The 72,089-nt window shown below is 38.5% G+C and overlaps 2 long non-coding RNA genes across 3 annotated transcripts; both read right to left on the reverse strand.

The window, feature by feature from the left end:
• Positions 1–12,897: 12,897 nt before the first annotated feature.
• On the reverse strand, positions 12,898–28,439 carry LOC116791303. Of its 2 annotated transcripts, XR_004358683.1 has the most exons (4): positions 28,289–28,439; positions 28,104–28,193; positions 17,763–17,959; positions 12,898–14,089 (listed from the first exon to the last, which is right to left on the reverse strand). It is a non-coding gene; the product is annotated as an uncharacterized LOC116791303 (long non-coding RNA). The 2 variants fall into 2 exon arrangements; XR_004358682.1 differs by lacking the exons at positions 28,104–28,193; positions 28,289–28,439 and adding an exon at positions 18,310–18,553.
• Positions 28,440–30,635: 2,196 nt separating this feature from the next.
• Positions 30,636–43,836, reverse strand: LOC116791304. Its single transcript, XR_004358684.1, has 4 exons — positions 43,511–43,836; positions 42,198–42,513; positions 40,747–40,794; positions 30,636–30,796 (listed from the first exon to the last, which is right to left on the reverse strand). It is a non-coding gene; the product is annotated as an uncharacterized LOC116791304 (long non-coding RNA).
• Positions 43,837–72,089: the final 28,253 nt, after the last annotated feature.

The raw sequence follows: 72,089 nt of genomic DNA on the forward strand, positions 1-72,089 counted from the left end.
CTGTTCTGGGAGATGGACGGAGCCAATCCCGTTCCTGAAACCTGCTTGATTCAGTTGGTGTCTCGTGTCATAAGCACAAATTGTTAATTTCATATTGCTCATAACAGGCACACTGTGAATGTTTGCAGAGTTTATAGGGTATCAGTTACAAATGTGATTATACCAGCCATTCCTCAGGACTGACACCAGTTTCAAATTAGAAGCTGACAGGCCTCACCTGCTCCTGAGTTCACTGACAGGTCACCTTCCTGTCATTTTGGCTGTCCCCCCATCAAAATGACATCTGTGTTCATAAAGGGACAGCGAGGGACTTGAAGTGGTTAGAATTGTTGAAGAATAAGAATAAGGTGTCATCTACTCCTATAATGTAGTGCTCAACTTTGGCCTTTCAGATGGCTTGATGCTTGCAGCCCCTGACAATGTTTCCAGCTACAAGAATAGCTGGATTGGAGGGTCAGCAGTTGTTCCCTCTTCTACGCATGGATGCTAGGCATTCAGCTCAGCCCTAGCCACAGGGTATAGACAATTCCAGAGATTTGAGCATGTAAAGTGCCTTTACTTTTCTACATATGGGATATATGTAGTTAAGCAAACATTCTTTTCAGAGGCTGTTGTTACACACCCACATTTTTAAGCAAAACATGTATGCAAAAGACAAAAGGTAAATATTGGTCAGCAAACAACTGGATAAAAAAAATTTAAACTTTTTTTAATTGGTGAAACCTATTTCTTTATAAGAGAAGTGTTTTTTTCACATTCACTCAATTTAATAGAATTGAGCTAGGTCAGTCCAATTTTTGTATCCTTAAATTTCTCCCAGCTAGGAAAATAGGCTGGATCTTCAAATACAGACTATGGGATTAGCTCTTCTTTTTGTTACTAAACAAATGGAAATATCAGATACAAACAATTTCAGACTTTGCAGGTTAAAGATCAAGGCTTTCTTAGATTTCAAATTTAACTAAACAATTATCTAATACACATGTGCCACCTATGGAACAGTTGTACAGCTGCTTTCTTAAGGCTTGGGTTTTACAGAAAATGAAGTAAATGTAGGTATATAATCCCACTGCAGTTGCCTGGCATATTATTGCCGTGTGCAGAGAGGAAGGTCTCTGATTTTCAGGATGTTACAAGCTCACGTACATGAAACTCGTGGGAAAAGAGCACAAACATATTCATGAGAGGGTGGGCAAGGATAAACAAGATGTTGAATTACTCTTGCCAAATGAAGGGCTCAGAGCAGCCAAGGAAAATCTTTTTGTTTTCCCCTCCCTAAATTAGACCTTTAGTTTTGTCTTAGGCACCGTGCCTAGCAGAGCTGTAAGGACAATTCAGTTATCTTAGTTACCATTATTCTCTGAAACCTGTCCTTGATGTTATTTTCTGGTCCTGGAAATATTATAGATATTATAGTATTGTTATTTTATCCATCTTAAATAAACCTGAAGCCAGATTCCTCATGGTGTAAACAAGCATGACTTCAGGAAAGTAGTGCTGATTCATGCCATCTGAGTGTCTGATTCTTAATATAAAAGGGACCATGTTACAAGAAAATAAATAGAAGCAAACATTTTTTAAAGAAACTCATGTCATCAACATAGACTTCCTTCACCCCGCCGGCATTGAGTAGGGAAAAAAAAAGGTAAGGTAGATTTACAGAAGCAACCACTTTTCTTTTAATGATTTGGATATTGATCATTTTTAATCTTCTTCTGAGAACAACCAGGAGATCTATTACAGCTTGAGCCAGCCATGAAAAGCAGGTCCGTTCTTTAACCTGCCCCAATTCACTTGGACATATTTTATACCTCCAGGGATTCAGCCACGAAGTCCATTAGAGCATCAGATGCAGTGAGGTCAAATCAATTGTCCATACTGCAGACAAGGTAACCATCATTTACTGTAATTCTCCCCCGTCATGGTAGAGGAGAGGAAAGGTTAAAAGCTGTATTACCATGAGGCTGTCTCATCTATCTTTCAGTATATTGGTAATACCTAAACATTGCTTAAAGAGTTGAATGTACAATCTTAAATCTGTGTTAAACTGGGTTTAATGGTTAGACTGCCAAATCAACAAATTTGCTAATGATTTTTTTTCTTCATGAAGGAACAGAAAGAAAGAGCACTTTTAAAACAAAAAGCAAAAAAACTTTAAATATATTGTCTCATCTGACACAACACATCCAATGCTATACCGAGTGTTCATCTCAGGATGCCCTGAACGACTGATATTTATCCTTCCCTATACGTAGATATATTTACCTACGAAGTAATTTGCTGTCATCTCTTTAAGCTGAAGATGCTACGGCAGCCCAAAAACAAAAGAGGAAGTAAATTCAGGATGTATATTTTGCACTGTAAATCAAGTCCTTATGTGTTTGCACTCTAGGATGGGCAATAATAATTGACTGAAGCAATCACTGCTGTGGGAAAACAAACGTCCTGGCGGTGTCGCCTCTGAAGGTCAAGCCTGATGACATAGTAAGCACCTGAACTCTCACTGACTCCTGGGGAGGCGGCGGGCGCTGAGCCCCTCCCGGCGCTCGCCTGACTGGGACAGATTTACGGAGCCGCTGGGGCTGGGGATGAGGAGGCTTTTTCGCTCCCACCTCCCGCTGTTGGGTCTGCGGAGTCATTTATTTCGATTACGGTGCCACGGCATCTCTCTGACTCCTGTGCTCCCTGCGTTAACCGCATGAAACCAGGGAGAAATTGCAGTTCTGTGCCAGGGACTGCGTGTTCCTCCTCCTCTGAACAACTGCGCTGTGGTCCTGACTAATGTCACAGGAGCTGATGTGCATATGGGGTACCTGTGCTCACCCCTGCCCTGCCTGTGAGAACTACAGCACCGTGGCCTGACCCTTGTAGGACTCTGTTGAAGTGGGAAGTGACAATGAAGCTCAGATTTATTCACTTGACTTGCCTGTTCGCCTTTTTTAGGTTAATCTTTTCTCTTTCCCTGGATTTCTTTAATCCTGGGCTGTTTTTGTTAAGAAAGTGATTGAATGAAAATTTTCCATATTCCAGACATCTTTTCACAGCTGTAGAAATTAGTAAATTTATTTTTGTGTTTCAGAAGCTGAGTTGCTGAGCAAACATATGGATGTATATCAAATAGAGCCAAAGTAGTAAGAAACAGAAAATAGTGAAACACTGTTATTCTAGTGTAAGTACATCAAATATATTTCTGTGGCTGACATACATATTCTTCTCGGGAGAAAATGTGATGAATGTAGTAGGAGTGTAAGAGTTGATGTAGATTACAAATTATTAAATATTTTTATTATGAAGCCTATATTTTATGGTCTTAGTAAGGTTTTAAAGCCCAGAACAGTAAATTCTTACTTCAGATAATGTGGGTATTCAGTAACCCTAAAAAGAAACTAGTAAAAGTTTTGTGTGTGCTGAAGGAGAGATAAATGTGCTTTAGATTAGGTGTTACATACCATTCACTTAACTGCTTTTCCTCTTCTGCTCCTTCTTTTTATGATTTACCTTAACACAGAGTCTATGTGGGTCCTTTTCCTCAGTTTATGTTACACTATCATCTCTGAATTCATCCCTATGAATGGCTATTCACACATCCTCTGTTAATTCTCACAGCAGCACAGATTGGTTTTGTGTTGTTCAATAGAAGTAATGTCACTCTTTACAAAATGAAGCACTAAAACAGGTAGGTTTTTTTTTTCTTTTCACTTTAATAAAGAAATTAATTAATAAATTAGGGGAATGTAAATCTAAGAAAGAAATAAAATGATCCAAGTCTGAAAAGAAATGAAATATCAGAAAGATGCTTTCCTTCATAATAACTCAAAATTAGGGCTGTGTGCAGCTTGCACGGTCTGTTGGGTTCCTTGTTCTGGAGCAGCTCTCAGAGAGCTCTCAGCTTAGCAGTCCCCTCTCTGCTGGCATGTATTCTGCAATGCTAATTCAGAGAATGGTCCTCTGGGTTATTTAAGTGAAACCGGAGTCTCAAAAAGATCAGACAAGCTTTGCTGTTCTTTGGCTTCAATGGATATCACAGCCCTGACTGAAAGAGCACTGAACTTAATAGACAGGCTTTGAATCTGGAAAAATGCTTACTGAAATCAATGAGAGAAAGAGCTTTAACTCCACCAGTTAACACTTCATCCTGGCCCTTTCCTCAGTAGATACAAACACTGGCTCTGTAATGCCTAGTCATTTTTAAGATCAATACGACAAACCTAACGGGTGTCTGTTTACTATCTGCTGTCTTAGCATTACAAGTCAGATGAGACTTTTGAAAAACAACTATTTGATTTTACAATAATTCCACCCTGTGCAGCAAACAAGTGCATTTTTAAGGAATTCTGTTTAACCAGGAAAATCACTAAGGAATTCCTCAAGAGTTATATATAGCTTTTAGTTGACAGACTTCCTTAAAGAACTCCTTTTTCTGTGTCTACAGTAATTAAAATAAAAGTTGTCCTTTGAGAATTTGACATTGGCAAGTTGCATTTAGTTTAATTTTCTCCAAATGCTAAAGAGGTTGCTAGAGTTATGGGGAAGTAATTAGGTCTTGTGAACATGAGAGAGGGTCAGAGTCTCTGAATTTGCCATAGGGTAATATATTCAAGCAGACATTTCTGATTCTCCTGGTCACTCTGGAGGAGTGTAGTAATTGCCTGCTTGTTGCATCAGTAGTCGGTGTCCTGGAAGTGGAGTTAGTGGCATGACAGCTGTGGCAGTACAGGGAACACCACTGTGGGGCTTTGGGGATGAAATTCTCCTCTAAGTACTGTAAAAAGGCAGTTCTGATTACAACAAATGGTGACATTAGGCAGAACTTCACTGAAAAAAAGCAGGAAGCAGCAGAAGAGGAGTGTTTGTGTGCAAGTCTTAACCTGGGTGCAGCTTGGGTTGTGTCACAGCATGACTGTTTCATGTTAAAGATGAAACATAGAAGTTCCAGCAGGAGGTTACCAATACAGTTTTCCTTTTGAAAGCAACTTGTTCTGTTAAAATTGAAATATTCATGAATAACATCTTACATCTGTATAAAAATGTTTCCTACAGTGCTGTAGGCCACTAGAGAAGACTGCATGGCCCTTTCTTCTTTCCTTCTATATTTTTAAAACAGCAATAAATAGAGTGAAAATTAGTAACTGTAGATTGCCTGGAGTTTCTTGGCATTTACAGGTAATTTCAAACTGACATGGAAGGCTTTGGACGTTCTCTTTACATAAGTGTGCAGCTTCACAAAATGCATTTTTAGTGATTCATTTTTACCACATGCTGAAGCCCCTCCTACTTTTACTAGTCTACAAGGTATTATCCTCCCATATGCCACTATGAAGTCTCATTTGTAACAGTTTATCCAGTAGTATTTTCTACTTGAATTTCTTGATTTGGTGCTCTCTGATGTCCAAACTGAGTGAATCACAGAAGAAAGTTGGGGCCCTCGTGCTTTCATAAGGCTATTTAAACCTTTTGAGACTGAAATAATGCATGAAAAAGAGGAAAAAATCAAATTGGATGTACAGTTTTAATTTCTGCAGATTTCCTGGCATTCAAAACATGAAAAAGGCACTGGTGTTTGTGACCAGATGAAAAACAACCATCTTAAAGAAGAACACACATACAAACCAAACCAAAGTAATTAAACCTTTTTGATGTTTGCTTTGGGATCAGATTTTGGGCTGAAATTTGTTCTTACAGTTCTTCAAAGGCTGAGGGAAAGGCACAGCAAACAGTGAGGGCAAGTTCTCGCTTTACACAGATCCATCTGCCTTGCCTACAGATATGTTATTAACTGCCTTAGATGATGATTGAAAGATCAATGCATATTTGTCCAAAGCAGTAAAACAATGAGAAAATTTATCAAAATGAAACATTACCCTGAAAGAGCTTCCATTTTTCTACAAGTTCAGTTTGAACCAATTTGCCAGATCAATTCAAGGACAAAACATACCAAGATTTTGAAAAACAAAAAAGCAGTAGAAATATTTCCATCAGTTAGAAGAAAAAAACTTATATGATATTATCTTCAATGCCCTCATTTCCAGCTCTGAGTTCAGTGTTAATATAGTCTGCTGGCTGAGGGGAAATCTGAATGAGAAGTTGGCTTTAACAAAAGGGAATTTAACTAATTTATTTTCATTACTGAAGCTGCAGAACATGCAAGCTATGTGACAGGAAAAAGTTATATTATTGGAACAGGAAACATTTAGGTAAAAAAAAAAGTAAAACATAGGAAAACCCAGGGAAATTAGATGGTTTTTAAATATATTTTTTACTCATGCAAGATATTCCTTTCAGCACAGCATGGGATATAGCATTAATCTTATTTGTCTGTGATCTAAAAAACTATTTCCTCACAATCAGGACTTTGCTACATTACCTCATTTTTACCCACAGAAGCCAAACCCCTAAATTTTTGGAGACTGTTAGCAATAAATTTTTTTCTATGTCACTTAGTTCATTACTAATCTTGTCTCCAATGAACTAATGAAGAACTTTAATATTGAAAAGCACCTTATAAATCCTTTACAATAAACCAGAAGAAATATTAAACATCTGTAAATACGAATTCTTGTCTTTTAGCTTTTTTTCCTGAACCTTTGCTACAATTATCTTTAAATCTCCATGAAAGAAGCCAAAGAAATGGGAACTCAGGTTTGTAGTAATATTAGTCATCTTACTAATGGATATTCTATAGCTTGTTCTTTTTTTCCACTTCCTTTTACCTGCTCCTTTCATAACTCAGTCAGACAGACTCTTAAATACTCCTTGATTGGAGCCAATGGGTTTTACAAATGTAATTTATACAGTAGGTTGATGATTTAAATGGAAAAACCCCAAAGTCTTGTGCTTTTACAAAATGTAAATCTGTCTGGATCTCACTAATGAAAGTTCTTGACTACAGGAGAAAGCTGTCCCCTCTTTTTTTTTTTTTTTTTTTTTTTTTTTTTTTTGGAAAGCCATAAATTTATTTGTGGGATTCAGCTTTTCTTTTCAAAAAAATACTTTGGAATTATGGGTTTATCTGTTTTTTTTTTTTTGTCCTCAGCCAAAACCTTGCCAGTGGTGACATGTAGGATGCTGTCAGTGGGGAGATGCCATGATGACCTCTCTGTCAAGACAGTGCAACACGGCAAACAGTGCATAACGCAGGAATTCCAGGGAATAGTGGATGTATCTTAACCTGGAGACTGGGAAACTTTCAAGCATCTTTAAAAAAACCCCACCAGTGGTTACAAAGGGCAGCTGCATATTAGGGACATATATTTTGCCTGTGAATAACTCTTTACTACTTTTCTGTTCCTTTATTATTCCATTCTGACTGTATGGAAATCAAAACATGACAACTTTGCCTTAGCCATAATATCTAAGAAATCCTATGAGAATGAAGGGTGAAACCAGCTTGCCTCCATTTGTGAACAGCTGAGGTTGGCTGATGGCAAACAGCTTGTGTGTTAATTTGTGGATAAAGCTATCCTGATGCAGGCTGACAAGTTGTTTATTAGTGGGGTCATAACTTGAGGAGATATAAGGTTTCACTGATCTACTCCCAGCATAAATTTCAGCAGTTATTACTCACTGAAGGTCCTAAACGAGAACTTAGCCACTCATACTGGTGGCTAAGTTTTTGTTTTTCCAAAAGAAGGTGACAGTGCCTGTGTGAAAGATTCCATATGAGGGACAAATTTATTTTATTTATTATAATTCTGTGAAGTCCACCAGTGTCTACTCTTCTTCTTTCAAATTTGAGATAAGGATATCTGATAATCTGGGGAAAAGCAACTTTGCTTTCTTTTTGCCTCATCTTGCTCTCTTTTGCAAAGATTATGCCGGACTGCTTGAGGAGCTCCTATTGATATTTCAGATCACACAAGACATCACTGACTGTACCAGACAGTGTTGACATACCTGGCATCTCTTCTGGAATGAGACAGATTTTCTTTTAAGGAATTTTAATATTTTAACAGAGAGAAGTACTGGGAAACTGCTTCTTCAACCTGAAGTGTCTAACAAAATTCAAGCCAGATTCCACTTGCTTGCCTTGCAAGCCGTTGCTATGTTCAGTGCATTGTAACTACATGAAAAGTGTTCAGAAAGAAGGCATAGTTCACTATAATAACTTAAAACTTAGCTCAGTTCTGATTCACCTACCTGCTAGTTTGGAAATAAAAAATGAGCAATGTCTTATTTTTAAGCTAAGTATTTGACTTAGGTGTGGTTTCTGCCCTGTTTCTTCTTCTAGTCTTCTTGGGCTTGTGGAGAAGAGGATAAGAATAAGACAAACACATCTACTAAGAGAAGTGTCACATTTCCTTGTGACCAAAACAGAGATTATTTACTCTTTCTAGGTGTGCATTTTTCAGTGATTTAGTTGATGCCATCACCAATTATGTTCCAAATTTTTCAGCCATCGAAGACCAGGGAGATGTTTTTAGAGATACTCTATTCTCCACTGGTAGAGAGAAAAGCTTCAGTAAAAGTGGAGTTGCAAGGTTTGCCCTTGTATTTATTCTTTCTGACCCATGTTTGAGATAAGCTGTGCCATTTTTGGGTCGCTATGTTGTCACAACCAGGCCACAATACTGTCCAAAGAAAACAAATTGGTCATTGCAACAGGGACCAGCAGAAGTCCAGGTACAGGATCTTTTAAAAATTTCTTAAAGAACTTTGGTGTAATAGATAGAAGCCCAGACTTACTTAAATGTTATTGAGGCTTTTTTTTATACATGAAGGAAAGGGACTTCATCTTGCAAGTGAAGAATAATGTTCGGATTCCTGCTGACGTACAGAGTCTGATGCTCTGCAGTACTGTAATAGTTACCAAGCAATTTCCCATCTCCAGGGAATGGCAACAAAGAAGCTGTTAGACTTGTCCCGGAAGGCTGAATGTCCTGTCAGATGAATCATCACTCCAGAATGATAATATTTTAAGGGCTATACTAGCCAGAATTAGTTTTCACTAAAAAGATATTTTTAATACCTAGTGTATTGCTTGTTCCCAGTGTGGTATTTGCTTAAAAAGAACCCTGTTAGAACATGCTCTTTTTTTTCCATGGCATTGTGCGTGGAGGATTACAGAGACTTTACTGTGGGCCATTTCCTCATCCTTTTCAGCCAAGGCGTAGACTTTTTGGGTGACTGTTGTATTTCTTGGATACAGATCAGTACAGACTCCAGTTGTTGATTGTGGTCAGGCATCTCATGAGCAAAGTAGGATCTGATTGCCCCTGCCCAGAGGTTCCCTGCTGATATCCCTACTGTGCTCAGTGCCTGGCAGCACTGTGCTTGCATTCTGCTAGCATGCATCTGCAGGTTTCACTGAGAGATGATGAGGTAGTGGGGTACTTGGATGAGCCTTTAAATTAAACTATAGAGTGCTGTGCTTGCTCCCTTTTGCTTTTTTACTCACTTGATCACATCAGCTTCTCATTTTAAAATGATGACACATTTTAGGGCAGTATTAAAAAAACCCCAAGGTAAAATTTCTCTATATTTCTATTAGTACTGTGTCCAAAGAGAGATACAAATTCATGAAAATTGTACTGACAGAAGACTTCCTCTATCTCCATCGCTTATTTGCTCTTATTTTCATCTTAAGCTCCTGCATTATTGGAGGACAATATATTAATCAGACATCTCAAAAGCCAGAATTCTTTGTAGCTTGATCACTTTTGGGGTAAAATTTAGCTAGACTGCCTAAAGATGCTTATTGGTCTCTATGGATTTGTGCTGAATTTATTTAATACGAAGTGTAATATAAAAAGCCCTCTCTGCAGTTAATTAGCCTCCAGGTTATTGCAGGCCCCAAGGCATTGTATTTGAGTTGTCATTGCTACTTGCAAAGATCAGCAGTATTTAATTCTTGTGTTACACAAAGTAGATTCCCTGGGCTTATAAGGCTAGTGTTAATTCATTGTTTCTAAGCTCTATTTTCATTTTTAATTTTCTTGGCTATTAAAGATGGTGCTAAATATGAGGAACTTTGCTAAAACCAGATGTGTTACTCTGAGATAGTACCAGTTTAAATTACAGCAGAACTAAACCTGAAGGTTCCTCCAGAATTATGCTATTGTAGCTGGGGGCAAGATTTGTTCCTTTTACGTGATAAACCTAAAACAAATAGGGTTCATTCAGACTCCTTTGGGATAGGATAGGCCTAATCTTATTAATTATTACTGTTTTCTAAGGAGAAAACGTCAGGTTTCCTTCATTTGATAATTCTGTTTTCTCAGAAAACATTTACGCATGTTCCAATACCCAGTTAGCAGTGGCAGGAATTCTTTAGTGGTTAGAGAAGTGGCAGAAGGTTAAATCATCTGACTTTGATGTGATGTTGATTGTTTACCCTTAGTGTACAGTAATATCTTAAAAAAAATAAAGCAAAGTGGGTGTATTCATTACTGGACAAACACGGCTCACAAGTTAAAGAATATGTGACTCCCTTCAGCTGAGACCAAAGTGCTTCATTTATAATGGAGATTACGGTAAGAACCAAATGAAGTTGTCTAAGGGAAAATGATGTCTCCTGAGCCTTTATTCTGGTTTGGCCACAAGTTAATAACATGACCAGCACTTAACAACAAAATGCAGGACTGTATTATCTTTTAGCAAATGACAGTCATGGGCAATCCAAACAGGTCAATTATTAGCAAATCTCCAAAGATCTCCTGAAACCTCAGAAGAGTTAGAGATGCCAAGAAAACGTCTAGATGCACAGAGACACAGGCATAGAAATAGGGCACAAACCAATTTGCAGAAATGGAACTTAACCCTTGGAGGGAAGAATCCAGCCTGCTACATATTCATTTCCACTTCATTAAATATTTATAGCGAGACATGCATGTAATGTGATTCTGAATTATGGAAAAAGCACAAACGGAATCTGCACTCTTTCAGTCATGTTTAACCTATTTTTTTTTCAACCTTTCTGTATCTTGCAGGTATAATGGACAAATGTGGGTTTTTCTGCCACTGACATGCTAGATATTTGGAAATGAACATGTTCTCTTGAATAATCCTAAACCAGAACACACAAAACAGTGTAGAGACCAGTGACAGCCTATTCTTCAGCTCAATAGCATGTCTGACTTATTAATATTAATGAAACCTGCACACAAGCATGTGGGGATAATTGACCCCATTAAATTCCATTTACTCATGAGCTACTTTGTAAGGTTTGCCCCTTAGTTATTGTAGTTTTTATCAAGGATAAAAGTTGGAACAGTGTGTATGCCAACAGAAGACTATTTCAAAAGTAGCTTTGTGAAAAAAAAAAAAAGAAAAAAAAGGAGAGGGAAAAAAAAGCAATAAAAAGGAAATAGCCCATTGAAACATGTTTTCATCCAAACTTTCAACAGCCAACGAAAACAACCTTATCTTGCTTTAAACCTTTATTGGGACAGCACATCAAAATCCTTTTGGAGATGAAGATATTTGTCCTGGATATATTTTTTATGGGGATCTCCATTGTTTTTTTTTTTTTTTTTTTTTTTTTTTTTGGTATTTGTAGGACTTTGCGATTTGCTGGGCAGACATGAGAAGGGTGAGCAGTGTTTCAAACACATACCTGGAGATCTGGATCCATTCAAGCCCAGGCTGGATGGGGCTCTGAGCAACCTGATATAATTGAAGATGTCCCTTTAAAGGTACCTTCCAACCCAAACCATTCCATGATTTCATGATTTCTTTTTTTTTCTCTTAAATTGTGGGAAATTTGTCTTAACTGAGTTTTCTTTCATGCTTTTTCTATTTTCTTTCTGAGAAAGGGAGTAAAATGAGAGTCAGCCTGTTGCATTTTTAATGGCTTATCTCTAAACATGTGAAAACTGGTGACTTAGTTCACTGGAGAGGATGCACCTATAATCATAGAATCATAGAATCAACTGGGTTGGAAAAGACCTCCAAGATCATCAAGTCTAACCCTTGATCCAACACTGCCATGGTTTACTAGACCATGGCACTGAGTGCCACATCCAGTCTCATCTTAAAAACCTCCAGGGATGGTGAATCCACCACCTCCCTGGGCAGCCCATTCCAATGTCTGTCCTGATTAGTGCTTAAGTGGAATCCAAAGCTGTAGACAACAATGTATGAATCATTTTTATATCTTTTACCAAATAAGTGATATACTCTCCCTGGCCAAGAGCAGCTGATCACTTTCAGCTGATCTTTTCTTTAAAAGAATAAGCCCATGATATACAATTGGTTTTGAAAAGTTATGTACAACCATAATCTAGCCCCCTCAGACACATAAAGTGTTAGAACTAGCATTAGTATTGGAGGAGCTAGTGCTTTGTAATAGATACTACTCAAAATAATTTTCTAGACAGTAATTTTATAGTTTCTTGGTAATGATCTCAAAAAATCTCCTGGAACAAATCTCATCATGAGATCAAATCTTGCGCAAAAGGAGCACTCAGACAACATGAGTTGTTGTACTCGTTGCACTTTGTACACAATAAAGAAATTAGTATTTTTACAGTCTTAGCACACCTTCAAAATCCCCTTGTTCAGAGCTTCAGGGCACTTGAAAAAAGGTTCAGAATCAGATTTGGTGTCCCCAGCCCTGAACTGGGTCTACACAACACTCAGTGTCTCCATCAGCTTCGGGCTGACACATTGCACCAGACCAGAATGAATAATCTCCAGACATGAGTTACTGGCACAATTAAAGCAAGAGCACAGCTGACTGACATACTGAACAAAAGACCTTTGGCAAAGCTTCCAGTGGAAAAGCATATAGAGGAAATTCACTCTTGGCACTGAACACACACGAGTAAGAGCAGGACGAACTGCTGATTAACAAGCTCAGACTCTGCAGACTAAATTCCAAAGGATGAACAACGGTAATAACATTCTGTTATGTCTCTCTACAACATGCATGCAATTTATCATTAAGTTGTATTCCACAGGCAGCTCCAGCAGAACATTTTCACAGTCTAATTCATGCAGATGAGATTTGGCTTGCAGCTTTCAAAAGAAGTCAGATGTACAGAGAATTCTGTTCCATCCAACAAAAAAATCAAAGCCCTGTAATATTAGTTATAATTGCAATAGATTCTGATGACTCTAACACAGTGACATCATGCAGTAAGGTAGCAGTACACAGTTGTGTCTCAGAGGGTGCACATTGAACTGGACTGTCTGGGGTTTCTCCAGGAAAGAGAACATTCTCTGAGGGACATATTTTTCCTATGTTGACTAATTTGAGTCTTAGTTATTACAACTTCTACCAGTTTGTTTGCTGCAACAGTCAGGTTTAGCAGACCCTAGGTCTCAGGGTCACCTCTGAGCCTGTCTCACTTATTTTCATATTTTTCCATTCCTGTGGTACTGAGGTCAATGCAAAGGTTTCCTGCAATCCAGAACTGCTCCATTTGCACCTCTTTCATGTGTTGGCACCACCAGTTCACTGGTAGTCATCTAGTCTGAGGTAACTGAATGCAGTTATTAGGTTTCTATGGTTAGTAAGTCACTTTTCAAAATGTTGTTGGCCTATTTATGGTGGTTTTAGTTAACTTCTCCAAGTCAGTTCTTATCTACTTTTCTCCACTGGATATGATTTACTTTCCCAAGGGTGCCTTTTTTCTCTGAAAACCATGTTCTCTGCCCCTTTGACAGGATAACTACTTTTAATATTTAAGGAGAGTGTTTAATGGTATATATTTACACTGGACCTTTATTGTACCTTTAAGCAGACTCTCAGTGGACTGTGCTAGCTGCTCTTTTTTTTTACTCAACTTTGCCATTTTAAGGTAAATTGCTGCAAAGCTTGCTATTTTTACTCCATCCTTCTGGGAGGAGTTGAATTTGAGAATGACCATGTCAGGACATAGTTCTTTTCCTTATATTTAGAAAGTTGGCAGCTTCACTCTGCTGAATGTATCTGACCACTGAGCAGTACTGGCATCCACATCTGTCAGTCAACGTCTTACCTGAGCTCTCATTCCTCAGGTGAGCCCTTAGTGCATCTCTCCAGAGCTAAATGGTACATGCTGTAGTAAGTGGCACATGACACTGTCTTCTGTGGTAGCTGTGAAAGAACCTTCTAAGGGGGAGCCCAGGGCCCAGGGAGGTGCTGTGCCCATGTACACAGCTGAAGAAGCTGCAGACAAAAATAATAGTTTGAGTTTCCAACTTTTCAGCTCCTGGGAGAAAGAGAGTAATTAATCTTTTGGTGAAACACACCATGCCAGGAAGGGTTTTCTGAACACTGTGCTTTCATATCACACTTCACCTGCTAGTTGAGTAACACAGTATGGCGCTATCTGATTTCTTCTGTGCTTACAGCAAAATGGCTTCATAATAAAAGCATTCACATTCACCTATACAACTTCAGATTTTGCAAGACTGTTATGTTTCTAATCATGACAAACATGGTTTATTTCAGATGATAAAGTAGCCATAAATAAAGAGCTCACAGGAAAAGGCTGACAAATAAACTTTTTATATGTTGGGTATGTATGGGGATGTAGTTCGTGGTGACAGCACATTGCTCAGAAGAGCAGGTCATATGCTGCTTCCTATTATACCAGTGTCAACCCAGAGAATTTCCATTGTCTATATTTCAACCAGTTCAACTAAGATAAAGATCTCTGCACAGGATTTCATAGCCTTTTTGCCACTGTATAGTATTATTAAAAGAAGAAAGTATTGTAGGGATCAAATTACTTTCAATATTGTTTGTGATAATGAATGCACTACAAATGGTTTAGTCTTATCCATTAATCATAATATAATCATAAAAAAGGCTGAAATAGGTTTCAGTAAGGTATCAAGCCCTTCTCCCTTCACTGTTACGAAATTTAGGCATGTGATACAAGGCAATGCCTGTCACAGTCACTGGAAACCAGACACTGCAGGGTAAACATTGCCATTTTAGGTCTCACAATGATAAGACTTTGTGTGGATAAGTCCTCTGCCCCTAGTAGACTATTTGTAGTCAAAAGAAACAAAGATGAAATTATAGAAAACAAAATAGAGAGGTTGGTTCTGAGGGAAAAGCTAAGAGCTGTTCAAAAAGCATCATGTCACATACGTGTATCCAAGAACAATAAGAGGGAAGTGGGAAGCTGTATGCAGAGGTGGGATGGCAGAACTGAGTCTGGGAATGCACACAGACTCAGTTCTGCCCAGATTTTGATTCACAGCCTCTTCCCCTGCTAATCTCCGGGCCTGAGTAGCAGGAGCTGAGATGTGCTGGTGATGTGGCACTGCTTGCCTGGGCTGGCTGCACTCAGCAGTCCTTGCCACCTGGGGCTGTGTTGCTGTGAACTGTCCTCACCTGGAGGAGAAAGCTAAGTGTTAAATGAGTCACAGGTTGGAGAGGCACAGTAGGTGATGCTTGAGCCTGTGAGTGATGCTCCAGCCAGCCAGAGCCAGTGAGGATTCACTCCCTGGCGGTCTAGGGAAGGAGAACTGAAGGTTCACAGAGACAGAGCAGCAAAAGTAGGGCAGCATCCACTCACAAAGCCTGAGCGGCTTAACTTACACTAATGGAAAAGGGGATTTGAGTCGCTAAAACCTGGTACATCGAACTGAGATGAAAATATAACTCTAAGTATATATTTCTGGGCTGTAAGAGGGCTGGTAGAGAGGACAAATTATATCTATCATACTTCTGTCCTGGAGGGTTTGGTGTGTCGCCCCCATTTTTTAATAACAGAGAGGGATGTTATTTTCAGTCTAAATAATTCCTTTTTTTATATGTAAACTCAAGAAAAATTTGAAATCTGGTTGCAGGTTTAACTAGATGCACATATATAAATACACACACACACATTCATGTACGAACTCTTCTCACACACACATACACATACCCTCTGGCCCCCTATTTCTCCAAATATCTGTTTCATTTTGTGCCCTCACAGAAAATGATGGCAAAAAAACTACACAGAAAAAACCTTTATTTCTTCTTTTCAATAAATCAAACATAGCATAAGCTCTAAGAGATCAAAATAAAACAGATATTACATTTCTAATTTTCAATTAATCAAATTCCGTACATCGAAAGGCAAAGGGCAGATTCTATTCTCATTTGTAACAATGTAAAAGAAAAACCAGAAAAATTTGCTGTTCCTCTGTTCCTAAGTACCAGAGAAAAATCTGCCATTCTTCTGTAATGGAACAGCATGGAATAATATGAATAATTTGAATTTCAGGAGCCTTTTTCTATTTTAGCATTCTCATTTCACAACCAAGTCAGATTAGCTCTACCATCCTCACTGGAACTGGAGTTGTATAGGTTCATTCTCATTTTGTGGATGAAATTATGAAGAAGAAACATGGTGACTTGCCTGATGCAATGGAGAACATATCACCTAGAGGAGAAATGGCACCTGGGTCTGCGGCCATCTAGTTGTGTTCATCGACCTCTAGGCTTTCCAGCAGTGTGATGCAGACCAGAAAATGATTTTCCTGACTATTCTTGTTTTTTTTTTTTTTTTTCAATCCCAGGGTAACAGTAATACTTCTAAAGATATTAGCATTATTTATATTAGATGGGAGGGGGTATTTTAAGGAGATGTATGGTTAATTTATTTCCTCTGGGCCAAATTCCTCCTGTGCTGTCCAATACGCAGTTTAGGCTGCCATCAGTAGCACTTCTGTGGGTAGAGCTGTCTGGACTGGCAGAGTGATGAGGGGCAGGGAAAGGGAAAAACCACAGTGAATCTGTTCACTTCATGAAATGAAGGTGTACCCAGTTCATTGCCCCTACTTCTGGCCTCCCTTGAAAGCCCATCTGAGTATAAACACTATACTAAAAGACATTTATTCCTTCTGCTTCATTTGAGCTGTGGCAAAGCTGGTGGAAACTGTCATATTATCCTAGGAAAATTAAGGATTTCCTGGGAAATGCAGAATTTTACTATTCTAGTCTACCTTTGTCAATCCCTGCTTAAAAAAAAAAAATTAGTAGTTTTTTTCCTAGACATTGACTAAAAAGTTGTGCTAAAATGCAGATAAGCCTTTTCTCTCAGAAGTCAGTGACACCGAGCTACATGTAGTCCGTGGCAAAGAGGTGCCTAAAACCACGTTTCATACTGTTTCCCTTCTCATTTTGGCACAGCATGAAATTTAGTGATACATGTGCTAGGGCCAAACTACAATGGTTTTGACAGCTGTGGGGGAAGGGTGGTCAGCACTGTGGCTGAACTCTTCACCCATTCCCATGGGGAGAGGGTACCTTGCAACTAGACAGATGGCTCCTACAGAAGGTCAGCAGAAATATTCAGGCATACCCCACTTATTTTTGCACAGTATTCATTGATTCAAACCGCTTCTGAGCCTCTCTCCCCTCTGCTTAATAGAATTTTTATCATGTTTTTAAATCTTTGCCAATTTTAATGTGGCTGATTTAATTTCACACAAAAAAGTGTGGGAGCAGCAGTCTCGGTTACCCTGGACAAACACTGGCCTACGTGCTACTTGTGTTTGACTATGTCAGCTGTGAGCTCTCTAAGTATGAAGTCCTGCCAGGCAAGACATAAATCTTTTGTCAGTGAAAGGGGTACATTATCTGCTTCTCAGCTGTTTCTTTTCTAAATAGCTACCTGAGGTTTAAGATAAATATTCAACATGGTTATTTAAAAGAAAAAAAAAGAAAAGAAAAGCCAGAACACTTCTTCTTGTGCCTTGAACATTAATGGCAAATCAGAGAGAGTGGGGATCAGTCCACACAGCATGTCCCACACCAGTCTAGAAATGCAGTAGCACAGTGAAAGGATTTTTAAAGGGGTAAAGAATTTAATAATACTTGGTCTTTAAGATACTTTTACCTTCTGAGCCAGTCCCCTGCAGTGAAGCTGCCAGATTAACTCCTGAGGCAACTGGGTGCATCTTTGCTGGGTTAATGAAGCTGTGCCCTCCTTCCCCAGGAACATGATCAGTCCAAGCATGGGATTGTGAAGAGGGTTATGTTGAAGTGGGATCCTTATTCTGAGCCAAAATCTTGTTGTTCCCAGATATCTTCATACTGAAAAAGTGTGAAGAAATTAAACTGGTGACTAGCCCTAAGGCAACAGCTAAAAGGTTCATGGATTTATTATCTCTCCATAAATCCAGTTAATCTCTGCTCCATATTCAACTTCTGTAGATGTTGAATTTGAATTTTGGTATTTCTGGTACCATTTCAAGGTGATCTCAGCCTTGTGTGTGTAAGCTGATATAGTTACCTGGTACTGTTGGCCTTGCACTATCCCATTCCCCAAAACAACCCCAGATCTCACCCCCATATTTCTCTGAAATTCAGCTGTTTCTCACAACTCCTCCTTAACCACCTGTGAATTCCTCATGGCGCCATCTGTAAATTTGTCAGGTTCTTACCCTGTGATCTGTCATGTGCAGCAATTTCTTGTGCCACATTCAGTAGTTTCTGAGGCTCTTTAGGTGAGCCCCAGGCTGGGCACAGCCACTGGTCCCATTGGCTGCCTGCAGTTGGTGTCACAGCCACAGCCTGCTGCCGTGGGAGAGAAATGCATCCATCCTGCTAGGACTAAACCATGGTCACTACAGTATACAAAAATTGAAAATAATGATGCTTATGGATTGATGTGATACCCTTTTTCCATGCTGCTTAGTTCCTGATCACTTATGGTTATTAGTTATTGAGAGATGAGGATGTACCATCTAGTCCCACACAAAGGTAACACCTTGAGTTAAATAAGAGCTTGAAAGGACATAAAGATGTTTATGACAGTCTAAGGAACCGGGGGCCACTGCAGGAAGCTGCTTCAGTGGATGATGGGTTCAGATCTGACAAAACAAAACTTGGAGTTGAATAATTCATAGTTTAGAAGAAGAGTCTTTGAATGAGGAGGAATGGAAAACTAAATAAACCCACAATGATTATAGAAACTGTAGATAAGATTACTTAGATTTAGATAGGCCCTCAGAGGAAAATAAAAATGTCTCAGTGTAAAAAGATCAGCTACAATAGTGAAGTGAATAGGCCTGGAAGTGCATAGGCCTTTTTATGTGCAATTTTGGAAAACCAAGCTATGCATATATGATTTGTTGCATTTTTGTTATAGGTTTTATCCCATTTTTATGATTTTAGAATTAATAAACATTATCCAAGTCAAGCATAAAATGAGCAGCACCTCATTCAGCACATTCACTGGAATTTCCAACGTATTTAGCATTTTCTGCTTGGAGCATGGATATAGCAATGATTAGAAAACAATATGGCAGGAAACTCTCGATGTTAAACATTTGAGTTATGTATCACAGATTGTCTCAAAGTCTCTGACTTTTTAGATTTAAATCTTTTCAAAGTTTTTTTGAAGCTTTTGGCACGTTTTCTGAATATATGTACAAGAAAGAAGATTCTTGGAGGACTCTAGCCTTCTGTTATTGTTTAAACACTGACGCTTAAGGTTTAAATTTACAGGGAACAAATCATTCTACATCAAAACTAAGGTGTTGCATGTTTATTTACAGACCAAGCCGCAGTAGTAATGTATATTTGTCATGGAAACTGATTTGTATTTAATTCTACACTCTGTTTTGCACCAGGAAAATGTGAGTTTCATTTTACTCGTCTCTGTTTTCAATTATAATTTGACAAAAGAAATAACCGCATTACCTATTTGATTTGCCAGAACTTTATCCCAGCACCACCTGTTGAGCCCTCGGCACTCGAATCCTGACATATAGCAGAGAACAAAATTATGCAGTTGGCATACTAACCAGCAAGGATGCCAACAAAAGCATAATATAGCCTTTGTACTCAAAGCACAACAAAACATATATTAAGCTACCAACTGCAAAGGTTTAAGCAAGCCATATTTAATTATACATGAACATATCTTTCTGACAAATAGCTCAGCAGAAAAATGCTATGGAAGTTAGAAAGAACCCTTTTTGTTTGCTTTGGTAAATATTGCAAGCTTAAAATAAATAAAGTTTCACAATACTATATAGATTTACTTTAGAGATGGCAAGAGGGTATCCAGTTGATTTATTCAAATTGATGGGTTCAACACTATCAGCTTCCCAGTTTAAACAAATGCCCCATGTTCATTTCTGGCAGGGGATCTTGACCTAGTGCAGCACTGGTCTCCCAGGAAGGTAGAAGAAGAGGCTCCCAGCATTAGTCTGGATCCAAACCTCTGTACTGCAGGTATCTGGGACCAAAGAAGTAGGGATCGTGTCTTTGATGTGTATTTCTCAAAGCAGCACTTTGCCACAAAAGTACTCACAAGCTTTCCTGGTTGTCCTGACCTGAGATCTGCACGAAAGAGGAGACAGAAGTTGAAGGAGATAGGACAGGTCAGCAGGGATGAGGCAGAACCTCTGCTCCCCAGTTCTGCAGAGATCAGATGAGGTCTGCACAGGGGCTTTGAACTCAGTGGGGATTTACACACTGGGAAGGGCTACCAGTGGTTCTAGCAGTGATGCTGGAGCTTCCAGAATTTTTCAAAAAATGTGAGTTAAATCACTGCACACTTTTTAAGGGACCGTTTCTAAATACTAGTGACAATAGCAATCCTCAGATTTTTATCACCTCCCCAGTAAGCCTAAGAGAGATTTAAATCTGAAAAGCTGATTACAGCATAGTTAATTCTAAGAGACTGTTGGCCAGAAAAATAACATTAGATATAAAATGAGGGTTTTGTTCCAAGGCAAGAAGAAAATGAATCAGATTTTACTCCTGCCCACCCTGATATTGCCACAACTGCCCGCAGACAGATCCAAGGAGGAGGACAGGGTAAGGCAGAAAGACCCACAGATTGCCCCACAAAGAAAAGCAGCTTGGGAAGTATAAGTGTTGCAAAAATTCCCCTGATGCATTTTTATGGGAATTGATGCTGGATAAGGCTTTTGTCAATATTTTCCTATGAAGCATAAGTAAAGACCATTAAAACTTTGGATAAGGAACCAAAATGCTATAGGTTAAATGAAATATCTAGAAGACCTTTTAGAGACAATGAAGTACAGCTTTAAAACAACTGGAGAAAAAAACCCAACAGGTTCTGCAAACAAGGGAACAAACCACAGACTAACCAAAGGATTTTACTTACTGTGCTAAGTTTGAATTCTGAGCTACTTAAGTAATCATTTTCACAGTAGGCTTGTGCAAGCCTAAGTGGAGGAGGCACCTCTTGGCACCTGTTAGATACCCCCAGATATACGTTCTGATATATGATTCCTGAAAGGTATATATGCAATTCAGAAAGTTAAGTAAGGGAGAACGTCCTCTGATAGGAAGTGGAACATTTCATATTGTATCCAGAAAAATGGAGAATAATTTTGCATTTGTATGGCTTTCCTACCAATGCATTGCAGCAATCAGCATTCAGCAGAGGTTGCAGAATCTCTGTCTTTGGAGGGTTCAACTAGACTGGACACAGCCATGAGCAACCTAATGTAATGAAACTGGCTTTGAGAAGGGGGGTTGATGACCTCCAGAGGTTTCTTTCAGCCTAAATTATTTATGATTCAAAAACTGACCCGAAGAAATCAGAAATGTTTTCCTTACAGGTGTTATTAAATTAAATTTTACTGAATTGCATTTTTTCTTATTTATTTAAGCATTGGAATTATGTATTTACTACTTAAAATAGCTTAAAAATATTTTTGTAATTTGATACATAAATATGCTTTGATTATTTAATTTTTACTTCAGTGATTGATGAAATAGAAGTAAATCTGTAAATGGTCCAGTTAGTATACTGGGTGCCTCAAATGAGTCAATGAGGGTGCTTGTCTAAAACTCTAAAATGGTGACTTGAAACTTACCTCAATATCCTTAATTTTTCTGTGCTTAAAATGCAACCTGACAATTGTTAATGAGAAAAACTTTCCTTCAAATTTGTAATAGAAACTGTAAAACACTTGCTAAGAGATAGACCACATCTAGGAAAGCCAAATCTAGTTGATCTATCCGTCTCAATTGCAAATATCCTTTGTGGTAACCACATTTCATTCAGGAGAATAAGACTAGAGGAAGTACACATATGACAGATAGTCTGGCATCATCTGCTTCTGGATTTCTCAGATGTCTAACAGCCAAGAAAATGTTCCATCATTTTAATTTCTTTCAGACAATGTTTACTCTAGATGAAAGCTTCAGATGGAGTATCTGAATACTGTTCGAATAGGGCATTAAATAACTCTCCTACAATAGAATCCATCATCTTCTCCTAATTTCTCCCTTGGTCAGAATAACTACAAATGCTTAAATTGCAATGTGGATGGAGCTTTGAGTTTTAAAATCATAAACTACTTAAAAAACTCACTCCAGAAGTGCACTGCATGGTTTACTGCCTTCCGCAATATCTCTGAACATACCTAACGTTTTCTGCCTTTCAATAGCCTTGCAAAGACACTGAAAACACTGGAACACTTCCTTGCCCAGGATTGATGAGCAGTCTTGAGAGCTCTACAAGTGCCTTTTTCACCCTTCACTGCTGTTGGGAATTTAATGAACCCACCCTGAATATTTAAGGCCAGCATTTCAGCTTGAAATCACACTTCTTGCATGTAAAACAGCCATGAAAATTATGAAGCTTTACAGGTAGGTTACAGTGAGCTGTACAAAAGGCAACACCTTTTCAGGCAATATTTAAAGCCTGCTATGAGTAACCCAAATGCCTCAGATATTGCTTAGCTCCTTTGTCACTGAACAGGGAATTTCTATCAGTTTCTTGTATCATCATATAAAGTGGGATTCACTATTGAATTTAATTCCCTTTAAATCTGGACCATTTGGGAAGCATTAACAATTCTGGAATTAAATGTCAACGGTTCTTACATTAGTTTAGTTTTCTGTATCTGCAGCACTGCTGTGAGTGACCCCACTTTGCATCACATTTCTCTTATTTGAGTATTCTGATAGCACAGACACACACATCCCTCAACAGAAACCAATGACCTTGAGGATCCTTTCACTAATTTAAGCTTGAGTTTACCTGTCACTGAAGGTGACTGAGGTCAGCTGGCTTAAAACGACTGATCTATAACCCACACTTCCTGAAGAGATAATTTAAATCTGAAGAGAGAGTCTCATAAATTCCCAGGGAGATCTTAGTATCATAAAAACCAACTTGACACCACTCCAAAGTTTAGCCTCTGCCTTGACAAAGAGGAAGCAAAATCAGCTTTGGTGCAGATCCTTCACAGGATATGCTTCTCAAAGTTCTCTTGAACAATCTGTGCCTTCTTTATCTTTTGGTAACTTGTCACTGAGCCGTCTGCCAGCTTTCACTGATAGTGAGATACTATGGCTGACAGGAAGTGGGAGAGAAAAAGAACTCTTACTTCTCTGTGTTTCCTCCTTTACATCATTATTAGTGAAGTTTTACTTCTGTAAAACTGTGCTCAGGGTGATTGATGCAGGGCACAGACAAGTATATGTATAGAAAAATCCTACCATATTGAATAGAATTCTATAGAAACAGCTCTAGGAGACTAATGTATTTGTAAAATTAACCTTGGCGTAATTTTTTGAATGACCTATTAAAGATCTACACCAAGAACAATATTTGCTATTGCATTCTGTGGAGTTTTTGCTGGAACTTGTCCTGTTCTGCCTCCTGACCACCATAATCACATCGTTCCTGCTGCAACCCGAGCCTTTCACTGTTCTGGAAACTGGTTGAGATTTACCCAGTACTACTTCCCAACACAAAGTGATTTCCTGTCTCAAAGACTAAACTGTTGCATCGAGCAGAGAAGGAATCTAATTTCACTGTCACCCTCTGAGCTAGCAAGATGATTCATCCGTTTGTTTATGTACCAAAGGCTGCCAGTGAGGAGCACGCTTTGGTAAGGGGCACTAAAATGGGTGATGATTTCATTTGGCAGCACCTAATGCTGACTGTTTACATTGGCACTTACCCATGTAGGCAGCTATGTAGACTAGGCAGCTTAACAAACAGGCATGAAATTATTACCATAAATTTTCTTCAAAAAATTGCCTTGATTCATGATTGTCTTAAAACATATAAACACATTTTACCACAATGATTTTGCCCATTTCAAGGGATATCCAATTCACAAGGGACTTTTCCATTTATATGGCAGTAAAAGCAAAACCACTACGACTCTTGCCAAACTTGTTCAAAGTTTACATGGATTTGGTTTGATGAATGTGGTGGAAAATTATATCCAGTATCTTGGGTACTAGCCCATACACCTCCTTATATCTCAACAGTGCTGCTTCCAGCTTTTAATACAGATTTCTAAACTCTGTTTTTATTTGGATTATAATATTTAAAAAATAGACCATATGAAATAGAACACAATTTTAGCTCTGTAAAATGGGGCTTTTTCTTATGCTTTATTTTCTAATTGGAAACAGTAGTTAGTGATTTTTGCTCTGCTTTTCTTGGATACTGCTTTTCTAGGGTTATCTTTTGCCTGTAAGAACAGTTGCTCCTCACATGTTATTGAAGCAGGTCATCTTGTGATGGAGCTAGGGATGACATGATGTTATACTGAAAGCACCTGGTACAGTGGCAAAAAACATGGGGTTGGTTTGTCCTGCCTCACTACTAACTTCATTGAATTTCTGTGGGGTGGGTATTTGAGTGAAATCAATAGGATATTCTGATGGAATTTTTAATGGACTATGAATGTTATTGACAAAAAATTATTTAGTAAAGGAGAGGTTCTCCTCTTCCCTCAAGTTTCAGCATTTATAAAGGAGGAGAAGGGAACATAACCTGTTTAAAAAACCTAAACCATTATCTAAGTATTTTATTATTTTGAATGGCTGTAAACCAATAAAATTTCAGATTTTATACACGTCATTGGAAACAATCAAACCAGAAATATTTTGCCAAAAGGGAAGTTTGCAGACAGCAAGCTGAGATATTTGCTTGGTTGTCTTTGGCACTCCTGGTATTTAAATGTGAGGTTCCAGGACTGTCGATACGTACAGGACTCTTAACAGGAGTTATAAGCAGAAATCAATAGTTATTCCTACAGCAGGTCATCAGGCACATAACTTACTGAAGTGGAAGGCTCAGTGCTTTTGACCTCTCTCCTGCCTCAACAGATAAATCTGAGACTGGGGCAAGCATATCACTGGTCCTAGGCTGAGGTCCTTCTGGAAATCCCTCCATTAAGCAGAGACCCTCGAGGAAAGAATTAATTCATTTAACCCCTTTGGGTACTATGCTTGCATACCACACATGAAGATGCCTCCGATGTCTCTGGCTGCGTTCACAGAGGATTTGGGCTCTGCTGTTTCCTGGGTTAGATGTTTGGGACGCTTGCGGGCAAACTCTGACCAAGAAAGCTAAGTAGGGGTCTTTAGAGGTGGTCTAAAATTCAAGAGCATTAACCTCGGATGGGGAAATTTTCCCTCCCGAAAGTAGTTACAGGTGCTTCAGGCTGCAGAACGGGAACTCAGAGCTCTCCCGCCCCCGCTTTGGCAATCCCTGCGCGGTGCGGAGCTGAGTGACACTTTCCTTTTGCTTCATTTTGGAAAACAGCGGCATGACCCGGACTGGTGCCCGGTGCCCGTGCGCGTCCCCGCGGCACCGGGAGCGCGGGCGAGGAGCGCGCGGGGGAGCGCCGCGCCCGGCAGGGGGCGCTGCCGGCCCATGTGCCCGCGGGAAGCGCCGGTGGGACCAGGCGGGAATGAAACTCCTGCCCCGGGTATAGTCCCCGACCTGGGAACGGCCGGGAAAAGCCGCACAGAACGCCTGGATCAGCTTTTCACACTCAGCATGTGTGTAAGGACAGATACGAGCACCCGGAAATTAATTCCTGATGAAGGAGAAAAAGTACTGAAGCGATAAAGTTTAGAAGGATCTTTACAATTTCCGTAAGATGTTATTCAGAAAGACCCTTCTTGGGAGGGTTTTTGTTATTGGTTTTTGCGCAGCATGAATAGCCATTCATGGATTTTCTACACTTTGTGACTGGTGATGGACTATCTGAAAAAGGCACTACATTTCAATAATCTGGTGGGTTTTTTTTCCCCTTCAGATTTCCTTTTCCCCTTCGGCTGAGAATGTTTATTCTTGTTCGACTTCAGGGACATGCTGAACTTCCCCTTCTCCCTTTTCTTTTTATATTTCCCCAGATCACTTATTTCCTTGTTTTCTACTCTGCTTTTGACATTTTTTGGGGGAAGGAGGGTTTGAAGAAGGAGGGACCTTTTATTTGGAGCTGGACACCCAGGGGTTTTTTGTTAGTTGGGTTATCAGGAGCTGTGAAAAATACCTTCAGCCCACAATATCACCCCATGTCCTGATTTACCAGACCCTGCAAGTCCTGGGTGCTTTCTGCCAACAGCCCTCGTGGGCCAGCAGTGCCATGTGCCCTGCAGGGAGATCCCAATCCATCCCTGACAGCATCCCCACTCGTGTCTCACTGAGCTCTCTATGACAAGGGGCATCCTCTCCTGTCATCAGAGGCCTGGGATACGAGTGGCCCAGATTATACATCTCCTTTTCACTTTTTGGGTCATGTACAAAGCTTCGAGCTTTGTAACCTCTTCCTTAAATATCTCAAGCTGAAGAAGGGAAAATAAATCCTATTTATGACCTGATGCTTCATCTATGGATGTGTTTTTCACTGTGCTTCTTCAGTGTTGCTCTGAACTTTGTTTCATAAATGCCTACATAAAAAAAACCCACAGAAACTTCTGGGTACATTTATATTATTTCTCTATAGTTTGGTTCCTTAATACGACATAAATGGAATCAACCATTTAGGTTTACTTTCTATGCTTAAAAAAATAATGAAATATGACAGCTTATGGCTTTTCTCCTCTGGATGGCAGTAACTCCTGCTTAAACATTCGTGACCCGTGACTGCAATATCCCATAGCAAGGGATTTCCTTTTCTTTGTCAGTGTGCTATCCAAAAGAAACATTTAATTTCATTCATTCTGTGTTTTTTCAAATCTAAATTTGAAAGCTAATTAAGCTTTCAAAGAAGGAATCTGTTTAATGTAAAAATCTAATTGCATAAGTCCTATGTATAAAATGGGAATCAGAAGAAAGGACTTGATCCTGGATATTAGTATCTACTTGCATCCAATAATATATTTCATAAAAATCACCCAAAGTTGTTGAGAAAATCAAACTCCTTGACAATAAACAACGAAGCAATACAAAAGATACAGAAAGGTCCTGACCTGAGAGTGCATCAGAATATCTGCCCCTTTAAAATACTCTCATTGTAACAGAGCACATCTGGATTTCTTGACTGTTCATTACAACATGAAATTTTAAAACAGTAAATACCTCTAGTAAAGGTGATTTCCAAACACCCACTGTGCAGCTTTGTAAGTTAGTTTCAACAAGAGGTATGAGAGGGAATTAAGCCCTCCTCCCTTCACATCTGAACAAATAATCCTTTTTCAGTAACAAAGCTACATTTATGTGTAGGACTCTCTTGTCTTCTCACTGGCCACGACCATCTCTATTGCCTTGTTTTACTGCTGGTGGAAATGATCCAGTTCAGAGTAGCAATTTCCAAAGATTAGTCCCTGTATTTATACAAGTGAATCTGCACTTTGGGGGTGTCTCAAGTCCTTTGACACCTTCCTGCTGATTCTGGCCAGCTGAGGTCTGTCCTTCAGCAACCAGCCTGGTTTCTGGGGTGCTATGAGGGCAGTGCTCCCCAGCTCCTGGCTCAGCAGCAGCAAATGGAACCTCTGTTTCTTCATATATATTATTCTGTCAGGCAGAAAGTAACTGCATAAAGTTACATATGCATTCAGTTTCTGATCTATGGGCTGAGATGGCCAATGCGGATCTTAAGAGCGTTTTTTAATAAGTGAGTGGTTTTCTTCCAAGAGGTTAATGCTACCAACTCCTTTGAAAACCTTATCTGTTTTCAAATGGAGAAAGAAACCTAGCTCCTAAATATGAGAAAAGCATTTCTGCCCACATCTTTTTCAATGGAAAAAGCGATTTTGGGAAATTTGGCATCTTTACATTAATTTCTCCAGAATCATGACACTGTTTACATTTTCCCTCCAAATTGCTAGTGCTCAGAAAAACCACTTACTTATACAGCTCTATTTCTACTGCTATTGTCCTGATCTTTAGTAGCACTGTGAGGTTCTGCCCATTTGTTTGTCTTTCCTGCATCTGAGTGAGAGAAGCAAAACAGTTCTGTGGTAAACAAGCCAATCCCATAAAAGGTCCTACCTGAGCATTGGAAGTCCTCTGTGGTGACAGAAACATTGGTCCAGCTCTGGAAATGAAGTGCTTCAGGAAGGCATTGTGTCTCCTGAGTTTCTGCAACAGACAGGGGACAAACTTTGTTACTGTCCTTCTGGAAAAAGAGTGGCACCTCCTTGCTGACATGAATCCAGAGGGAAACAGGGAATCACCATGTTTGGACAGCTTTGTTGTCCAGGTAATTTTCTTAAGGAGTGCAGCAGAGATGCTCAAGAAGCTTTAGAGACTGAAGGTATCAGTGGGAGACAAACAGCAAATTACTGCAATCTACTGTCCTGGCCTCTTTTTTTTTTTGGAATGTAAGGAAACCTGAAAAATAATAATGTGGATGCAGCTAAGAAGGTGATTTTACAGTTTGCCACAAAGCTGAGCTTTCAGCCTTTCAAAAGACGAATAAAAGTAGATACATCACATGTTACACTGGTTTTACTGCAGGTCTGTACCTTTGAGATCCCCTGATTCACTGGAAAATTTTCTTTAAAGACTTCATTGAGTTCTGGCCCTGACACCAATTTGTCAGCAGAAGATAAAGCACCTTGAGAAGCCAAACCGAAAGGTTCCTCCTTAGCACATTTGTGAAGGCCTGTTGCTGCTCGTACTGACTTCTGAGCTCAGGGGTAAAACAATGCAAAAAAGGGGGATACCTCTCACCTGCCAAATAAGCAAATACATGACTGGTGGCATGTAGTTCTTTTCTGTCCTATTAAACATTGCAGGTAAAAGGACAGACATCATAAAGAATTTTAAATGGATTAAATGGTCAGCTGCAGATTAATTTTTACTGTGTAATTTTCTAAGTATAAGCTTTGTCCAGGATGGGTGTGGAAGGTTTCTGCCATACAACACTGGCCTACCAAATAGGTCTCTCATCTGCCCTGTGAGCAATCTGAGCCGCATTGTGCACGGTCTCTTTTTGAAAAAGATATAATTCATAAACCTCTCCCTTTCCCTTAGCTCCAGAAAATGTCTGAATCGGTTTCCTAGATGGTGATATGTACACATGGCATAGTGGAAATACAGACAAAACACTTGCAGCACTGCATACGTTTCAAAAACTCTGTTCTTCATCGCCCTAATATATTAAAGTGGAGTCTGATGGAAAACAAAGATGCTTTCCTGTGTGGTGCAGGGGGCCACTGTGACAACTGAGGCCAAGAGAGGAGAAGGCATGCAAGAAACATTTCAGGCTTAGGTCCAAAATACAGAGATTTCTAGTTTATTGTGAGGACAGAAGAGCACTGTGCACTTGTATTTCTAGCTGTTGGCACTCTAACTATACCCAGCTAGTCAGAAGGATCAGTTATAGCTAGAGCTCAGTTTGAAAGGAGATTTCAAGCAGATTAAAAATTCCTGATCATTACAAGCTCCTAAATTAAGTGAAACTCTCTGAAAGATTGGTTTCTTTCTGGATCCTGGAGAATTCTTTAATTATGATCAGAGAATAAAGTTATTTTGGATTCTAATTTAGAAACACATATGTGGGATTTATGCTAGCATTCCTAATGTCCAAAATTACAGAACCGCCAACAGTTTGTCAAGAAAAACACTCACTCTGGACTTATTTAAAATAAAGAAAAACAATTTAAAAATCTGTTTGGGACAGCAGCCCTGTCTCTCTGAGTAGAAATGTTTTGCAATCCTAAGAGCTCAAATGTAACTGTAAAACGACCTGCACTGTGTGCAAGAAATGTGAAGTTTTTCTGAGATGCCTCCTTCTATTTCCCCAAACTAATTAGCAAGTGCAGCCTTCCAGGGCCTTACAACAAGGCATAGGCTTTCTTGCTTTTTCATGCAAATGCAGTGGTAGGAGTGGACCTTACATCAGAGCCCCCAAAGCGAGGGCAGGATTGCCCTTTCGGTGTTGGGGTAACAGTAGGATCCCTTCTAGAACTTGCTTTCTGCTGTGTGCTGCATGAAGCTCTCGGCAATGTTATACGAATGGACAGTACAAATAAACTTCAGCATAGTTACAGCTACTTTCAGGTTTGTTTCACCTGAGCAAGGTCATGTTGGCCTGTCTTTCTGTGTAGCATCAACTGCTGATTCGACCTGCAGGAAACCAAAGGGAAAAAAGTTTTTCTGCGTGGGATATACACTTGTTTTCAAAAGAGCTGTTGTATAAAAACCCCCTATGCTTTCTGGGTTGCTTGAGTTGCCCGAGGCAGATCTGTCATTGTTGGTAATACATTAAGCACAATACATCAGCATGCCAGAGAAAAAGATTTCCCAGGATTGGCTATGCCCTTTGTAGAGCAGTAAGCAAGAATGACTAAGGTATAAAAGGGCATACTGTGGTGAAGCTTTTATGTGAGTGAGGACTGCAAGGGCAGAGAAGACACATAAAACTAATGCCTTCTGCAAGCCATGAAGAAATTAGCAGGAAGTATAGATGGGAAATCAAAGGCATCAAAGGCAAGTATAGAGAACAGTCACACATCCAAAAAATCACCTGGACAACACAGCTGTCTGAGTGATCCAGAAGTAAGAATCTTTTTTTCATGTGATAGCCCAGCTGGCTGAAGAGATGGGGTTAGTTTGGCATCCATGGGCTCCCTCCTGCTGGCAATCAGAAGAGTTTATTGCAGAATAATCTGAGCAGTATCTTGAATCTTGAAACCCAGTTACGCCCAGTTAAACCACAGTGGTTCAATGTTCAGGGACTATAAGTGAAAAAAAAGGGCAGAGTCAATTTGCAGGAAGCACACGTCCTGTGACAGATGACCAAGTTATCTTTAAACTAATGTATAAACTGGTTTCTTTGCAAATCAGCAGAATGCAATACCTCGCTCTGCCTCTGCAGGTGTACTCTGTGTACTTGCACTTTCTATCTGATCTGATTTCCTCTGCTCTGTCCCCTGTTGCACTCTGTGGACCTTCTTAAGTTTGCAAAGAATCTTCAAATTTACAAAATTGTCCCTGATATAATCGATACTGTAGTGGTACTTTTTGATGACACTGTTTGTAAGCCCAAATATCCCACAGTTCTTGCCAGCTTTTCACGACTGAGATGAATGTATTTGATAAAAAGAAACAAACAAACTAACCAACCTCCAAGAAAATGAAAATCAGGCCTTTTCATACTGTTCTTTGCTTCAAGGGACACAGAAGAACTGGAAAAGCATTAAGATGATAGTGGACTTTTGCATTGCCTATAATTATTCTGTTAGCAGCAGACTGGTGGTTCAGTAAACCAAAGACATGAGGATACAAACCTTTGCATGGGCAAATATGCCCAGATTCTTAGAATTTATAAAGTTTGCACTAGCAGTTATGACAATCTATTTAACTAGTCCATTTTGGAAGGCTGACCAGAATGCCTTTATATAACTTTTTGCAGGCAGGAAAACTTCACTTATTTGGGCGTAATCAGCACATCACTTTCTCCTTTTCACATCTCTTACATCTCTACAAAATGACTTGTCCCACAATCATGCTAGTCAAATTTTCAAAGCATGTGATTGCTTAGGTCTTCAATAAAGCTATATCCCCTCAATGATTCCTCCACCTCAGTGGGGTGTACATGACAGGGTGTTTTGAAGTGCACCCTGACAGCCAAGTTTTCGTAAAACCATTTTAAAGGGGAAAAATTGCTAAAACGTATAGTTCTTGGCTAAGGGGAGTGCCACCCCTTTGCTTCACTAACTACTCAATTTAAGGGTGTAGGGGCTGCTAGGGCAACCAGTGCCATCCATAAAATCCTGCCTGAAAGCATCTGTAAAATGCTAATCTGCATTTTACAAAGCAGCTGCAAAAAGGACCAGATCAGCAAGCCATTAGTGTATCTAGCACATAATTTTCTTAGATTTCTCTACAGGATTAAAGGTTTTCTTCTGGTCATTTTTCCTGGCAGTATAGAGAAAAGAATGTCATTTTTGTTAAAGAATGTCTTTTGTTAAAGAAATACTCCCTTTTGATTGATGGAAGGAGTTTGCTTATGGAATTGAAGCAAAGGACATGATTTGCTTAGTAATAACTTACATGGAAGTTTTTAGAAAAAATAAAGGATTGTCTTTGGCTTCATATTCTTAAATAGCATCAAACAAAAGTAAATGAAATAATAATAATTCTCATAATAATACTTATAATACTCATCATCGTCCTTGTCCTCCTACCCTACCGAAGGCTTGGAAAAGAGACAATTGCGGTTGCACATTATGCCAAAGACTTCTCCCTGCTTCAGTTCTGATGACCTGTTTTCCTCTGTTTCTGCCCTCAACATTCGAATGACATGGTTCACTGCAGGTAGCCCCTGAAAGGCCTTCAAAGGAGTGCACGGCTGCGCACGGGGAATGCAGCTCAAAGCTCTCTGACTTACTCACGTCACCAGGACAGATACAGAGGGAGAACACTCTCTCTGACATGGCATTTCCTTTGCCACATCCTTTGTCGCTGTGTGATGGGCAGGAATAGCAGAAGCTGACAGTGTGATGATTTCAAGCTTTAAAACTTAACTCTGCAGAGGCAGCTTCCAACAGGTGACTGAAATGAAGAAAGAATGGGTTTTTTTTCATATTGATAAATCCAGCTGAATTGTGAGCATTCCTGAAAGTGTGCAACGCTCTGATAAGAGCTTTATCAAGCATGTATTACATCAACTGGCTGCTACACCAGCCCTCTAATCAGCTGGTTTTCCTAGCAACAGTACCCAGACAATAAGCTCACATCTATCCAGGAAGCACTTCACTGTCAGTGGAGATGCTGTTACAGTAATTCGTGCTTGAGATCAGGTGCAAAGAAGGACAACCAGACCTCAGGTTTAAATATGCACAGATGCTGAGAGAACTGTGGATCTTTTAAAAATCCTGTTCAGTTCAAACTTCAGTTCTGCCCATCTGAGAGTGCCTCTGTATTCAGGGGAAAGAAATGTATTTAATAAGTTGATGGGGGAGTCAGTAGAAATTTCTCTTAACAATTAAACACTGACTTGTGGGAAATGTAATTTTCAGATGTGTTTTTAATACAACATGTAATTAAGTTTTAACAAGGTTTATTCAGCTCTATAAGGACTTTGCAGAAAAGGTTTAGTGAGAATGTAAAAGACAGAACTCTTGATCTAGAAAAGAGGAAAAGGCCCATGAATATAGTTTCTTTTGTCACAATGAGATTGAGTTTGCAATTTCTCGGATTAAGCTGGGACAGACTTTGATAGTCTGTCTCTCAAAGATCCAAGAATACTGAGAGACTTCAAGCATTCAGATTTTCATCACTGGCAGTATTAAAATCCTGACTAAGACTATTCTTTGGCTTGTAGTCATATGATTAAGGACTAATTCCACTTAGGAAATGCAATATCTTGATTTAAAGGGAATTAATTCTGACCATCAAAAGTGATAGGAGAATATGTCTCACACTGCAAATAAAAACCAGCCTGCCCATGGAATAGTAACATACACTGCTATATGTGCACCTCCTCTGAAAGAAATCTGATGGTTTTTCCTGAAGCTATTCTGGGATAATTGTATCTTTGTCCATTATAAATTCACATAGATTTTTATAAGCAAAGCAAGGGTCCAAATGGCACCATTAGAAATAATCCTTTAAGAGATTTCCAACGATATGTCATGCTCAACTTCAACTAAACACTCTACAGGAATTTTATTTTTCCTCATAACCAACAATAGATCCCTGTAAGTGTAAAGTAAGTCATACACAATCAAATATGCTGGCATAAAAGTAGTCATGCTCTCACTCATATAAAAAGTAAATAAATCATGCCAATAAAGACATGCCAGCATGTAAGAATAAACTTTTTGTTTTAAAGCACATATAACCACAGAACATTTTATAAACTTTTAAATTCATTAAGACTCAGGCCTTGGCTGTTTGGAAGGCTTTCTCATTTGCCTCTACATGAGGTGAATTCTGCATTTTCATGCATAGAGTCTACAAAATATTGAAAAAGCTCAGTTTACTTGAAACTGGGTCCTATTCTTATTGAGTTGTCGTTGAAAGAGAATAGAAATAAATTTGCCCTGGTCTGTTGTTTCCTTGTAACACTGTAGTTAGCACTAGGGAAGACTTGTTTTTCCACCTTCATCCTGTGCTTTTTTTTTTTATCATCTTGGGCTCACTCCAGAAGGGTAGGGGACTTTCAGAAGTTTCCTGGAATGCTGCACCATGACTTATCACGGACTTGGAGAAGGTAGTGGCTAATGTGTTTTCGCTTACCTTTTTTCAGCTAAAGAGTATTAAAACATTTCATTACACTAGAAAGCTGTCAGATGAAATGTATATGAGAGCTGTTACAGTGGAAGTGTCACGAAAATTATCGTATAGGAATATCTGAGGAGCCCATCTAAAGCAATATTGTCTTTCCCAATGCAGTCAGCCACAAACATTTTGAAAAGGAGATGGGCAGTAATCCGGATATGGCCCAAAAATGAGCAAAAATTTTGGATCCATGCACTGAGATACAAGACAGAAAGATGCTCCTGCACCTTAAATTCAACTGAACAAAATGCAAGTTTAAGCTGTCTCTCTTACAGTTAAACTCTGTTATCTGATCCATTCTGCAAAGGCACCCGACATACCAAGCCTAAAAGCACATTACTGGGATCTAACTGGATTATACCTGCCAGGAATGGACTTACACTTCCCATGTAATAAAAACTACTTGTATCAAAGTATCAGAAAAAGTTTGTACATCATATAGTACCAAAATGGATTTGCCAAATCATCTGAAGGAGGATTAATAGTAGAAAAAGGTGAATGTATTGCCTTTGGTACAGAGTTCATTATCTTACAAGCTAAGCAACAGTTGTTTCATAAAATCAAACAAACCCCATGGCTGATTCCTCTAATTTTTTGCCATCTGCATCACTTTGGAATATTCACATAAAAATGACATATTTGAAAAATTGTGCTTTTTTTTTTTTTAACAGAAACATTTAATTCTCATTCACTGTGTGCTGTGAACGAAAACTTCAACACTTCTGAGAAATTAAAAAAGAAAGTGGTGAGCACATAAGGTTCTTGCTACATCTGTTAGGGAGTAGAAAAAAAATCAAAGAACCCCAGAAATGTGGGGAAAGGGATAAGAAAACTGGAGGAAAAGGCTGTATCCCAGGGAAAGGTATGCGACTGAGTCACAAGTACTTACTCTCAAAAAAGCTCAGAGTGCATTATAATGACAGAGTAAGTAAAGTATGGGCTATACCTTCCTAGTAAAAAATTTCAGAAAACTCCAATGAATTTTTTTCCTCCTGAAATAACTTTTTTTCAGGTTCCCTAGGCAAAGAGAATGATCTGAGCTAACATATTTCACTACCTCTGAGAGTATAACACACTGTGTACCCTGCAGTGCATTAAGAGTATCTGGTATCCAACTGATACGAAGCAACTCATATTTCTCAGAGGATAGAACCCCATGGCTCAGTTGTGAGATTCCAGATTAAAAGATTTACAGAACATATAATCAGTATAATACTCTCTTACCTAGATTCTAGGGCTTCCTCCATGCCTTCAATGATAGTATTTCTGTCTCTGGTGTTAATTGATAGCATGTTTTTTACTGGTTGGAGCTGTGAAAATTTCTTGTTGTGCTGTTTGGCAAAGACACATCTTAGATATTTTAGAAAACAGTAATATATGGTCGCTTCATAAGGGATATGTTGATTTATTCATTTAAGTTTTGTAGCATGTCTGTGTCTAATGGTCTCTTACTTTGACACATGAAGCTATAAAAAGACTTACTGGGGCTCTGGAGCATTTATTTTCTGCCTGGGTATTCTTTGCAGTGCTAAAATCTGATCTTATGTTAATCCACCTTGTGAGCTTTTCTGAAATAATCTAACCCAGTTGGTTTTGACCTTTTTCAATTTGCAAGCCTCTAAATGTTTTTCAGGTAGATTATGAACCCTGTCTGCACTTGAAATTAAGATAATGGGTAATAGCATTGTTTTTCTTTGTTACTTTTCAGGGATTGCTTGGAAATGGTCCCTTTGCAGTGGTTGCAGGCCAGAGGTTCAAAACCACATGTAATTTTATGGCCAAAGTCTCAGCTAGAGTAACTTGGCATAATTCTGCTGATTTCAAAGGAAAAATCCTTTGATAGCATCAGTTAGAAAAATGGTTAGTTTATTGTACATTACCTGAGGAACTTCCCCTGGCTTTAGTCCTCCTCTTAGATTTCACTGTGAATAAGATTGAGCTCCACTTCAGTGTAATTATATCTCCTTTGGGAAATATTTCTTACTTACTACCCAGACTAGAACACATCAAAAAGCCCAAGAGGAATCTTAAAAAAAATTTACATGGGAAATCTCATCAGAAAATTCTTAAAATTTTATTTTATACTTAGTCTCAGATGTATCCTATATGTCTAATTTTTAAGATGGCTCTTCAGTCTGATAGTATCTTTTATCTCAGTGGCACAGTATATAACACGTGCACAACTCTAATATAAGTTATAGAGTTAATAACATAAATTTACTTGGCTTCTCTGATCAAGCAGTTCTACTGTTAAACTCTTGAGCAAGGTATCAGTGTCTTTGAACAGAGTTATGCAGATTTACACCACCTGATCTTATGCCCAATTATATGTTTGAGGTTCTTCAGGAGTGAATGCAAAGGAAATAATATTCCTCTTTCTTCTGGAAAAGAAAAGCTCAAATAGAGAGGTAGATATTAAGAAAAGTAGCAACCAGGTCTGAAATGTTAATAAGTAGATAACTTTTCTGAAGATATTCACATCTAAAAGACAAGAAAATATCTGAAAAATTAGAGAAAAATTTAAAATTGTCTTTTATGCTGTTACTCACTTTGGCCTAGCTCACTTTGCAGCTCCATCACATGACAACGAATAACTAAAGAAAACTATTATTATGCAAACCACTCCAGCACAAAAGGGTATTACATATCTCATACAAAAGGGGATTTCTTTAAAAAGCACAGCACATTCAGTGTTTAGGGTTTGCAGTTGAAATTCATGGCCTCGCTTGCCAATATTATCATGCAGCTGGGTATTATGCTATTGCTTTACTCTGAGGGGAAAAAAATCACAATAAACATATTCAAATGGCTTCGTATTAAACTGTTGTATTCTTTTATGTTGCAATATCAGTTTTGATGATTTTTGGCATCTCTTCTCTAGCACAAAGGCCACAATAAAGACTAGCCACAGAGAATCTGATTGCAAACAGAAAATGTCAAATGATGCTTTTGATTGAAAAAAACATCACTGGAAAATGGTTGTTAGGCATTATTTCAGTGTTGAGAACTATAGGATTAATAATAATTTTTCTCTTATTTAAAAGCTATGAGACAGAAGTCCATCTCTCTGTAGAGAAAGCTTCTGACAGAATCTCTTCTATTTGTTCTGTAAAACAGGGGTTTATTATTTTAATTTCAATTCAAATTAATTTTTTATCTTTCCATAAATTCCTGTTTAAATAAAAACAAAATTAGTTGACCCCAAACAGTCCCAATCAGTAAAATATTAAATGTAGTTTCAGAAATCTTTTTTAAAAAAATCTTTTAAAAGAGTCAGGCATCATTATCCCCATTTTATTGAAAAGAAGAGTTGTTTACAGATACTTGAAGGAGTTCAAGGTGTGAAGCAGATCTTTGCGCTGCCACAGCTACTGTAACACCATGTGGAAAGTTTGCATTGCTCCAATGATTTTGATGCCTGATAAATTTTCTCTGCTCTAAGACTATTAGGAGATGAGCCATCCTGGCAGTTTTGTTTATTGGCTTTAGTGGAATGTAAAAGTATATATCTGTCCACAGTGGCTCAGAATACTCCTGAGGAAATGCTGGTTTGCTAAGCTTTGTTGCTCTCCTTTCACTGTGCCATTTATGGGATTAGGAGAGCAGGAATTTTGTCCAAGAGGGGAACCGTTTGGAAAGCTGTGTTTCCATTCAGAGGGGAATTCTGACACAATGAAATATGTTTTCTTTCACCGAGGAAAAGGTCTGAAACATCATAACTTACAGTAACAAAAGTGTATCCTAAACATTTGAGTCCAAGCAACTGAAAGGATTCATTTGATTGTTCAAACGATATAATTCTGTATGAACAGTGAAACTGTGTAATTTGTGGTAGCCTGATATGAATTGTACCTTTACCAGTCTCTCAAAATTAACTTTCCTTTTGAATTCACAAAAACATTTCATTACTTTAATACTGTTCTGAAAAAAGAAATAACGTTGGAAAGTAAGGCTTGACTTTGTACTAGTGGCACTCAGGCAAGTGGTAATACTGAGCACTTTGTACAAGTGGCACTTTTAGGAGCTCAGAGAAAATGTCTATAGGAGCATAATTGCCTCTTTTCTCTTTATGGATTACTGAGCCATCTCCAAAATATTTATCAAACAATCACTTTCAGGATTAGTATTTTTGTTATGATACAACATTTTCCTCCTCATGCTCAATATTCACAGTTCACTTTACTTAAATATTGTCCCATCCACATTCCATGAAGGAGGGATAGGAAGGAACAGACCTACCGTGCTTCCTCTGCCCTGGGCACCGCTTTATATGGGACAAGTTTTGAACATGTGACATTGGCAATGCTGTGTAGAACATCCTCTTGGACTAGCTGGATAGTGCCTGGATACAAACCTTGTACAGATTCTAGTTTGTTCATGTTTCTATTTAAGTATGATATGTTTTTTCCTCATGGAAACTTTTTAATTTTTTTTAAATTCTTGGCTTTTCTGGAATAATCAGAAAAACAATACAAAATTAAGAAAATGCACTAAAGGAGACATACTAATTGCTGGCTGTTATTAGTTAGTAATTGTAAGCCCACCCACACACATAGGCTCAATTACTAGCAATTTACTTGCATGAATTCAATAGAAGAAGATAAATTTCAAAATACCTCAATCATTATTATTCTAATTGACACATGAATTTGTCTGTTGTCACTGCTTCCAAAAACTTAATTTTTCTTAAACTGTGAAGAGGCAGAGTAGGATCCTATTACTTAGATTGATATGGAACCGAAAACCTAACAAAAACCCTGTAGCCAATAAACAAAATAGTCTTCATTGCCTATGTTTTGCTTTCAGCCTCCCAAATGAGTTGCTCTGATTTACTTGTCTGTAGCAAAGGAGAGGATTTATTGCTCTGTTTTCAAGCATTCTTCAGTTCCAATGACAGGAAGCCATTCCGGCCCTATGTCAGAGTCGTGTGATGACTTCCTAGGGAATTAAGTCACATGAGCTTAATGGCATTAGGAATTCTTGATATCCCTGGTAGAAGCTGAGGAGTGAGCTTCTCACGCTGCATTGGAACACTTGCACTTCTGCCTGATGGAGTCTCATGGTAAGGCTACATGCTCCTGCTGCTTCCCTTTAAAACAGATCTGTCTGACATATATTTTTGCCTCAAAATACAATTCAAAAACTTCTTCAGATCTTCTAGACCGTGTTACTAATACAATTCTTGTGTATTCTCTGTAAGTTCTGCTGAAATGTGAGGGTCAAGTATCACAAAATAGTGTTTGCAATTGCAGCATCACAATCTAAAATTGACCATAAGCTTAAACCAGGGCAAATAAGTGAACTATGTGGTTTTTTCTTCACTTAAACCATCAGCATGGTTTTAAAACAGCATTATCTAAAAAAATAACAATGTTATTAATCACTTCTTACAAGACCTTTAGAGGTTCTCCCTTTTCCTGTTCATAAATCCTTAGTCTTTGCATTAAATTTTTCTCAGACAGGAAAACAGTAACAATTGATTTACATGGACAAAATCAACTTTTCTCAGTTTTCAGTCCAGCTTCCTCTGAGATCCCATTGACCCCCAAAGTTCAAATTCTTCCAAGCAAGTTTTCTTTGGGATTAATAGCCTTCAGCATCAAATCATTGAGTGCTATAGCCATTGCCAGTGCTATAAGTAAGGCTTCAGCATTTCCACATAAACTTATTTTCAGAGCTTTATAGCTTGGCTACAAAAATACAGTTTTGTGCTGAAACTTGCTAAAAAAAGCTCAGTCTGGGAGAGATTTTAGTTTTTATTTTGAGAAATCTGCACAACTCTGTGGGTGTTTTCAGGCTGAAATTCTGACCAAGACTGTGACTTGCTATCTACATCGTACTGGTGCCTTGGAGAAATCCTAGCCTGGCTTTCTAAAAGTGCAGATCCACTCTGAATAAATTATGGAAGGGCAATCTAAAAGGGTGTTTTAAAAATGGTTATTCCATATGTTGAAGATTTTCAAATTGGATCTAGTACTGCATCTCTGAAAGACAGTCTAATCACTTGAACACTACAGTATTTTTCAGAAGATTTTAGCCAGTCAGCCTAACGTGAGGCCAAATGTGCTGCAGTAACAGAGGGGTCTGAAGGTTTCTGTTTGCATCCTCATGTAGAGTAACTGAGGAGCCTGCTGGTCCTTCAGCAGCTGGAAAGGCTGGTGGTTTGGGGGATGAAAACCTTGTATACAGGAGACTCAAGAAAACCCGAAGTGAGGAGTTTGGGGAAACTTTGGGCTCCTGCCTTTTCAGGAGCCATGACAGTTCTCTGTTGGCTGGGGATGACTGCCAGGAGGGACAGGTGAGGGAGGGGAGGAGGGAGACACCTTTTTCCCCAGCATCTTGAAACAAAATGTTCACCATAATTAGAGATGCTTAGACCAAAACCAGCAGAAGTACTTACATGCTCTGTTTTGTACAAGCCCCTTCAGAAGAGATTTGGAGGCACAATCTGGAGAGAAAGATGACAAAGAGATGCCAGAGAGTTTCCAGTTTCCTCTGTTGGTAATTCCTGTAAAGGGATGACTTGGTCCCGAGTCATTGCCACTGGAGATGGGAATACAAACATTACACAACATGCAAACATGTTCAAGGCTACAGGCTACAAAGATGATTTGCTCATCTAAGATGGTGACCCAGTGCAATACAGGGGTTCCCATGACTACTCATTCATTCCACAACAGAAATTTGAGCAAACCAGAGGCAATATCCTGCTCCCAACTCTCCCCAAATTGTTCACCAAAACTAAAACATCAGTCTTTCCACACAAGTACAGGACAATTTCTAATGCTTGTATCCAGCAGCAGGACCACTATTTCACTTAGCTGATATAAATAGTATCTTACCAACCACTCGACATATGAAGGAAAAGGCCAATACACCCTCTGGACCATCCCCTTATTTCAGACATGTCAGTGACTACCACAGTCACTCCTGCAGTCCAGACTCATCATCCTTAAATTCATTCTGTGTTTTCAAGCAGAAATACATTGGTGCCCAACAACAGCAGGACAACATTCTTTGAAGAATGAGGCACTGGTAACTACGCAGAATTGATGGTGACACATCTGAGTAGGAAATACCAGCCTTCATATCTCTGGGAGGGCTCCATTTGGAGCTGATCCAGAAATCTCTTCTGGGAGTAGCTCGTTATAACTAGGCAAATTCAGTCCAAAGTCTGAAACTTCTTTTGAAGGCATAATGGCAGGGGAACCTCACAGACAGGATTACAAGGGAAATAAGGAGGTAGCTTTGCACGTCTAAAGAAGCTCTTTCCAAATGTGAGGAATGGCATGGGATAAAGCTTCAAACTGAGTGACTGAAAATCTAAGGAGTAGATGAAGGAGGCTGGCATCATGGGCTAATCAGTGAAAGAAGTGATTTCTTGATCCTGAATGAGAGATGATAGGTAGGATGAGGTGAAGGCTTTGAAAGTGAAGACAAGCTGCTTATATCCGATAGAAGAAGGGTGTTACATTTGACAGTCAAAGTGATGGGCTAGGCAAATGATCTCTGCAGTGCTATGTATAGAACCATGCTGCAAAATTACATTTTTCAAAAAGCAGAGGGATGGCTATTGAAGTAACCAAGAGAGATTGGTGATTACATATATATATACATATTAATTTTTGCATAATAATAATCACTAAATTCTATAACTCAACTCCATAGTAAGTTCTATAACTCACTTCCATAAGATAATATTTAATTATTTTTTTGAGAGTTGTACTGAAGGATGTTGCATGGGAAAGTGGACATTCTTTTGAATATTTCTAATAAGATTGTTTTGTGCCAGCGTTTTCATTGTAATATTCTTTTAAAATATCTAGTTTTATAAAAGAACAAACTGCATACCTAACTAACAAATCCTTTTTACATGCACTTTTTTTGGTTTTGGCTAAATCTTTTCATCTCAATACAGTACCTGAGGTCATTCATTGCTCATATCCATGGCAATTACATAATGTCTTAGCTGGTGGTCTTGGTTTATTTCTCTCTGGGCTCTGGTAGCAGGATAGAGGTTGCTCATTACAACGTGGAGACGACTCTGAAAAGTCAGTGTGCTGGATAACACAGACATCAAGTCGCTAAACACGCCACACCTCCTAGACATACAGATTTAACAGCACTTCTCCACTTCATTTGGAACAGTATTGCATAGTGGTTCTGGCTGTAATACATAAGAAATTAATTTTATTCCCTATTGTAGCATATCTTTCATTTCCCCCATGCAGAGACTGACTGCTGCATACACATTCTTCCAGGGCAAGGCTTTTCCTATTAATAGATAACTTGGCTTCACACGCCGAGATGAACGAACAAGGTTTCGAGCGCCTGCCTAATTTAAGCAGACCATATGTCATAAGCTATAGTATCCTGTTAGAAGGGAATAAAACAAAGCAAGATTGAGAGGAAAAATAGCTTCCTACCATTAACTGACCTCTCAGACTCAAATTTTCAAAGATGTTTATTTAACCGTGCTAGGAATTATTTACTTATTCTGTGCATCATGTGAAGTTATGCATATTTCTAATGTATTCTTGATGGGGGTGCCATCTCAGAAAAAGAACTTCTGAGCATTACCACAAGACAAAAAATAACATAGTGATCCTGATTTTTTTTTTCCTGGAACTGCCTTCAAATTGTGGCCAGCTTCACATTTTTCTGCTTTGGCTTTCCAGCCTCTAAAAACTCCAATATAGTTGTTTACTGTTTATTTAGTGTCCTGTGAAGGTAGATATTACAAACTTTCCTTTGCTAATGTTAAAATACACTGGTGGATGAATGTCTTTTTTAAAGCAAATTATATTAATTACTATTACTGTTTAACCAGCCCATCTCAGCTGCACAGTTCAAAGAAATTTGCTCTTTCAGACTCTTAGAGTGGTTATATAATCACCATTCCTCACAAATATTTGAATCATTAGAGTTAGCAATCATATTTTCCTGGCAAGTTGTCCACTGCTGGGTGCAAACAGAGTTAGAGAACTAAAAAATGTAAAAATCAGCATTTCCATTTGCTTCCTCCCACTCATCCCATGCATTTGTACTGTATTTTTTCTTTCTTTGCTTTGTCTTTCTCTAAATATCTCTAGAAAAGTACCGTTGCCAGATCATTTCATTCAGTTTAGGTTATAGACAAGACCGTAGTCAGCTGACAGGTATACCTGTTGCACTTTCTTTGTTTATTAGAATGTACCATTCCATACTTCCAGTATGAGTCCAACTTCCATTCCCCTTATGATCCAAATGGGCAGTCATGGATTTGTGTTGGTATGGAAAATAGAAAAGGAAGACATGTCTTAGCTCTCCTAATTTACAATTTACTTGGTTTTTTTTTTTACACTACTTGTGACAAAAACAGCAGGATGAAAGATTTACTGTGTCAAATGAAAGAGAAAAATGTTTGGAGGAAAATATTGGTTGGGACTGAAGAGAAATTTCGTGTGCATATTTTAACCAGTGATCACTTGGCTGCCTTATGAATCTGTGATGCTGAGTATTGCCTGCAGTTCAGATATTCAAAAAGCAGAAATTAATAAAATCAAACTAATAAAAGCCCCACAGAGGGAGAAAAATATCTTTACAATCACTTATTCACATTTTCAAATACTATAGACACTCCTCATCTTTCTTTTCTACTTCATTTAGTTAGTAAGACAGACTGAAAGGTGATGTCCGAAGTGAAAAGAGACCAACAGCTAAGGGACCAGGGAATCAGGCTGATTTTAATCAACAGTAAAAGTTTTGCAATACAAAGCTCTATGATGTGGCACACTGTCCTAGAGAAAACATTCCATGGCCCCAGCCCTAAAACCCCTTTGTGCTTTATGCCTGTGGGAGATGTCCATGAGGACCAAACCTATGTCTGTGGGAACCCATGTCTAAGAGGAAGAAGAAAATTCAAAACATCACCTTTGACTGCAAATTAGACAGATCTGTCAATTCTGCCGTATTTCAAGCTAATACATCACCCTACTGCAACTATCTGTAAATTTCTCATCATTTGGCTGTTTGGCAACCCACCAAAAGGTAGACCCACCCTATATTCCAGAGCAGGACTGAGGTCCAGAACTCTGATACTTCTCAGGCACATATGTATAGGTTCATCTGCATCTGTGCCATGATTCCTGTCCATTTGGCCACGCTGTCCTTAGTTTTTGCAAAAGGGAAGCTGGATATCTTGGAATTCCAGTTTTAAAATGTCAAGAAGTAGAATTTTTATGTTTTGTCTTTTACTTAGACTAGTAGAGATGTAATTTAAGGAACCATATTGGCACATGTCATTGGAGTCCAGCAAATGAGGGCCTGGAGTTGCACTGCTGAAATGCTTCAGCTTGCTCAATGCAAAAGAAAAACTGAAAAGTGAGGCTTTGACTGACTGTGTGTTCCCTTTGAAGAAAGAATTATGATTGTTGGCAGAGGAAGGAAGGAACTAGGACAAAACAAGGGAAGGAAGAAGTTGTTTTTTATTTTCTGTCAGCCAGCTCCTTAATTTTTGCTGCCAATATTATAAGTCTAATTTACAAGATAAACATGAATCTATTTATATGTTATTTAAAATTAAATTACAGAAAATGACATGTTTTTTTAAAAATCTTTCAGTATTCAGAGATGGGAAAATGAGGTAAATAAACATATGAGGCAAAGGTCATTTTGATGTCAACAGAAAATAGCCCCAGTCAGAAAGAAGAAACTCTCTGTTCATCTAATATATTTTTAACTCAGTACATGTTTCATTCATTTTTAATGTAATTTCTTTATACAGAGATATAGTCAGTGATATAAAGTACTTAGGTCTACAAGTTAGGTGTTTCAATCTCTAAATATTTAAACATCCCAAAAACTGTATCCTTGAAAATCAAGAGTGAAGGGTCCCCACCCCTTGTCTTCAGTAATTTGTTTTGGATCTAACTTGGGCCACAAGATGTCAAAATAGAAGAGTTATCCTGAGAAATTTGTTAATTGCCCCTATTTTTTAATGTAACATCTCAAGATTCATCATGATAGTAAAGGGTTGATGTTATGAGCTAAGTTGTGAGGACCTTTTCTGCAGCAACATTTACTGTCCCAGCTATTAGGAAAATATTTTGAATATATCAGTATAGTTTTCTAATGCCCAGCTGAAAGATATGCATACTTGTTTAATCAATAAAAGAGAAATTAGACAGGGACACTCCACTACAAAACGTAAGCACCAAGTTATAACTTGTTTCAAATATGACTTAAGCAACCTTCTCAGAGGAAATGAAGGGGAAAAAATGTTTGTAAACATTAAAAAATTGCATTATTTTTATGTTGTCACATTATAAGTTCAAGCCTCACCATGATGAAAAGCAAGAATTCAGGCCTTTGCATAAACAGCCTCTAAAGCAATGGAGACGTCTATGAGATTCCAAGAATCACTTTTAACTGAAAATGGAAAGAATCCACTTCTGCAAAATCTGTCCTTCATACAGTAAAACTGCTAAAACAGGAACTTTACAAAAGGGCCATGGTATGGGAACACAGCTGAAGAAATCTGTAGCAAATTAACTAGAGGTAGAAAATCAACAGTAAGGAGGCTATTTGACTCAGTTTCCATTGATGCAAAGTCTTACATCCATAGAAAGAATGATACCTTCTACTCATCATGTAAAAATTCAACTTCCATCTTTTTTCTATATACTTATGATACTGATTAAAAAACGAATTTTCTCTGCCATTAAGGAACAAAGGTGGAGTAACGGGCCCATGCCTAGGGGGGGCTTGTGAAAATAAAAAAAGTGAACCTTTGAAAATGAAGCAATGCTTCAAAGAAAATAAAAATTGAAGCAGACAGATTTATGTATTTAAAAATTTTGGGGTTTTCTTAGATTACATCCAACAAAATCACATATTCAACCAGATTTTGGAGCAAGCTGTAGATTTAATATTTGGGCTAAAAAAAATGTGTGACTATAAATCTAGTTCAAAAACTTACTTACTTACATCATAAATATTAAGGTGGCCCGTTCTCATAACCAAAGTGCAAGTAGGAAAGAAATCATATCAGTCATTGAAGTCTTAGTTTCAGCTGCAGAATACCCTCAGTTACAACTTCTTGAAATAGGGACTGGGGGTACTGAGCTCTGCACAGAAATTAGCCCTTAACCAAGACTAAGAAAACAGCACTACAAACATCCAACGGGCTTTTCTGCAGTTTAACCCAATTTCCTAATGAAAATTATCTTTATTTTAGGAACCTGGAAGTGATTATAATCATCAAACTTGTTTGAGTTTCTACAGAGTAAAAAACTTTGCAGGATATCTCTTCCTAATAGAAGATTAAAGACAATAGATGTTTAGGGTAATGTTTTCCCTTTTACTCAATATGATAACTGCACAGAAAAGCTGTGATGCTACTTCAGTGAGTAAGCTAAGCATGATTCTGAAGCAAGAATAAGCACTTATACTTCCAGGGTGTTTCCTTCTAGATCCAAACAGAGAACAGTAATCTCACAAAGCAGAAAGGGACTAATGTCAGTACGGGGTTTATGGCCTCTCTGGAGAAAGGTCAACTAACTGTGGGATCTGAGATTTAACCACAGCATATTTAATTTCTGGTGGGAAAGAAACAGCCTTCCACTTCCCCAATACATAAAGAACCTAACTGAACAATCCAGTTTCTCAAAATATTCAAGGGTGTCAAATCTGTAATGAAAATATTAAATGTTTTCTCTGATCCATTTTGGGCAAGTATCTCATGTGAAGACAGTATTTGGCATGCCTTAAAAACTGTACAGCTCAAGAGCCAAAGGAAATAGGAAAGGCAGCAGTATCTGAGAAACTTTCTACCCCTTTTCACCTTGTGGGACTTGGAATCCCATAGGATGTCATAAAAGCCATGTAGTCTCTGGGGAAAACACGGTGAGGTAGAGAAAACACTTATGCTTTTGAAATTTCCCTCAAAAAAAAGAAAAAGTTGCAATTTTTTATTATTACTTAGGGCCCATTAAATTTGAAATAATTCATTTTCAGACAATAGTGCTTCCCAGCTCATCCATATCCATCCGGGAAATGTCCTACTTCTGTGATCTGCCTTGATCGGCATTGTCAAATGGAAAACTTTTGCCCCTGTACAGTCTAAGAACTCAGTATCTGATAGGGAAAGATTTTGGAGCTAACATTCAAGTTTCAATGGCTCTATCAGAGTTGATACTTGAATAAATATGTAAAACATAAGCCCCTACTTGGAAGAAACAGCCTTTACCAGGAATCAGAATCTGTTATGCCTGTTATATGTCTTTTTCTTTCCATCCCAAGCCCAGATTTGCATTTACCCTAAATCTGTCTAATGTCTGGAAGTGCCTCAATGCTCTCCTCTCTTGTTCTGACAACATATTTGTGGAAGGCTGAATTAAACCCTTCCTTTCTGGTTATATGAGGTTTCATAAGTAACCTTCCTCTGCTATACACAGACCTATGGGGGACAGTGAAAGGAGAGTAAATGCTCACGATGTGTAAGTTGTTGGCAGCATTTTTGGTTTATTAATCTTTTAATAGGAGAAAAAACTTAATACACGAGTCACAGGTCGTTATATTTTAGTTTTTCAAAGTACTTGTCTTTTAATGAATACCTGTTTAGGTCCAGTCAGGGACAGAGCCCTGACGAAATTTCAGTGCAACTATAGCTCTTGATAGAAGCTGAGAACAAAGCCATGGGTGGGTGGGTAAATTCATTCCTGTCTGGGGCACTGACTATGATCAAGGAAAAGGGAATTACAGGGAGCATATAGAATCACAGTGTAACCAGCAGGGCCTGTGCTTCCACACACTGTTCTTTAGAAGCAGTACAGTAGCAGCACATTAAGGACATTTCCTGAAATGAATACCCATCTAGACACATTTAAATACCTCCATAAATATGGTCTTGCAATACTTTGAAAAATAACTATTAGTCTAAATTTTCTTTAATTTCGTAAGTTACAGATGAGCTCACTGTTGTGACATGTTGCCTCTGAATTCTCTTTAATCACTGACAATAGACCACAGGTATTAAACCCCATTGCTGTGTGCTCTGCAGGGGGCAGTCTGAGCAAAGCTTTTATTTTGTTTTCTAGCAGGAAAAAACGGGAAAAACTGTTTTGCCAAACCAACATGTAGAACATTAATGATCAATGTCCAAAATAGTTTCAGTGCTGGTTAACTAGAATTATTTTAAAATTTGTCTAGTGGAGTATTCAGAATGAGTCATGTAGAAATGAGTATTTATGTTCCCTCTGACCTCAAACATTCGTGGCCTTGTTCAAGGTCACATAAGGAGACTGTGGAAAGCTTCCACATAACTTACTTTTAGATAATTTCTCTCCTTAGTTCAGCAAGCTGTGTATGTGATGTACACCACATGGTTTCTAGTGCATTCAGAAGCACATTAAGTTCTCATAAAATTTATTTTATAGCTATTTAATTGTGAATGACAATAACTGAAAATATAGAAGGCATGTTGGTACAGGGAGACAAATTGCAAGGGACAGCATTTTGCTGTTGCTGCTGGGGTTATTTTTAAATCTGGCAATGATTCTGTCACCATTACACACAGTGTTTTTCCCAAAAAGATATTCTGAAAACAGCATAAAATTCTCGATCCAAATACTAAGAATTTCAGAAAAATAAAACGCAAAAGCAGCTGTCTAGGTTCTTGAAAACTTTCTTGGATCTCCTAAAATTATTTTTCCAGAGCTACTGTCTTCTGTGTTTTCCAGACATATTTAAAGTCGTAAAAATATTTCTTAGTGTCGTGGTTTAACCCCAGCCGGCAACTAAGCACCACACAGCTGCCCATACTCACACTCTGAAGAAAATTAACCCTGTCCCAGTCAAACCCAGCACACTCGTATGGATACAAATGCACATATTAAAGAGCATGATCAGAAGGACTGATGAGTCAGTAACATATGTAGCAACATAATGAAGCAAATGACAGGAAAAACTGAAATGGCAGATTAAGGATTTCCTTAAAGCCTGATTAAGAGAAACTCAAATCACACTGAATGTTGTGCTTCATCTAGGGAGTTATTTTGCCACTTGAAAATGTGGACTAACAGGCAGAACTGAGAATGATGAAATTTCAGCACCCAAGAACCACAGACATCTCTGGAATTGTATGCAGTTCATGGTAGCAAAATAAGAAAGTTCAGGACTCATTACTTTCTAGCACTACAGCATCTTTCAAATGACAAACTGAAACAAAACTGTCCTGCTGCAGAATGATCTTCAAATACATAACTGTCTAGAATGAGAATAATACAAATACCACTGGAAAGAACATTCTTGGATCCACAGAACATTATGAAACACATAATGAAACTTATACTGGTTGGAAAAAATTAAATGGGGGATTGAAAAGGATCAAAAGCATCAACTCACCTGTGTTACTTGGAGAACAAACATGAAGGTCTTTATTTATTAGGTTCCATTGCGAATTTTCAGTTGCTCTGTTAACAAAGGCAATAACCAAGTTTGTTCCTTTTAACTTTTGAGTAATTTTTTAAAGGCCAGTAGTACTGAGTTCAGCAAGAGCAATTGCTAACAGGGCTGCATCAATTTACACCAGCACAGAATTTGGCCCACTGATGGAATAAACACTTAGGCAATGACTTTATTACTAAGAAAAAAAAAAGATGAAAGTTGTGAGTTGGAACAACCTCAGGATTCATCTTTTATTTACTTAGTGGTGGTATTTTTTGTTTCTTTGGTTTTTGTCCTGATTTATTTTGTTTGGTTGGTTTTAAAGATAAAAAGATAGGGATTTGAGTAGAACACTCATTAGCACAGGTGAGTGTGGGTGGTCTTCACTTAACAGCCACTTACCATCCAGCTGAGACTGAGGGCAATTTTCTGACTGCTCTCCTGAGAGTGACAGCCACAAATCTGGATGTAACTGTGTCACTGCTCTTGTCTTCCCCTCTCTACTGATGCAAACACTACATCAGTAGTAACTCAGGGTTCTGTGGGGCCATGGATGGGCATGAAGCCCTCCCTCCTCCTTCCTAGGACACAGCCTGGGATCTTTTATTCCCTGAACAACTGCTCCTTGCCTCCTCCAAGAATAAATGCAGAGTCAGTGGAAGCACCTTATGTACTGAATTAAAAATTTGGGCCAGCAGCTAGTCCTGCCAAACTTTGTTATATGGATAGAAACCTGATATATTGACAGAAGTCCCATTACAAATGTGAAAAGGATCCCAGAGTGGGGGGAGATGGATACAGGAGAAACCAAATCCTCTCTCCACTGAAACTAAGCTTCCACTTAGCAACAGAAGAGGGAGTTCCAAATTACTTGTTTCAGGCAAAACATTTTATGGCTGCAGAAAATAACAAACTACTGATATTTAAAACCATGTAAGATACGTCATAGCTATTAAAAATACTTGTGTTTTCTTCCACATTCATAAGGCCTATGGCTATCCACTAGTGAGTTGTATCGTGACTCTCACACAAGAGTATTCTTGTTATAACCTGCACCCTTGTTGATGTCTATTTATCTTTATCAGCATAAGAATTGCAAAATATTGTGTAATTAATTTGTTCCAGTGAGATAGTTCTCCCAGCTCATAAAAACTATTAGTTATAATGGCCATATTAATTACTTGCCAGAGTAAGACCAACTTGAGGCTTTGTTTGGCATTCACTTTTATAAGAAGAATATTGTCAAATGCTGAAGTCCCAGAATCCTTTTTTTTTCACTTTGATTTTCTCCTGATTCCAGCAGCAGCTAATCTTACATGTCTTTACAGATCCATAAACATAAAATGACAGTGCTTCTACAGGATGCCCCTCTGTACTGCAATTCTCTGGGACTGCCAGGTAGGTATTAGAGTCTCCCTTTTTAGAATTCCTTTCAGAGAACTCCTGCAGATTTGTAGACATGAGATTTTTATAAAAGCTCGCTGGATTTAGGAAAATATACTAATCTTCTAAAATTGGGTAATTTCACGGAAATATGCTTGTTATAGAGTTATCAGATCCATCTCCCAGGAAAACTGACAGATCTCAATAACAGCACTTAGTCACTCTTTCACAGTATGACTCCCACCCTTAATCATCATCAGTAAAGTAAGGGCTTGCCTGTTTGATCCTGCTAGGGAAGTTATTAAATGATATTACTTCAGCTGAGCAATATCTTAATGGTGAAATACCACAAAATGGAAAACCAAACTAAATGTTTTCTAAACTAAAGGCTTTAATGTACTGAAAGAAAGCTTCTAAATAATAAAAAAAATGTCCCAAAATTCAAATTAGAAGGTACAGTCATTCTTATCCACTCCTGTGTATCATGAACAGGGAAGAAATAATAACCAGCATAAAAGACTGAAGACCTACCCGAAAACAGAAAAGGTAACATCAATATTGTCAGATGCTAAGGAATGTGACTTTGCCAATTAATGCACTTATCTTCCATAGCTTAATTGGGAGCTTGCATGAATAGTTAATGGACGAGAATGGATGGCAGGGAAAGGCAAGTCAAGATCTGTCACAGTGGGATCTCTTGCTGTCAGACAGTGCCAGGCAAGGCGGCGGTGGCTCAGCCGCCACGGCTCCCCATGCAAGCCAGCTGCATCTGCGAGGATGCGGGAGCGTGCTGCTGCCCTAAGGCAAAACTCTGCCCAGCTGATGAAAACATGGATGGGTGGATCATGCTTTCTGTAAGACATTTTCATATTGTTAGTTTTAATGAGGCTGTGTCTCATGCATGTCTTCACACAGCCCTGCCCTTTCTGCCTCCTTGGAGTACAGTGTTGCAGGCTCTTGACCCTGCAATACCCCCTGATATTTCCTCTCCTTATCCCTAATCCTGAACAGACTTCAGCATGGTTCTCACAGAAGCAGATGGCCTACCAAAGGGCTCGTGCAAAATGTTAATGGTTTTGTTTCTGGAACAAACAAGAAAGAAAGAAAATAATAATAATAAAAAGACAACCTCAAAACCCAAAGCCAAATGACTCTGGCTGAACATTAACATTGAACACAAACAGCATCTAATCAAAGTGTCTCTAGAGTAGGAAAGAAAGGTAAAACTGGCTGAAGGTTGTACAAAGCAGATTGGAAAGGAACTGTAAAACAACGATGTAGTTTGAAATCTGAATATTGTCACATAAATGTCATTGTGAAGCAGAAAACAACAAAATAAACCCACTACACCAAAACAAAATAAGGACAAAATAATAATACGGTGTAGGCAGTACTTAAATAAGGTAAAGTAGGTACCACAGAAAACAAGATTGAATTAATTTGCAAACTATGTGGCTGTCAATTAGGTGAAACATTAATATGTTATAAGCAAATATGTTGCTAGACACAACTGCATTATCTTTTAAAGGATAATGGAAAAAACACATCACAGTCTTGCCGTTTGTGTTATTAAAGGCATGTTTAAACTAATTTATATGAAGTTTAGTGTTTGTGGGTCTAAAATAAGGACCGAAAAGAATTATGAAAGTGTTATAAAATGATTTCAATTAACTTTTTATTGTTCTATCTTAAAACAGGTATTGTGAGTCCTGTCTGTTCTCCAGAATTAGGCATGCACAATAATTACCTTGCCATTTATGCCATACTCTTACTTCTAAGAAATAAATGGTTCTTGTTTAAATGGACTTTAGGAATGATTAATATAAGTTCTTATAAAGTGGAACTGTGTTTTGCCACATTTATTGCTAAAGGATGCAGTTTCTGACACTAGTTAAATAACTGGAAGTTGATTTCCTATGTAAATGGATGGTGACTGCATTCAGTTGTGAAATCGTGCAGATTTTAAAGATTTCAATGAAATATTTTTAATATTGTTATTTCATCAGACAGAAGCTGCATGAATTTAAACAGATAAATCTTAATCTCTAGGACAGATAAAATAAGAGAAAATTAAAAGTAGCTGGGGACACCTTATGTGACCTTCATCATCACATTGCTCAATTTTTAAGTTTAAAGTATTAAAATATTTCTGGCTTTAATCTAGTGATATTTCTGGTAGGAGGCACAGATATTCTCTGAAAGAGGGACCAGTATACAGCATTTTTTCCTCCTCCCTTTCCTCTGTGCAGGTGAGTGCCTTAAACAGTAAACCCTTCAGTCATGTTCCTTCTTACTTGCTCCCATCTGTCTTAGTTTCCTTCCTGCAAGCCCCATTCAGTACTTAGAGAAATAAAAAAGTCATAAGCACCAATACTGAGGACAGGACTTCACAGCTTGAAAAGATGAAAAGTCCTTCCTTACAGCTTTAACTGAAACCATAATTGTAAATTTATCTTCCAAAGTGTTAAAGGGAAAATGTGGTGGGTTTTTTTTTTCTTGCACAGGTTTTCCTACGTCTGAAGATTTTTTTTCCCCTCTCATTACATGTTCAAAACCAGAAAGACAAGGAAAAAAGCCCAACTACTATTTTTTGTACTAGCATTTGCATTCCATTGACAATATTTGCATTGGGCATGTTTAGACATGTCCTTTTTTTTAAAGTTTCCCCAGTTATCTAGAGCAACCACATTCAGATGTTGCATCAGTTCAAGACTAGGTGAAAAATCTGAAAAGACCTTTTTCTCATTTTATTAGATACTTCCAGTTGGGGTGGCTGATCTAATTGAGGCAAAAGTATTTAACTCTTTTCCACCCAGTTTCCTGTATGTTGCTAGAGAAATTTATAGGGGCAAAAGGTGAAAATGATTCAGTTTTGAATGCATGAGTGCAACGTTAATAGTACAGTAACATTCAGAAATAAATAATTAATTTTTAACACTAGTTGTTGGAAATTTAAAGCTTAATACTTCATAGTTTTAATATGTTTAATAAAAATAGTTCAAATCATTACAAAGAATCTAATGCATTAATATTTCCTTCCATATGTGCTTCTGGAATTGAATATTACGACAGAATTAATATTAAAATGGATTTCATATATTAATCAAGACAAGACTTTGTCTCCCTCCCTTATGATAGCAAGAAAACTGTGGCAGGGTGCTGTTTCCTCTTATAGGGTTACAGCATAAACAAAGATCTGGTCACTGTGGTTAAAGGGGATTGCAAAAGTTGCAAGAAACACTGCAATCAAGCATGAGATTAATTGGTAGATTAACTACACACCGACTCCATAGGTGAACAGAAGTCAGTCTCTACCAGCAAACAAAAGTACACTGCCTCTGGAAACTAAATCACCACAAGTCCAATACCAGTTGTTTCTGGAGCAAAATCAATTGCTGCCAAGAGGCCCAAAGAAGGCTGGAACCCCTGAGCTCCTGTTAGTATCAATATGCTAAGACAGAGGATGGCATGCACTGAGCAGAGCGAGGGAAAAGAAATATTATTTTTCCCAGTTCACAGACAGAGAATGCAGAGCCTGTGGGAGAAACTGTCCACTTCTGCTCATAGGGAGTGCAGTGAAAGCAGCTGCTTTTAGTAGCCAAACTAAATGTAGAATGGCACTGTGCCACAGACATCTCCTAAATGACTTTCTTAGGCAGGGACTGAAAACAAATCCAGTCAGATGGTCCCCAAAGCCACTGCCTTAACCAGAGCTCTCTTTCCAGTGCCCAATTCTCCCTCCTCCTGCTGCCTCTCTCCCTCCATGGCCATTCATGAAAGAGCAAGAGGAAAATGTACTTTGTTAAAAGACCATCCTGTGAAACTCCTGTTTTCCTCACTTTTGGATCACTGGAGTGGTGTGCTCAAAATTCTGATTTCATCAAATTTATCACCTTTAATCATTCTTTGTGAAACCCAGCCACATTCCTCTAAACTACTGAATGACACTTCATCCTTTATATTTCACGGTAAGAAATAGATATTATATGTAACCTGCAATTGCAGATAACTGGGGAACATCCCCAGAAGCCAATTAAAACAAATATAACACTTGGCAGTTTCTTTTGGATATGAAGATCTTGGATATGCCATCTTGCTTTAGTGAGGTTATATGTACATCAAAATACATACAGGAGTTACTCGTGGCTGTAACAATAACAGACCTGAGTGATAAGCACTGTAATTCAACAATATAGCACCACTGTAATTTTTTGAACTCTGGATGAAAAATATCAAAAAGCATATTTGCACTCTATTACAAAGTAATGAACATACACAATTCGTTTCACATCTCACAGCTAGAACAGCGCCTGTCAGAAGATGCACTTCGATTTTTGTTAAGTGCAAACCCCACATTTTTCCTTGTGTGCCTTTTAGGCATACCAAACCATAGCACAGAGTCCATTGGGAGCTATGTTGTTCTAAGAAAATCATGCAAAAAGAAAATATTTGTGTCTTGGAGGTGCGGGGGCAGGAACGGGGTTTGGATTTCCTCCTCATCGTTCTAGGTCTGATCACTTCAAGTAAATAGACTAAAGCTATATCCTTGTCTCTTCCTTGTCCTCTCTTGATAGTGTCTATTTGCTTGGAACAGGAATGGAAATGCAAATGTTTCTAATTTTTCTGCTGCTTAGACCCTGAAGTAACTAACAGCTGGAATTTGAGGTTCTTTTTTTATCTGACTTCATGACAGTAAAGGGAAATCAATAGCTGTGGGGCCAGAGCAGATATTGCTCTGACTCTGCTTTGCTCAGAAGATCCCTATAGGCTGGCTAAGTCCATAGTCACTGCAATATAATAGGCACCAGCCTATTTCATTAACCTTAACTCCTCTTGGCACCACTGCTACAGCATCCTCTTGGAGACTTTTGGCAACCAGAGAATGTGAGAGTAGCTGGTCTGGACAGGGATCCTGAAGCAGCTTTCCTTGCACCTTCCCTCCCTCTCAGTACCTGAAGCACAGAAAGTCCCTTTTATTCAGCCTAAGCTTTATGTTAATTAATTTTTAAACAACTAGACAAATGCAATATTTCAATTCCACATTTAGAAAGAAAAACAAGACTGTTGTGAACCGACAATCAGCAACTAAATACTTCAGTTCCTAGGGGAAAATTAACTTGACTACATTGTACTTGACCAGCATTTCTGTTTCTCTACACTTTAACGTGTTGGTCATAAAACATCTGCGAGAGAGGATACAGGTGCTATAGATGATTGCCTGTATAGACAGGAATAGGCAAGAGCCTGCACATTATATTTATTGGCTTGGCTGTTTATCCTTTAGGCTAAGGTCGTATGCATTAACCTAGCCACTTCCTAGGTTTATTTTAAAAGGAAAAATAAAACACACGCCTAGTAATGCTAAAATTTAAATGATTCCAGGTGTGGTGTTCAGTGATCAGTCAGTTAGGCTCTTGTTAAATCTTTCGTAAGATTTAATTTACTCTGTTTCTGTGAGGCTTTGATGACTTGCCTCAGCTATGTGCACAAGAAGTATAGAATGCACCATGGTCAATGTGCTCTGAAATGTGCACAACTGGTAGCTGAGGAAGTGACTTCACATGGCACTGGTACAATACATGTTCAGCCTGCTGCATCTCTTCTGACACGCTGTTATCAGGAGCAGCTCTGGCTCTGCAAGGGAAGGTGAACCAGGGGACTAGAGGGGGGGCTGGAGTCAACAAAGGCAACAGCAAGGGAGACAGGGCTAGGTCATGTTGAGGGAGAGCGCTGTAATGCCCAGGAGGACAGGGACACACATATGAGCGTGTCAAAGAGAGCAAAAAGGATAAGCTGGGAAAGAGCTATAAGGAACATCAAGCAAATCAGGGCAAGACACACCTACTTCCCTTCTCTGAACCTCCTCACTAAATTGCTCAGCTGTGTAACAATGATGGTTCAGCAGCAGTGACCAGGTGGTAGAGGGCTGGGGTGCAAAAGAGGGGTGTATAACAAGAAACTGGAGGAGCCCGTTAGCTATGAGAATGGAGCCAATAGAATTCTGGTCTTGATTTGGGCTCTAGAGCTATTTGCAGTAGAAAGGCAGCTGCTTTTGCAGATGAACACATGGAAAAGAAACGCAGGAATTAAGGGAAAGAAAGGGGGATCAACATATTTGAAGAGACTGGGAATTGCAGTATATATTGATAGATCTTTCAACTTATATTTCATTAATTCGCTTTATGCAGTCTTGGACTAGACACTGAGAGGTTATTTAACATCCCTAAATTATATTGTTTACAGCTAATCTCATACTATGTATGTGGAGAGCATGCTGGCAAATGGTCATACTTCCAGTCTCGCTGCCAGTGCTGTCTGCTTGGAGACAGCTTCCACTAGGTTGCACTAAGTATCAATTGTATAACCATCACATAAGAGAAATATACCTGAATGTTGGAGAAAGAGAGAGAACAGGGCATGGGAAAGATCACAGGAAAGAGCAAGCATCTTAGAGGAGGCAAAATCGTGGGGTCCACGAGAGCAGGAATGATAGTGACATTTTATTTTCTTTGTATAAATGACTTTTAGACTATAGCACTTCTATCAAGTTCCCCAGAGCTGTATTAATTTTCCAGTTCTGCCACCAGCTTCCAATGTACTTTTGCAAACCACTTAATCTTTGAGAACATATAAAATATATGTTACTAGTTTCTAGAAATAGAAATGCAGTCACCAGAGTCCTCTCTTCCCAAATCCAAACTCCATGACCTTCCTGAAAGTAAATCTCTTCTTGAGATTTCAGTATTCTGAAAAACACTGAGCACAGCCTAAAATCCACCCCAACCCCCCTTCTGATGTGTGGGGCCATCTCTTTCCACACAACTCATGGCAACACAAGAACACTGTTTATGCACACTTGTTTGCTACTTTCACTGTAGTGGACAGAGCCTCCTCACAGTCATCCTCTAGAAAAAAAGGCTGAAAACAAGTTGCATTTCCTAAGCCACGTAGCATAATCAGAGCTATTTTTTTCTCTGCTTTTCATTTATCCCTAAAAACAATACTGCCTGGTTATATTTAGCATTCTGAACCAGTCACGAGAAGGGGCACTGGGCAGAGTTTGTGGTTTCTTCAAGAAATCTGCTGATCACACCATCTTGGATAAGTCATTAATTCTCGGTGTAGTGAATTCTTTGGGTTTGCTTCTTTTTTAGAGGTCAGTAGAACTCCTTTTCTTTGTTCACCAAGAGAAAAAAACCTTACCTAGCGTGATACCCAGGCTCAGGCAGGACAAAGCATACCTGGCAGGTCTTTTGTTCCCATCTCATAATCCTCCAGGGAGCTGCCCACCTCCCAGGCCAGAGCTCCTGCACAGCTAGCTCTTCAGCAAAAGAAGGTCAAAAGTTTTGCACAAGCTTTTTCCATTTTTAGTTTCCCTCCAGCACACCTGGACAACCCTATATGAAACAGATATAAAACGTTGTCTGTCTCCAAACAGTGGCATCAGGACTGTTTCCCATGGGCAAGGGAGCTGCAGGAGAAGCACAATGCCACTGGATGATCCTTCCAAGGTGAGGTAGCTCAAAGAGCACCCTCAGGAGCATTTACAAGCCAAATTTACTCAGGAACATTTAATGCCATTATTTAAATATAGAAGTAATGCCAAAAAGAGACCTGTGGTTACATCCCATACACTGAGGTTCCTCAGGCTCTCAAATCCCTACCAGGGGGATCCCTCACTGTCTACATCAGCATATATTTCTCCCAGAGATGGGCCATCATTGCTACAGTTTAGGGAATTCACCTGTAAAACCAAAACAAAGCCTGTTGAAGGATTAGAGAACTTCAAGAACAGAGGCAAGAGCAGCTGTTGCTTTGTAGATCAAGATGAGAAACATACTTTTGCTTTCCGGAAATTAGTTTAATTTCTAAATGCCAAAGAACAGTATGAATGTTTTTTCTGACCAAAGGTAAGCTAAATATCTTTCTGATGTGGTAGATATGCTGATTATTACAGGTAGCCTCAGTAATCAGTATAGGGCCATCTTAATTGTCTTCCCCGAAGCAAAAAGAACTTAATTTTCTGTAGTTGAGATGGAATTTGGTGAAATAGAGATCAATAACTACTAAACAAACAGGCCAAAAAAAGAATAAATCTACGGGAATGGGTTGAAATAGTGAGATACATCACAAAATGTGATTAATGACACCAAGGGAAATATAAAATAACATGTTTCCTTGGAAATGGACTGTAAGTGCACAATATCTGCACAATATTGTGCATCTGCAGTTCTCCGTCCTGCCACCTAATATCCAAATTGTCTGCCAGTATAAACACAGCTGCTAAATGTCTTCTACAACTGCAAAAATAATGAATCTCCACTTTCTTCCCAGCTATTGAAGTATATTTTTACAGAGACAAATGCAATGTTTACCCTTTTTCAAGAGAAGACAATCTCAATGCCCAACATATATGTCTTATTAACACACATTCAGATTCAAATATCATAGATCAAAGAAATGGGATGGCTGTTTTCTAGTATCCTTAGATGAGCTGAGATTTAATGGTTTTGGCTTGAATAATTTCTCATCTGGTTTCCACATAGATATTTGCTTACCCATCAGTATAAAATCACCATTTTAGTTGGTTTTGACCATCACTACAACTTTACTGAATCTGGCAGGATTGCCAAGGAAGGATAAGAAGTCTTTGTGTAAACTCTGCTTTCCACATTGTGGATTGGCCTGTAGACCCTACTGGGGAAGTGCTGTGATCGGCTTCTCCCCAGCCTGGAGACATAGGTCTGCAGCAGCCGGGGGCGTGGGAGACTCCAAGTAACAATTTTCATGTTATAATGCTAGCCTGGACTGTAAGAAGTAATTTGAGATAATTTACTAGGTTGCGTTTACTGAAACAACTTCTTTTCAGAAAATATAACTAAGGAAAACCCGAGAAAAAATGGAAAATGATAGTCAGGATTTTCAAACACTATACTCTACTTGGTCTTTGCACAGATGAAGAGAGCATAAATGGTGGTGGTGGGAGGGAGGGAAGAATGAAGGAAAAAAGGAAGAAATAAGGCTCCATAACCTTAGGAAGGGTACCAATCCATTTATATGCTTCCTGGAATGCTTAGAACATTTAGTCTTACTGGCCACAAGAAACCACTTTTGTTGTGCAAAAGATTTCACACATGAGCTGAAGCCAAAAGTTTTTTCATGGCACTGTGGGAAGAAAAAACATTACTGTACAGTTTTGTGAACTACACACAGAAATCAGTCTGTAGGTCTGCCTGGTGAAAACTTTCTGAATTTATGAAAACTGTCATTCCCTCCAGCCTCCTTCAAATCATAGGCTTGAAATTTAACTCTTCTGTTACAACAACAGAAAACTGGCACCTAATCATGATTAAGCAAGTAAGCAAAGTACTGTTACTACCCTTGATTAGCTGAAAACTATGTATACACTATCATTTTTTGACAGTCTGTCACTCCCAACCTATATTCCATTTTTATCATATTCATATCTTACAACTCATCAGCTGGCCTTCTATGGGGTAAGGAACATGCTTTTCTCTAGGCTTTTACATGAACTAGCTGCAGTCTACTTTTCCACTACTGCAATAGAAATACCAAAGTCTTGTAATAACCATGAGAGCTGGGTGGGTTTTTTTATCCTGTGAGAAAGCAAGATAGATGATAAATTTTAATAAAAAAATAGAAAGATTCAAATTTTACATAAAAATTAATCATTAGAGGCAAATTGGGAAGATCCAGTTGGTCAGACCATCATGATAAAGAATAAGATACAACTTTAGTCCTCTGTTGGAACTTCCAATTATCTTTCTCTATTTAAATAATTTTATTTCCAGATAATTGATTGCAGATGCTCCCAATCTATTATTCTACCAAGAAGAACACAGCTTTTGATTACCCAGTGATTACCAATGATCTGTAGTTGTGCTTAATAGAGTTCAAAGCTGTGATGTGGATCAGACTGGTACGCTGGGGAGAGGGAAGGATCCAAGACTTCTGTAAATAGACAGTTCACCTCTACAGCAGGTAAGTATATCTGCTCCCTTGCATCTGGATCTTGAAGTACTCTGAGCATTAAAGCTAGAAGAAAACAAACTGAAGTGGAAACCCGAACTTTCTTGCTGCTAGACTGAAATTGCACAGTTGGATCTGGAAACCCAGCTCTCCAAGTTAGGTATGAGTTTGAAATCCAAGTCTTTGTATTTTTGTTTAATAGCTTCATATTTTTAAATAAAGGCTAGAGCTGAAACAAATAGTTGCTCCTGCTGAGAAGCTGTGTTTGCCTGCTGTTCTCATCCTCTAGGCTGGCCCTGAGGAGCAAACCTCAGTGAGCACACGGCAGTGCTCTTCCAAAGCAGCATGGCTTTGGATGCTGCCTCATGGGGGTGGGATAAGGTCGCAGTGCTAGGTACAGCTGTCGATTGTGCTAGAGTAAAAGCAGGCTAATACCTTTAAAGTCTGTGGATTTATTCTATCCCACAGTTTTTCTGGCATAAATCACAACAAGAATTTGATTTGAACAGCAATATGGGAAGAGGTGGGCACAAAATACAATGAGAACAGACATGCTGAAGATAGTGTCTGATATTATGCCCCATAAGGAGGCAGGAGAGAGCACAGGAGATAAATGACACAGAGGTGAGAGTCCTGCCTCACAGATTCTGCCTGGAAAAGCAACAACTGAGAAGCGGTCGAGTACCAATAAAGAAATATAATTGAGCTCTCATGGTTTTTACACAAGCGGCATCATATCTCATCATGAAAGAAGTGGGGAGATTGTCAGCCTTTCTTCATTTCCCTTATTCACTCTACTTTTTTTAAAAAATGAAGTTTTTCACAGTTATAAATCTGCTAACACACAAGATGTTTCACAAAAATAGACAAATATGACTGCAAACTCTCAAGGTCACAAAGAAGGCTTGGATAAGGACTCAGGCCACTGGGGAGGCACCACTTACTATGAAAAACCCTTGGATGATGCATAGGAAAAGGTTGCCAAATACACTGGAAAAAATTAAGTGGCCTGATCATTACAAGAGATCAGTGTGTGCAATTCCCAGCCACTTCAATGTGAGTTGCTCATGGGTACTTATCCTGTGATGGTTGGACTTGAGGGACTTTGAAGAACTGTGACAGAAAACCAAACCTCAGATCTAGCTCTATATCCCCTGTAAGGCTACAGGAGAAAAAACCTAAACAAACTGGGAGAAGCAATTTTCAACAACACTGTCCTCTTCCTGCCTTAACAACATCATTTATGTTGACAACAAAAAAAATCCAAGTGATCACCACAAACACACACCTCTCAGGAAGTCTGCCCCCACTGCTGGCTTCAAACGTTTGCTGGGGTTTTACAGTGCTGAAATTATTCCTGCATAAAATCCTGGAATTACAGTGAGGCACCACCCTGTCTGTGGTTTCAGGCTGCACAGACAAAGCCTTGGAGAGAGTGCTGGGTTCTTCCTCCGGTGAAACAAGAGTGGAAGGGGGCTCCAGCTGTCCTGTGCCTCCCCACCCCTTGCCAGGGATTTGCCCTTCTTCCAGGGAGTGCCCTCCAAACCCCAGGGCTTCCAGCCCGGGCAGCCAGGGCATGCCAGAGGTGTGTGTGCAGCTCCTTCCTCTCCAGTCATCCTCACTGCAACCTGTCATCTTTTCCATACAGCCACACAACATTCTAAAGAACAAAACTGACGGTAGGATACCTTTCATAATAATAAACAGGAATAGCAGTGCTTTTGTGAATTTAGGTCAATGCATCACCCTTAGAGCGCATTACAAATTCATCAGAATCACAGCCTGAAGAAAATTTTATTCCCTGGCACCAGCTGCTTTTAGCCATGCCACAGATCTTTAGCAGAATTTAAACTCCAGATTAAGTATTGATTGAGTTTAAATAAATTATAATATGTTATAGCTAGAAAGCTGGGCTCTGACTGGTGTAGATGGTTTCCCTTTTTACTTCTTTTCCCACCTCAAATATTAACAAATTTATTCACTGCATTATGACTGCAATGAACAACCAATTCAAAAATGTATAATACTGAAGTAAGTACTAATTTAAGCAGCACCTTCACGTACTTGACACGGGAATGAATAGAAATTGTAAACTAGGTACAGAATGAACATATCAACTTAAAGGATTGTGTGAATAGGAATAAATTCCTAAAGAATTAGCTAGAGGAGGAAAGTAAATGCAAAACTGCAGCTTATATTAACATTAGATTATGTTTCAGATGCTTTGTTCCTTTTTTAAGGTTTGAAAATATCTCTGTAATGATGGCTACCAACAAGCTGCAACATAATGATACACTCTTCTGTCGTGTTCAGTAGCATCAGCTGCTTGTATATCCAGCACATTATTTCTGGACGACTAACAGATGAACAGATCATTTTAAACTATATTTAATAGGGAATGAAAACTTGCATGAGCAGGTATTCAAAATGTAACTATGATACAGTTACCAAAGCCAACTAAGAAACAAAACAAGCCTAAATTTTACAGAAAAGAAAACAACAACTATCTGCTGTACTGCTAAAAGAGGACAAGAGGACACATAAGGACATATAGTTTTGTGTTTGACCTATTTTGGTTGATTTAATTTTCAGATTTTGTAAGCCAAGCTCCAGTGAGTTCCTGAGGAAAAAATTCTAACTGGCATTTTACTGTGAGTCAAACCTCACACAAAAAGTGCTTTGTGAATCAAGATAACATTAGAAGCTGTCTAGCCGCACGTACCAAAGTACCAGTTTGAACTAAGACAAACAGAGCTGTAATGGACTTCTAATAGCAATAATATTTTGCACGTTCTGTACTGAGATCTCTAAGTGTTTTGTGGTGTGTGACAATTAAGCCTATCACTGGGAAACTTTGGTACAAAAAAAATTGTCACAACTTTACTGATGAAGAAACTGAGGTACAGAGAGTTTGAATGACCTTCATAAGATCTTACAGCAAACAAGATGCCAGTGCATCATCAGAAATGCCAGGCAGTATTTTGGAACTCCACTTCAGCAAGAGCACTAACTCCTATTTCCAAACAGCCTATCTTCTAGCCAAGCCATATGCTTGACTAATATTTCCCCAGCTTTGTGAACAATAGAATTCATCTTTTCATCTAGAGGTAGCTTATTTCCTAGTGCTGTTCTTACCAAGCTGATGACAGGAACAATAATTCTTTTAATGAAAGTGCAGACAGTTTGGAGTATGACAGCAATTCAGATAAAGTCCACTTAGAGGTGGAAAGGGTGACTGAAATTGCATATATCACCATATTGCATATAGACATACAGGGACAAAACCGAGTCTAGTTGACATGCTTAGCAATCACACATTCTAAGAGACAACCTTAGAACTTAACCAGCAATATTGTCTTCAGAATGTACACATAGCAAGATCACAATAATCTTTTCTCCCCTAAGTCCTTCACTGTGAATAGACATAGCAAGCTTTGAATCTGACTGTTCTTTTCTATTTACCACTGAACAGCTGTGTTATTTACAGCTTTCTTTCTATTCTCTGCTAAGAATGATGTAACTGCTTTTTTTCCTTGAAAAATATAATAAATGGATGATTTCTCCAAATGTCTCTTTTTCTAGTTAGACCTCACGTTGCAGTTAGAATAATGCAGCCCTTCTTTGAGGTACTAATACAATCAAGAGGCATTGGAGTTAGATTTTGCAGTGCTGTACATTTTCACCTGCCTACACCTAGTTAACTATCACTGAAATCTTCTTGGTAGTTAACCCCTGGGAATCTAAGCTCCTGTCTGGCCAAGCAGGGTTACTAGTAGTAGTAGTAGTATATGTAAGTGTATTGCTGCAAGGGTATATCCAAAGGCCCTCAGGGATTAGCACAGAAATGCCATGAAGCTGAACACTTTGCCTGAGCCCTATCTGGAACAGGGCTGTGTATCCACTCTCTGTATGTGGCAGCCCTGTGTGAAATTGAGGAGTGATGACAGAGAGGTGAGAGATGGAGTTCAAAGATCAGGAAATAACAGGACAGAATTACAATTATACCTGTTACACTATAAGAAGAGGTAGAATGTTGGCATTTCAGTAGGCTTTCTTCAACATTAATCCAGAATCACTGCTTTAGCATGGTTTGCCAGGAATATATGAGGGACCTTCTCACGGCCTGGATGTAACCAGCTATTTTAGGGGAAAAAAAGAGACTCAAATTTGGTCATCCACACTAAAGAAAGACCCTAAAAAATGTGTCTTATGCTACTGTAAGGCAGATACATTCTCTGTAGTCAGAGAATGAGGTTCAAGAATTACCTGTGTGCACTTCCCATACATGTGTCAGTATGTACATGAAAATACTCAGGAAGAGACAGCAAAACACGTGGCTAATAGCAGCCGCAGTGCTAACCTATTAGGGTCACAGTTGAGTAGGGCAAAGATGACTAAGACTTTCACACTTGTAGAGCATAAATACTTTGATTTCTAAAATGAGTGTCCTGCTACTAAAACACCTCTAGTTTTTGAGAGAAAATTCAACAGCATAACATCTCACTTTCTTCCTTCTCCCATTCTTTAGAGGTACAACAATGTTCCAAATCTTATAATTGATATAATGCATGAAGCCAGTCCATACAGTTTCACTGTATCATACATATCTGATGCATCAGAAGTTATCTTTTTTCCCCATGCATTTATGACTCTGACCTAATAGCTTCATATTTGCATACTGTCCTTTCCTTTTTTCTTGAAAACCAATTGAATTTTAGATTTATAAAATAACAGAGACTGTGCAAAGACCTATGTGATGATGGCTAGCTACATCTGAAAATTCTTTAGCCTGAAAGCCTGGCAAGAATCTGAAGGGAAGTGTTAAAGCAACCTGACAGAAATCCCCTGCAGTGCTTAGGAAAAAAACCCAGCTCTCCCTCCTCCCAGCTAAACCGTGAAACAAGGTCAATGCACTAAAAGGCTCTGGAAGTAATTTTTTATAAATAAATATCCTGGGGAATTAGTGCAGCAAGTGCTACAGTCACATCTCTAAAATAAAGGTAGCTATGAGTATGTAAGCATTTCCTTTACGTGCTAGGGATAGCACACATCAGTCAATGTGAGATTAAAAGCATTCCTGACTACAAGCTACAGAAGAAAGCAATATTTTTTTCTCAGGAAGAAAACTTTGACCATAAGCTTGAATCATCAAGTTGTTTAAGTCCATGCCTAGTGTTAAGTCTGTGAACAGTCCCATGCCTTTTGATATGCTGGAGTCACAGACCCCTGAAAGGACAATTGTGGTACTAACAAATGAAGTCAATAATGCAGCAGTAAATGCAGGACTCTCCCAAATATGAACTGTTTCTGAGATATCAAAGCTTTGGTGGCTACTCTGCTGGCCAGATTCAGACTCACTGATATTCATCTCTGACTGACTCCTGCCTATCATGGCAAGTGCCCTTTTTACCCAACTGATCAGTTCAAATACTGTATTACGGCACAGCAATAATTAGTTTTTCTTTAAAAGGGATCAAAAGTTCTAATCTTCTATGACTGCAATCAATGGCAACCATTTCCCTCATCAACAGGGCATGAATTATACAAATATTCACTGTAAATCTAAGTAAAGAAAAAACTGCATTCTTTTGGCAAGGACTTAATAATTCAAGCAACTTACATATTATTTTTTGGCATCGATGGGAGGCTTTGACCTAGCTTGGATCAGTTTTTTGAATACTATTTCAACACTTCCTCCTTCCACTTTAATTTTATCCATAGAGCTGCTTTTTCATTTGCTGAAAGGAGAAGAGTATGGAAGAAAGGGGATCATTAAGTCACAAATCCACTTATCTTCACTGCATCTGTGATGTTGTTCCCTAAGCAGTAGTAATCTCCTACATTCAGGAAACCTGCACAGGTTTCTCACAGGAAAAGCACAACATCTGAGCCAAAGTGTGAACACAGCAGTCAAGAACTGGAAGAAATAAAAGAAAGCAAAACTCAAGCTAAACAAAAGTCCAAACCAAAACCATTTAATTTCTTCTTCATCAGAATATCAAGTAGCAGTTATTTAAATGAAGAAGATATTTACGCCTTCTTCTTTTGGAGGAAATTTCCTAAGGTTTAAAATGCAGATAAAAGGCTTACAATTCTATATTAACACAGCCTGATTTTCAGTTTTGCTTATCACTGCCTGCCATGCAGCTGGCTTGCTTTCTCTCTTTGAAAGTTTCAGGTTCTTTACACAGAAATTATGTTTTCAAACTACAGTTGAGAATCCTGATGTTATAATAATTTTCAGAGCCACTATGTACATTACTAATTGTGTACATGAGTCTCTTGAATGACTCCATTGCACATGCTGAGATTACCAGTTACCAAAACATCATTATAAATTATAAGGTAAGGAGAATGAGGCCAGCTTTATGTTTCTGACTTGGTGAAGGTGTTGATAGCTTGTACTGAGTGGAAATTCTTGTAAAAAATGAGGTTGGAAAATGTTCTTTTTCCTGAACTGTTAAAATGATAAATACTAAATAAACAGCTGCAAGTGAAATGGTTCCCTGCTGTCCAACAACTACTTTTCTAAACACCTAAGAAAGTAGTCATAAATACAGCCAAGTTTAGGTCTGATATCCAAAGTAAATAGGGAACACATGAAGTAGTGATCGCTTCATGGTTTTTCCAATGTATTCTTTTAAATTGCAAGCAGGAAGACCTCTAATAGTCCAGAGCTCCCAATTCAGAGAACATTTGCCTGGATATTTTAACCGAACATTACCAAACCACTGAAAATTACTATAAATAGGACAAACTCAGCAAAATACTTAGCCAAAAAGGAAATGTATGCGCACCAGGAGATATAAAAATGGAGCACGTCTCATGAAGAGGAGAATAAATCCCCAATCTTATGTTGCCTTTGCATGGCAGTTCAAGCATGTTGGGAGCTGAGTTACGAACTAGCAGAGATTTCAAATACTTTGAATAGTGGTTGAAGAAAAACGAAACGTAGATGCATCTGGCCGATTTAAAATGTACAAACTAGGACTGCAAGTTATTTAAATATATACAACCCCTCTCATATCTTGAATATGATCACAACTGTCTCCAATAAGTAGATAAGAAACTTCTTGGCACCCTGTTTCTTTTAAGTCCTTGGAAGAGCAAACATAGTTAACATTGCAAAAAATTGTGGGATTCTTTTCTTTATAGAATAACATAAACAAACATTATTTAATCTGTTTAATTAAGTGTTATTTACTACCAGTTTCTGAAGCACTTCAGATAATAAAACCTAAATCCTTGATTCCTAGTGAGAATTTTAAGTGCAAGGTTTTTTTTTTTTTAAATAATGTTACCCATTAAATGGTTTAACTATGGCTTTAGGAATTTTAAGGAAGTCTCATAATTTTTAATATCTTGATCTCTGTGTCTTAGAAGGTAAGTAATTTTTTGACCTACATTAACCATTTGAGACTCTTTTAATGGAATATGCAATCAATACGTTAATAACATCCCATACATTAGCAGTGGATATACTAGAAGGTTAAAAGGGGCACAGGTTTTCCACAAAGCCTTTTTATTTTTTTCTTTTCAGCATTTTTTTTTTTCAATATGGGAGTGAGTAGATCCAGTCCTAGATCTACTACTTGAATCTGGAGAATGATGCCTCTAAAGAATCTTTAACCCACTACATGTCATGTGGTATATACTTTTCCAATTCCTATACACTGCTCTCAATACAGTATCAGAAATCCATGTCCTATATGACAAGGGCCACAGTCTGCAGGACAAAGGATGCAGATGGGGCATGAGAGTCTGGCAAGGCATCATGAACATTTTGCAGAACTGCTAAGGGACTAACTTCTGTTTTAGGGCACTTTTGACACCAATTTTTTTATAATGTACAGAATGTTCTATATATGTTACCGCATCCTTCTCAGACCAGTTTAATTTTGAAGCCTATTTTCTTTTTTTTTTTTTTTAATGAAATAGCTTTACTTATTTTAAATTCAGATGGAACAGAAAGGAGAAAAAGCCTTATTTCTTGCTCATACTAACATTATTTTATCAATTTCTAATTTTAGTTCTTTTCACGTTTTGTTTGTTAGGCATAACTGGGTCAACACTTCCATTCTTTCAGGTTGAAAATCCTGTCTGAAGAAAAGAAGTTACTTGTCATGAAGCAAAGCAAATGACTGTGAATAATTTATAAGAAAGTAAAAATATTCTGCTTTTGAGATTTTAACAGGAGAACAACCCCAAGTTATAAATTATTATAATTACACTGAAATATGCTCTCCATCCTCTTATTCCTTTGCTCTGCTCCCTGCCACAATACTTCTTGCTTGAATGGCTAGCAGTCTCTTGAGCAGTACACCCTCCAGGGTGGACAGTGCCCTTTGGATCATGAATTTATCAGTGCCCACAAACCTGCTTGACACTTGTCTCCATATGGTTACTGGAATTCTGGCAGGTTTCTCTTCTTATAGAGAGTACCATGCAGGTATGTGCCAATGTCCAGTGGGATGCCGGGTGAGGACTGCAATACACCTGGGGATTCCAGAAGCAAAAATGGTGCTCACCAGAGATTCTGGGATCATTAGTAAGACACAACACAGAGATCCATGCATCCACTGCTCAGGTGCAAAGCAACACTGATAGTAGATAGGTAGGTAGTTCAGTTCTTGTTTTTTGTTTAATTCTGGCTCCTAAAGCCACAGTATTCAGAGGTGCTTGTTGTCAAAATATAATGACTTTTTCTGTATAAAGATGGTAAAGTTGAGAAATTCAGTATATTTAAAAGAAATGTAAGATTACAGCATCTTGGTTTGCTGAAAAACCAGTTTCACTAATGCTCTTATTAAAATGTCTGAAATGAATGTGTCAATTCTCTGTGGTTCCAAGGGAAGAAGATGAATTACTTAATATCAAAGTCTGTCACTTCTTTCTTTAAATTTTTTAATACACTTTCTGCAATACAACATTCTCTAGTGTATTAATACTGGCATAAACTACCACAATCTCCAGCATCTTTTTCTCATTAATATGTTTGTGATTTTTAGGGTTAAATTTTAGAAGCACAAGTGAAAGAATTAAAATGTAGGAATGGATATATACACAAAGCAGCTTCCATAAATAAGTCCATATGATTGAGTGCATTTGCCACTGGACTCAATAAGTTCATATGCCTTCTTGTGACAAACAATATTTTGTGATCCTCACTTCTTACCCTGAGATCAGACTGGCAAGAGAAGGAAAGGACAGGGAGTCAAAAGGTTCTTATCAGCATGACCAATTCCATTCATTGGCAAGTGCAAGATTGCAGCCATGCATTCCATATTTTCACATAAGGTGTGCTCTACACTAAGACTATTGCTACCAGTGTGTTCCCAACAGGTGATGCCATTACTGAGTCCTACAGGAGGAGTCTGAAGTGTGCAACACCCACTGCTCATCCCCATTGCCATGTTGTTGGTCAATGACTGTTGCTGAATTGATGTGGTTACGTTTGTCCTCTCATTTATCACTCGTTGGGGATGTCAAAAGTGGATGGGGAAGTTGACATTTATTTTGAAGGGAATACTATCAAGATAGTGGTAAGACAGACAGTGATACCTATCTAGGTAATGGTGTAGGGGAGCCCAGGCTTGCTGGAAACAGCCCTGCTTTAGATCTGCATTTCTGGGGGACCCAAAATTTAAAACTTAAGCCCTCAATTTTTAGACTTCAGAAAAGGCAAAATATCTGTGAACAGATTCTGAGCATCCCAACTGATTGGTCCCAGACACACCAAGTGCAAAGTGGACATATTATCTTTTTATATTTTTACACAATATTCATATTTGACCTTATCTGATCTTCTATTCCAGGACATCAATTAGATTTCTCTCAGCTTTGTAGTCATTAACACTCTCAGTGGAATTGCATCTCTCCATGGCAAAATTATGCTCCCCACTTTACTTATTCTGTTTGCTATCTAGAAGCTTGAACCAAAACAATCATGCTTCTCATATTTCTTTCTTATCCAACCACTTGCTATAAATTTATGAAAAAAAATCGTCACCATTGAGCAATTCAAATCTGTACATTCTTGATGTGTATAAAAGGACATCCCTTTCCCTCAAAGAATGTACTAGACATTAGAAATTAAAGTTTATTAGTGATATTTGTACTAGGAATTAAATGTAAACTGTCCCAAGTAGGCCACTACTAAATGTATGTGACTGGGCAGCAGGATTTTCAAGACAGTGATTTGCTGACTATCCTTTAAGGAACTCTTCCCTAAGTTAAAAGCAGACTTGAGTTGGTGCTGGTCACCTTTCTTGTGATTTTCAAAACTCCCTCTGTGATTTTAATACCCAATTCCATTAACTTCAGCACTAGGCCTGCTAACCCTGTAGGTAGACTAGAAAATCTTTAGCTATATGCAGGAGCTTCAGAGATTAGAATGTTAATCACCCACATTTAGCTGCTACTATCAAAATAGGAAGGAAGACAAAGCAGAAGAGAGAGACAGACAAGCTTGAATTAACTGAGGCATATCTATCCCACGTGCTTTTTGCCTTTTTCTGGACAAGAATAACTCCCTCTTCTCTCCATCCTTTTTATCCTAACGTTTTTGAGCATTCAGCACCAGACACCTTTCAACAAAGGGTAGTTTGGGGAACAAAAAACATCGTTTGGGCAAGGGGATTCTCTTGTTTCCTTCAGTGGGTCATTTTCTCATTATAATATCAAAGAAATTATCAGTTTTATTCCTGCAACCAGAATATACTTCTGCAGGAAATGTGTAAGACCTACTCTGTAATATCATCTTTGGATATTCAATGATCTTTCACTGGAAGAATGTTCACCTGAACCCTCCTCATTTACAATGCAATGGCCTTTGGAACACAGATAAACGAGTACTTGTATTTTCAACACATTTTAGTCCAATGAGATCAGTTATTACACTGAGTTACCTGTGTTCTTCTTAGGTGTAGATGAAGGACAGAAAAG

Source organism: Chiroxiphia lanceolata, chromosome 9 (assembly GCF_009829145.1).
Source record: "Chiroxiphia lanceolata isolate bChiLan1 chromosome 9, bChiLan1.pri, whole genome shotgun sequence".
NCBI classification, from domain to species: domain Eukaryota; kingdom Metazoa; phylum Chordata; class Aves; order Passeriformes; family Pipridae; genus Chiroxiphia; species Chiroxiphia lanceolata.